The sequence below is a fragment of the Cibotium barometz genome, chromosome 16 (assembly GCF_041138505.1).
Source record: "Cibotium barometz isolate CiBa-2024 chromosome 16, ASM4113850v1, whole genome shotgun sequence".
Taxonomy (NCBI): Eukaryota; Viridiplantae; Streptophyta; class Polypodiopsida; order Cyatheales; family Cibotiaceae; genus Cibotium; species Cibotium barometz.
In genome coordinates, this window is record NC_141061.1 from 28,168,144 (window position 1) to 28,240,232 (window position 72,089).

The 72,089-nt window shown below is 40.2% G+C and overlaps 1 protein-coding gene across 1 annotated transcript; it reads left to right on the forward strand.

Annotated features, from left to right (window-relative positions):
- The first annotated feature begins 38,648 nt into the window (after positions 1 to 38,648).
- Positions 38,649 to 40,829, forward strand: LOC147630520 (uncharacterized). The gene has a single exon (XM_086810414.1). The coding sequence runs from the start codon at positions 38,720 to 38,722 to the stop codon at positions 40,550 to 40,552; it is 1,833 nt and encodes a 610-aa protein (XP_086666540.1). The 5' UTR covers positions 38,649 to 38,719; the 3' UTR covers positions 40,553 to 40,829.
- The last annotated feature ends 31,260 nt before the right edge of the window (positions 40,830 to 72,089 follow it).

A 72,089-nucleotide genomic window follows, 5' to 3' on the forward strand; every position in this document is an offset into this window, starting at 1 on the left:
TACTCTTGTTGGTCTCCATCGTTTAGGCCGGATATCCACTGGTTTGTCATTGTTGAAGCGCGCATTGCCACTAATTAGATGTTCAATCGCTCCACCAAAAATATTCCATTTTTTGTATGATCATTGCAAATTCATCGGCGTCCAGCCACTTGGTATTTGCAGCGGGTGACGAGTACATGGACAAAGTGTCTTCTCCTCTAAATCAACAAAATTTGAGGGTGTGGCATCATCCATGGTTTCCATATTGATTTGCAATGGAAACGAATGCTTATTTTTGGAGGAGAATCCTTCCTTAAGTATTTGTGGATGGTGGTAGTCGGTGATAGGTAATTTGAAATGTCGAGGTCGTGCAAGATCTGGAAAGATTTTGAATTTGAACGAAATAAGCATCCAAAAGGTCGTCAAAAGAACGTCAAAATATCCATTGAAAAGAGTGTGGAAAATTTATTTTTTCGATGCTTATTTCCATGCTATTTTCCACTGACTTTTCAACACTTTTTTCCACACTGCATTCAATGCTTTTTTCCACGGTTATTTCCACACATATATCGACGGCGTAGGTTTTTACAGTAAAATAGAACCTCTCTTTTTTTTGCATTTTTGTTCATGCACGTGTGTTTTTCTTCCTCATCAGATATGCCTCCTTTGCCCTCACTCCCCTCTCCTCTTGGTTACATGTACATGTGTTGTAAAATGTTTGTGTGCTGTAAAATGTTTGTGTGTGTAATTAGGGATAATTTTCTTGTTTTTTTACTTTCTTCTTTGTTTTGCAGGTTCTCTCTCTCTCCCAAGCTATTCTCCACCTCCTTACCTTCCAAGCAGGTTTGCCTCCTTATTTGCCCTCCCTCCCCTCTCCTCTTGGTTGTGAATGTGTGTGTGTTGAAGGATAATGAATATTTTTAGTTTTTTCTTTATTTGTTTTGCAGGTTCTCTCTCTCCTCTTCTCCACCTCCTTACCTTCCAAGTAGGTTCGTCTCCTTCTTTGCCCTCCCTCCCCTCTCCTCTTGGTTGTGAGATGTGCGTGTGTGTGTTGAGGGGATAATGAATGTTTTTTTTTTGTTCTTTGTTTTGCAGGTTCTCTCTCTCTCCCAAGCTCTTCTCCACCTCCTTACCACTCAAGTAGGTTCACCTCCTTCTTTGCCCTTCCTCCCCTCTCCTCTTGGTTGCATGTGTGTGTGTTGTGTGTTGTGAGATGTGTGCTCTTATTCATGTGTATGCTCTTATTAAAGTGCCCATGTGGGCTTTGTTATGTATGTGTAGAAACATGGGTCGCACTCTAGATGAGACACCGGCTTACTCTCCATCCCTCTCTCCATATGCCATGTCGCCTAACTAGTTTATGGGTTTTTTAGCACAAGCCATGCCCAAGCAAAGAGCGATGGCACAACAATATTTTGGGAGAGGGGCGGGCACTTTGGCCGCACCATCAGGCACCACCACTGCTAACCCTAGTTCACCTGTAGAAATCCCACAAAGAGCCGCCCCAGAACCCCTCCCTCAGGTTGCTCGTCCACTCTCGGCACAGCAGAGGACAACGCTCGAGTAGTGGAGGTGGAGATGGTTGTTGTCCAAGTGGGGTTACGAATGATGGGTCTACGCCCCCACGTGAGCGTCCTTCCCCATCTAGCACTAGAAGCACTCCACGCTCATGATCATCGTGACTTTTCAACACACAGCCTACACCTACCAATGGGGAAAAATATTACACAATTATCAATGGCAATGTGGTTTGGATAATGTCGGGCAAGAGATGAAGAGCCGCATCCGTGAGCTTTGCCCCACATTGTCTTTACAAATGACTTTATGACTTTATGGCCAAAGTTAGATAAAGATAAGAAAGATAGAGTCATTAATCAAATCAAGGGTGTGTACAAGTCGGCCGTTCAGCAGTGATGTCATCCCCATAAGGTGGATAAAGGACCACATGGTGGACGTCATGAAACATTGGCAGGGAGATATGACTAGGAGAGTGAAGGCAAGGGGTGATAAGCCTTGGTACATGATCACCGAGGATTGGAATGAGGAGAAGCAAAAGCATGCAAGAAATCCCCAACGCTACAAGCAACAAGAGGATGCGGCAAAAGCCCAAATGGAGAGCGTAGGAAGCTCTCACCTTGGAAGCGATGGTCGGGACACATTCCATGTCTACTTTGTAAGTATCAACACTTATCTTGTATATTGTTTCATTTGATGTTATGTCTACTTTGTAAGTATCAATGCTTATCTTGTTGTTTTTGTACTTTTAGAATCAAGTGGTTGGTCGATCGACAATGGGAGAAGAGGAGAGACATTGCTCTGCCATAACATATACTTTCTTTTGGAGAAGCTTAAGCGAGAAGGCATCAACCTCAATTGGGGGCGCATTGCAGATAATGGACCAATGCCTAGCCCTAAGTGAGGGCTCCACATAGAGTGGCCTTGCCCATGTCTTTCCTCTTGTACATACATATTTTGGTCAGATCACATCTTATAGCTTGTATGCAACTACTTTATGCAATTTTGGTCATTGAGTATAGCTTGTATAGCTTGTATGTGATTTTATGCAACTACTTTATGCAATTTTGTCTTATCTTGTCAGAGCTTGATATGTAAATTTCACATCTTGAAATATAATTTGGCCATTGTTTGCACTTGTGTACAATGTACCTACTTTGTAATGTCAAAAATGTTATGGCACTCCAACTTTTCCAACAAATTGCTTCGTTCTTCACATCAGAGTACAGTTGCCTTTGGTACTCTATAAGTTTGGCATAATGGTGCATCCAACTACAAGACTGCAGTTGGATGCACCATTATGTCAAAAAAAATTTAATACCTGCATGCGTCAAAAGTTTCCTGCATCCGTCAAAATAACCGTTGAAAGTTTCCTGCATCCATCGAAAAAATCGTTGAAAGTTTCCTGCATCCGTCGAAATAGCAGTCGAAATGTCAATCAAAATCAGCATCGAAAAGTCCTTTGAAACAAGAGTGGAAAACATGATTATTTTGACGGTTTTTTTTAAAGCTTGTATCAGTGCTTATTTTCGACGTGTATTTTGATGTTTTGGGGATTTTAAGCTTATTCTAAAGCATCAAAAAAAGTGTGGATAATGGCCCCGCCTCTTGTATAGTGTGGTAATTGGTTTCTTGAATTTGTTGCATATAAACTCCATCCCTTCCATGTCTGGTCTAACCTAGTATACACTACAAGGATACTTATTAGAATGCAAACTAGTTCCTTTAATGTGTTGCACATGAACTCTATCCCTTCCATGTATGGTCCAACCTAGTATATACACTACAAGGATACTTATTAGAATGCAAACTAGTTCCTTTAATGTGTTGCACATGAACTCTATCCCTTCCATGTATGGTCCAACCTGGTATATACACCAAGGATACTTATCAAAAGTACCTTGCAGATGTACTTCATGTTCCAAACATAACAAAGAATTTGGTTTCAGTTGGCCAGATGATTGAGCAGGGTTTGCAGGTTTGGTTTAATCCTGATGGGGTTATTATGTTGAAGACTTTAAAGACAAGTGCAGGTTGGTTGCAAAAGGCAACAGAGTGGGCATAATATTTACATTGAATGTAAACATGCCTGAAGTGAGTGCTGCGATGTTTGCAAATGGTTCAGGAATTGTTACAGACATAGACATTTGGCATAAAAGAATTGGATATATGAATGTGCAGAGAATGAAGTCTATGCAGACTAAAGGAATTGTGACAGGGCTGCCAAAGTTAAAGTTGAAGGTATGTAGAAAATATGTGAAGCATGCCAATTTGGAAAGCAAACAAAGCATGTATTTCCACGTGATAGAAATGTGAGCAAAAATGCACTAGATGTTGTGCATTCAGATGTATGGGGTCCTACAAAGACCATGTCTATGGGAGGCTGCAGGTATTATGTGACATTTATTGATGATGACCACACAAGGAAAGTGTGGGTATACTTCATGAAGGAGAAGGGTGAAGTGTTCACTCATTTTCAGAATTTCAGAGTTATGGTGGTTGAAATGCAAACAGGGAAATATGTAAAGTGCCTAAGGTCAGATGGAGGGGGAGAGTACTTCTCCAATGAGTTCTCTGAATTTTTTAAGAAGAATGGTATTCGGAGACAGTTTACATGCAGATACACTCCGCAGTAAAATGGAGTTGCTGAGCGGAAAAACAGGCACATTGCTGAGATTGCACGAGCATTGATGGGAGAGAAGAATATGCCGCATAGCAATTAGGTTGAGGCTATTTCTACAACAGTTTACATCATGAACAGGACTCCAACTGCAGCCATACATGATGTAACTCCAGAGGAGAGGTTTACTCTGGTAAAAAACCTGATTTGTCTCATCTGAAAGTCTTTGGATACATTGCATGCGTGCATGTGTGCATGTGCTAGATGAACTGAGAACGAAGCTGGATCCAAAAGCTGAAAAATGTGTGTTTATTGGGTATTCCCTTGAGCAAAAGGGATACGGTTGTTATAACCCTGCTACATGTGAGTTGAGGGTTAGCAGGGATGTTGTTTTTGATGAGATGATCAGCTGGTATGTTGCTAAAAAAGAAGCTGTTGGGGTTGATGTGAGTGGAAATGTGGTTGCACAGAATGCAAGTCAGCAATCATAGTCTTTGAGTGGACTAGGAGAGTCCTCATCTAGTGGTTCAGTTGATAGACCATGGAGTGGTAGGTTGCGGCATAATACCAGTCCTGCAAATGTGATTAGTACATCACATAAAGGCAAAGAGAAAGTGATTGAGCCCCTTAGTATGCCTGACATTTCTGCAGGGCATTCTCATGTTGATGGAGAGTCTAGTGGCTCAGAGATGAACCTTGATGAGGATCTTGGGATACCAGCTATGAGAACACCTGGTGTAAAGAAGTCTATAAGAGCCATGAATGCAATAGCTCAATATACTCTTGGTTGTCATTTGATAAAGTAGTTTGTAATAGCCTAATGTTGAGAGTATTATGCAACAATCTATCGACGAGCTAGCATGAGTTGCATTTAGTGATGGTATTACAACCAAGTATGCACACATGGTAATATGCCTAGAAGATGTGGATGAGGAGTATAGATGCATACAAAGATGGATCACTACCCCATCATGCTGAGAGCATAGTAATGATGTCAATAAGGGTGGGAGATAACCTACTACTAACATGTTCAGGTGTTTACAAGGTTTAGATTAGGAGAATATTAAGATCATTTAAGAACAAATATTGGATTATAAGGTTGTTATAGTTAGGGGACATCATGATATGGACAAGATGGATATGTTAGAAAGAGCACATAAAATGAAGGAGGATAAGGTGTTTCAGGAAGAGCTTATGATGGAGTTCAAGAAAAATTCAAGTGACAAGGTTGACAAGTCATAGGAGCAGTGTGTGACTTACTACTACATCCAACTAGAATACTATGAAAAGATAGTTAGATTGAGTCAAACATGGCTATAAAAGAAGCTTTCTCATAGGGATAAAAAATATGCATTGCCTTGATTGGCATAATCATACATTCAATGGATTGTAAACTAAAAGGAGGGAACTAGTTTCCCCTAAAGCACTGCCCTAGGCATCCTCTATCTCCTCTACCTCCACTCTCAGTGCTAGTGCAGCATTATGACCGCCACTATCTCCACGACTACCCTCCCTACGACGATGACGGCCACCACTCTCATGAGAGCCATGATGACTGTGAGGTGTCACCTCTCCTGAAGGTGTAGGTGTAGGAGATGTTGTAACACTAACTGGGGGGCTGACGGTATAAGGGGGTGAATGTAAAGGCAGGTGAAGTGCCTAGCAAGAGTAAAGTACCTAGCAAGGAACTCTGTTGGGCTGTGGGCAGACCTAATGCTAAAGGGGTGCCTACAACATAGGCTGCCAACTGCTCGAGAGTGGGAGTATAGCCAAATATGCCCTCTACCTCTCTAGCAAACTGTCGGTTGAGACTCGATGAGAGCCTTAACCTGTGGGTATGTGGGATAAGAGGATGAGGACCCAAGCCACATCTATAGAAACAAAGAAAATATTAAAAAAATATTATGAAATGAAGACTTCCCAGCTCTTTAAGTCAATTGACCCCGCGAGAATCACTATGCATAAGGCTTATGCATAAAGTACTATGCATAAGGCCTTATGCATAAAGCATGCATGAGGCCTTATGCATATAAAGCCTATGTATGAGGCTTATGCATAAGGCACTATGCAAGCCACGCTAGCCTAGACTAAACCGTATGCCAGTACTATACATTGAGCATACATGCATAGAGCTTAATGAATGCATAGATTAAGCTCTATGCATGCATAGAGGTCTATGCATAGAGCTTAATCTATGCATAGATCTCTATGCATTATGAATGCATGCATAGAGCCTAATCTATGCATTAAGCTCTACGAATAGAGCTTAAATCATAGATTAAGCTCTATGATTAAGTTATGCTAAAGCTTATACATAAAGCATGCATGAGGCCTTATATGCATAAAGCTTTAAGCATAATGCTTTATATGCATAAAGCATGCATGAGGCCTTATATGCTTAAAGCTTTAAGCATAATGTTTTATGCATGAGACCTTATGCATAATAAATATAATGCTCTATGCATGAGGCCTTATGCATAAGGCTTATGCATAAAGCATTATGCATAAGGCTTATGCATAAAGCACTATGCATAAGGCCTTAAGCATGAGGCCTTAAGCATAAAACTATGCATGAGGCCTTATGCATAAAGTATGCATGAGGCCTTATGCTTAAAGCATGCATAAAGAATTATGTATGAAGCTTATAGGTAAACCTACAAAACAAATCCCCAGCACCCACAAGGGTGCAATAATAATAGAGGAAAGAAAGGAAAGATAGAAAAGCACTTACCTCTTTTTCGTGATGTTGATGAAAGAGAGGATTAGAGGACCTACAAAACCAACAAAAGGGTGAGGAAAGGATTAGTAATGCATACATACAAAAGCTTATGCAAACTATGCCGCTATGCAAGCCTTATGCAAACTATGCTGCTATGCAAGCTATGCTAAAGCTTATGCACATAAAGCATGTATGAGGCCTTATGCATGAGGCCTAGAATCACCATCTCATTATGATGATTAAATCTATGTTCCTCCAAATCCTTCCCTCTCTTCTCTCCCATTATTAACATCTCTTATCATCCCCATTAACACACATCACACGTAACCTTGCTTATGATTGCAAAAAACAAAGTGAGCAAAAAATCCCCCCAAAAAAAAAAGAATGCTCACACATATAAAAATGCAATCATTCACAAAAAAAATACCCACCCCCACCCCGTTAGGAATTCCCAATAAACCACTAATCTTTTCATTCACTAACTACCTTTTCTTATTCCTTTCGGAAGGGCCAAAGACCATTGAGCGCGTCAATCAACATTTAATAGAACACTTGGTATCTCTAGTGCCTGAAGCATGGTCTCCCAATACTCAATCATAGGACATATATACAAGGTGAAAGCTACATCAGATCGTTGAACATTGAGACCATTTTATTCAATATCGTATGTAAGCCTTAATTACTTTTACCACCTCTAAGTTATCTTTAATGTACTCAAACATTAGAACAACACATGAAATCCCTGTCATATTATTGTGTTACCATCATTGACCTTCTTCCATAATTCAATACCACCACTATTCAGAAACTAATAAATGGATTTAAGAGAACTTATATTACATGACTAGAACCTTTTCCTATATGAGATAATCTAAATTGTAATAGCCTTGAGTAACTCCCACTAGCACAACTTGTACATTAGACCAGTACCCACCATCGAATGAATCCATTGAATTCTAGGACATTCGTCAAGAATGGGATTAGAGAAAATACTTTGCTATCCTTGAATATTTTCATTAAATGTGGGAAAGTGAACATCTAGCTAGCCCTCAGTTTCTTATAAAGGATACTTGATGCTGAGGTTTATAGAGATTATTGGAACACATTATGGATGTGTAACAAGAAGAATTCTATGCATTGGGAACTATTAGACACGATAGTTTTTACATAGATCACTAAGGGGAAAAAGTGCCACAAAAGAATAGGATTCTAGGAAATGTGTGTGCTAAGGCAAAGGAGAGTTTGGCAACATCTCAGGATTATGATGAAGGCTACTGAGTTTAGATTTTTAGAGTACTAGTTAGGACCTATGTTGGTCACTTTTTGTTTATGAATTAGTGCATGTTAATCCCCTACTATTTAGAATTTGATTATTTTTTATACTTTTCTTTCAAATTTTATGGATCTTTTCTTGGCTACATTGTAGCTTAAATGGTGTTTGTAAACACCCCATATGTGTTATTATCAACCTTGAGTAACAACACTTTCTCTTTCAAATTTAATGATTAAGTGGGCTAATCATTCATGCTTTTACTGTTATCAAATGAACTTGCAGAGGTTATGTCAGACCTGTAGCCAACCACTGAACCATTCAAAAAATTGACTGCACAGGCGTGTTTGCAGCTTGTGAAAACCACTGAACCATTCAAAAAATTGACTGCACAGGCGTGTTTGCAGCTTGTGAAAACCCCCAAAGCCGAGAGGAATTAGTAAATCTTGCACAGATGGCGTCGGTAGACTGATTTCCCCCAAAATTAGTAGCGCCGTTTTCTTCTGCAATGCCGACGTCTGCTGCGAGCGTTCTCCGCCTAATTCCGCCGAGCTGCCGCATCGTCATTGTGTTGAGAATCTGCAGATTGAAGCTCGTAAAGTCATCGAAATTAACAAAATTAATTAAAGATCTCGGTTTCATTTTTTCCAAAATGAATCAATTTTTCTAAATTTCTTAATATGGACTTAGGTCCCATACAGTGCTATGATTGTGCCTCGGACCTCACCGAGTGGCCGAGTGTCCCAATAGGAAGGAGATGGCAAGTACCTCTACAGGTGCTCCTGCCATGACCCCATTGTGTGTTGGGTGCGGTATTGATCATATATATAAGGATTGTTTTGCTAAGACTAGGAATGACTAGAAAGGCTCACCAAGCTGATCCTAGCACCAGCCTTAACCTGCTCAGTGTTAAAGATGGCTTCATCTGAGCAATCCCGCTCAACGTTGTCACAAGACTGTAAAACCGACAAAGGGCCATGGCACATGGTGATGCAAAGGCATCGACTTCACAAGCCCAAGACCAAGGAAGAGCCCCCAAACAAGCACGAGTGACTCGACGTTCATGAAAGAAAGCTACAAAGATTGGCAAGGGTGAAAGCCGAGTAGTTATCAAAAGTGGTTCGAAAGATGGAACAACAACTCACGCTTCGACCTCTTTATTTGAAGAAGAAGATTTTGCTACATGCTACACCACCCCAAGCCAGAGAACCCATTGACATGCCAATTCCCAAGGAAGCTCACTGAGTATCCTAACCCCATTGAGGAAAAGGAGAGACTTCTGGTAGCCCAAGAGTTGGTCAAAGAGTGCTAAACGCAATTGGAAGCTGGCCCTCTTGTCGCATACCTTCATCCATGCCCCTCAATCTCAGACCTAAGACCTGCTGAGGAAGCTTAGGTGTATCCAAGAGAGATTCAAGACCAACCACCCTCACAAAGGCAAATAGAAGCATCAGCTCCTACTCCAACAGCTACCCCCCAGTAGGGAGATAGTGTGGCCGAATATCTTAGGAACTTGGGAGATTACCATTTTAAGGGATCAAGTGCAGAAATCCTTGTTCCTATCCCTTACACACAAAAGAGCTTAAGACAAAGCCAAACTAACCTTCCTCACAAAATAGCCCATGTTCCTAGAGACACTGTAGGTCTCTATTCTTTCCTCTCTTCTCAGGTCCAAATCCCCATCGGCACTTTTCTTAAAAGTAGTCCAAGCCTATGGAATGACCTGAAGAGTCTCAGGGTAGGCATGTACAAAACCATGGAGCCTAACAGCTCTAATGAATCTAGGGAAGAAGAATTTCACATACCCCTTAAGGTAATTGGAACCCCTATGGTTCGAATGAACAAGCTTGGACAGTACTTCGAAGGTGATGAACTTAATGCAGCCTTGCCCAATAACCTTCGTCGATGGCCACCAGGTTATAGCAATCCTGGATGGTGGAGCAGGTGTAAGCATTGTTTACAAAGTAATGCTAGGAACAATGGGGAGCACCCACCTTGGATGACACTACTCTATTGGTTAAACTCGTTGATAGAGCCATAGCTAGACCCATTGGTCTATTAAGGGATCTTAAGATTAAGATCTTGGGGAACCACTTACCGCCACACCTTCGTGGTGATGAATTTTGGATGTCAGCCAGTCTCATACGATTGCATCCTTGGCATACCATTTATGAGATAATAAAAAATGATTCATGATTGGGATACTAACCACATATACAATTCAGAGAAAATATCTTACATTAAATATCAATCTACGCACATGGAAGGTACACCCCATGAGTGGTAGACCATTCACAGAGGACTTAGTCACAACTGCACAATCCACAGCAGTCCATCTATGTCAAACGTGCCACAAGACACTTGAGGATGAAAAGGAGAGTGAGGGATGTGCACCTCTTCCAAAGCTTGAGGACTCTAAGAACTGGATGCATATCCTTGCTACCCTAGACATTCTACTTCAAAGAATTGTTATAAGGTTTGCCACAATAGATGGCCAGGAGATCACATCTCTATACATGCTCAATTCAACATACCTGCCAAATGTAACCACCCAAGAGCTTAAACAGGCTATTAGAAAAAAACCATCAGGAGTTACATGCTCCATTCAACATACTGAGTGGGATATAGAAAGTCTGCAGGATGATGAACCTGAGTTGGAGCTGGTGGATGATCAGATGTGCATTAATGTTAAGAAAGCCACAAGCAGAATTGAAGCTATGAAGGAAGAGCAACACAAGAAGTCTATGAATGATGTTGATGCCATGGATGAGACTATGGATGCTATAATAGATGAATTTCTTATTGGCCTCGATAAAGATGAGCATACAGGAACTGAGGTGGATGCTTTGGCAATGGTGCCTTTTGAAGGGGAGTGTGTTTTGCCTGTAGTGGTTGGCTTTGATGGTGATGCTTCTTATGTTGATGGACAAGAAAGTGTTATGACACAGCAGGTTTTTCTTGATGAAGATTTCATTGGTTATTACCCTCAGCAAGAGTTGGTTCATTGGTTCTCCAATATTGGTGCTGACCATATTAGGGATTTTGGAATTGAGATGAGGCAGGATGGTGTGTATGTCAGAAGCTTTGTTTCCAGAAGTTCTTATGTTGTGTTGTGGAATGTGGGATGGCAAGACATGCCTTTGGAAGATGAAAGTGTTTCTTTGATCACATGGAATAGAGATGTTTTGATTACATTGTATGATGCTAAAAGGATTGACGGAGGGAAACGTGGTCATATGCTTTGCTGCTGATCATAATGATTCAGTAGGCTAGGGGTTGGGCAAAGTATGTCAGGTGAAAATCTGAAAGGTGTTTTGAGTCTGTGTACATATGGTGTGCATGGTTTACGAAGAATAAACTTTGCCCTAAATGCCCTAGTAGATGTACAGAGCGGGTGGTTTTGCAGTGAGCTGGTACACATGTCGTTTTTTGAGAGCAGATGCTGGAGATTTCGAAGTTTTTATTGCAACGGTGTGGTGTGCGGGTGGTTGCTAAATGTAGGGCACCTATGGAATTGGTCGTATTTTGGTGAGTCAAGATACTGATGATTCTGAGCTTGTGGGCAGCTCTGGTTTTGGAAGGTCGTGGACGCCGCACGTGAATTTGAAGCAAAAGGAGCCCTCTTAGCTGTGGCCATTATTGAGGCTTGAGAAAAATAAAAGAAATATAATATCAACATGGCTAATAAAAAATAGCCACATGGAACTTTATTGGGCTGCCAACTCGACGTCTAGAAGCTGGCGAGCGTGGAGCAGTCGAAGGTGGCCGCCTAGAGAAAAGTCACCGGGGGTGTTTTTGCAGAAGACGGCGGGAAAAGAGAGAGGGCCGCCGGGTAGAGAGTGAGGGTTGTTGCACAGCAGACAGGCGAGAAAAGAGAGAGGGCCGTCGGGTGCTCGTAGGGCTCTAGAGTGCAATTGCAGACACTGTCGGCAGCAGGTTGTGTGGGCTAGGGAGGTGCTGGGGTGGCTATCTGGTGTTGCTGCAGAGAGGCGAGGAGAGGAGAGAAGGAAGTGGGCCCCGCGTGGGTGAAGCCTTAGTGCGAAGGGCTGGTGGTCAAGAGAGAAAGGCTGGCTATAGAGAAGTCGCAGCTACCACCGCCAAGTAAGAGAGAAAGCAGCGCTGGTGGTCTGCAGGCATTGACCAGGGGGGCTCTGGAATAATCGAGGAGAGCAGGAGTGAAGCTGGCGGTTGGGAGACGCCAATTCAGTGAGTACACGGGCTGGTGATTGGAGCAGCAAAGAGAGGGCTACTGTTTTAGCAAGGGACTGAAGTTGATGTGGCTTGGGCTGGATGCAAGAGAAGGAGGGTGATGCGTTGAGCAGTTGGCGTTGGTGTTGAAGAGATTGTGCAGAGGCTCTGTGGTTGGCGAAGCTGCTGGTCATCACGACACACAGAGAGTGAGAGCTGCTGAGTTGAGGGTTAGCTGGTGGGGCGCCCGCTAAAGAGAGAGTGACTGGTTTTGTGTGGGCGACGACTGCAGGCAGAGAGGATGCTGACCAGAGAGAAAGCCTTGGTTTTTTGTGTGTGTTGGCTGCTATAGAGGTGCTGATGTGTGGGCTGGAGACAGTGGGGCTCGCCTACGACACTTGGAAGTAGCAGTTGGACAGAGAGTAGCAGCCGGGCTACAGAGAGAGTGAGGTTTGTTTGTGGGGCGCCCTCTGAAGAGTGCAGAGACCGGGAGACAGAGGCTTGGTTGTCAGACGCAAGGGTGAATTCCCTTGGCAGTAAATCCTGGCCAGAGTCCTGGTTTTTGGTGTATTTGCTAAGTTGGTTGAAATGTGGATGGTGCTGTGTGTTTGCTGAATGATCAGTTGTCTGTGTTGGTTTTGAGCTGTCTTTATGGCGTGGGTGGGTGGTGAATCGTGAGAAGTGTTCTAGCCGGTGGCTAGTGGTGCCCGCGTTCGTGTTGTTATTCCAAGTTTGGGAGGTGAAGGGCTATAGAGGCAGTGGTTCTTTTTCTTTTTTTCACCTCACAGCGGGGTCTACTGAAATGCCATCTTTGGAGACGATGAATCCAAGATACTCAATTTGATGAGTAAAGAAGGTATATTTTATTTTCTTGGCATAGAGTTTGTGTCTGCGCAGCAATTGCAGAACTCTAAGCACATGCTCCTCATGCTCTTCAATTGATTTGGAGTAGATTAAGATGTCATCAAAGAAAACAAGCACAAATTCATCCAAATAAGGATGGAATTTATCTTGCATTAGGTGGTTGAAGGTTGCAAGAGCATTGGTTAACCCGAATGACATCACAGTAAACTCATAGTGGCCATAACAGGTATTGAAGGCTATCTTGGGTATATCTGCTTCCTTGACTTTGATCTGATAGTAACCAAACCTTAAATCTATTTTTGAGAAGACTTTGGCTCCCATGAAGCCTGTGAAAAAGTTCGTCGATGTGAGGGATACTTATTCTTAACAGTGACTTGATTTAGCCCTCGATAATCTATGCAGAAGCGGAGAGTTCCGTCCTTTTTTTGAAAAAGAACAGGTGCTCCCCAAGGAGAGCTACTGGGGCGTACGAATCCTTGCTCAATGAGTTGGGAAAGTTGCTCCTTAAGTTCAATGGCTTCAAGAAGGGACATTTTATAGGGAGTTTTTGAGATGGGTTGAGCCCCAGGGATCACCTCGATTTCATGAGTGATCGACTTCTCGGTGAGGTGGTAGCCCTGTAAGCTCGTCATAAGGAAAGATGTCAGAGAATTCTTGGAGCCAAGAGGGTTCTGTCTCCATACTAGGTTCAATGACTTTGTTGAGCTTGACTAAGAAAACTTGTTGACCCTTACGTGTTCCCTTGAGAAGATGTTTTGCCTTGACTACCCTAGATTTAGGTTTTCCTGTGATCCCCTGAATAGATATGACTTGGCCATGCTCATTTTCAAAAGTGATACTCCCCTGGTTACAATGAATTCTAGCTTTGTTTTGCAATTAACCAATCCATCCCAAGGATTCCATCATAAATTCCTAATGGGGGCAAGACTCTAAAGTGGCCATGAGTTTGCTCATTACCCAGCTCAAAATCAAGGTTTCCTATAGAGTGGCGAGATACTACTTCTTTCCCACTGGCTAACTCTACAATCATTCTTCTAGCTGTTTTTTGACCCAAGTTTAATTTTTGCAAACACCTAGGAGAAAGGAATAAATGGATACTGCCACAATTAATCAAAAGCTGAAATGGATTACCGTCATGAGTGGCGGGGGTTTGGATTACACCAAATTGTTTATTCGGACCTTGATGTTCTACTGCTGCATGGACGGTGGCACGCTCTTCTTCAGCTGTTTCCAAGGTCGGTTCTTCACTTATAACACAGGCAGTCCTAGCAACAAACTACTCTTTCGCGGCCCCTGCCATGGCCACCGCCTCTTGCACCTTGGTGGATAGGGGTTCCACGGCCTTGATTTCCTCTGCTACCTTGGGGAAATGATGTTGCCATCTAGGGACAGTTGGCTCTAAAGTGTCCCAGTTCATTGCACTCAAAACACAAAGGGCCTTCTCTGGAAGAAGCAGCATATGAGCGGGGGACAAAAGAGTTGCCTTGTCGCCCTCTGTTGTAGTAGGGGAAATTCTGTTGGGGTTTCTTGTAGGGTTGATCTTTAAGATTTGCCTCAGGGTAAGATCTCTTTTTATGCTTAGGTTTGTCAGTCTTTATTTCTTTCACAAGGGGCTTTGCTCGTATGAGAGCATCCTGTAATGTGCTTGGCCTCATTGCTTCAAGGCGGGAATGTAAGGGTTCATTTAGCCCTTTGCAGAAACGAGCCACTTGCTGGGAAGTAGTCATAGCTGGGGCATACTTCCAAAGAGTGATAAATTTGGAATAGTAGTCCTCAAGAGTTAAGCTGCACTGCCTAAGACTAAAAAACTCATTCATCTTTATGGATTCATGGGATGGGGGAAGATATCTTTCTTTCAATGCCTGCTTGATGTCTTCCCACGTTTGAGAATGCTCGGTGACTTCCTTCACGGAACCACTGTTTCCACCAGAGTTTAGCATCTCTGATGAGGTGAAACCGTGCAAGCATAGCCTGATTTGCTACTCCAGTACCGACGGTAGAGAAATAATCGTCCATTACCTCAATCCAGACTTCAGCATCCTTCTCAATATTTGAACCTTCTCCTTTAAAGGAGGGAGGTTGCATTTGCTTGAGCAGGAGCTTCTTCTCCTGGGTATCAGTGTAAAGTGCATTGGGAAGTGGAGGGTGGTCATCCTGGCCATCATTGTAAAAACAATTTTTAAGATTACAAGATTCATATTTGTACAACGCTTATTTTTGGAGAGTAAAACATTGAAATCACTTTATTTCCAAATATTTACAAGAACGGGTTTTATTACAAAGATCTGAGACTAATATAATTAGTCTTATTTGCCATCAAGGAAAATTCCTAAGCTTGACTATGACATAAGGGTAGAGCGGTCCACATAGGTGAAATATAGGGGTTCCGCTGTAGTTTCTAAGACTCTAAAAACTGATGGTGTGGTAAGGGTAGACTCTAGATTGGGGTAGATCCTAACACAGCTACTCTATCAGCAGGTAAGATCTACATCACTTGGTCATACACCGAGCAATCCTGAGGTATGCGAACCCCATCGATAGTCACAGAGGTGTCGGCCCTGGGGGTACCGGACGAACCAAAATAGACAGATCATCTTCAACTTTTCAATCCAACGAATCCGCTTTAGGTCGGTGGTAAGGTTCCCAATTTGATCTACTCGGATGAAGAAATATCTTGGCCCACGACTCCAGAAATCTCTACCCCATCCTCTTTCAATACGAGAGAAATGAGGGAGGGACATCTTCTCTAGTATCTGCACCATGGTGTCTCGGAAGTCGAAATTTGAGGAGTGACTAGCAGTCTCGAAGATGCATTGGAAAACTAGAAACTTCAAGTAGGCATCTTCCTCTTCCTACAATCATTCAAACATCAATTCAACTTGTTTGTTTTAGTAGGATATTTTTATTAATTAGCATTATAATAGGTAAAACATTCATTTGCAAAACAATCCTTAAAATGGCAATTCTTAGGAGCTAAGATCGGCTCTGATACCAATTGTAAGGTTCCTCCCTTCTAAAATGGGGGAAACACTTGACATAGTCCACTAAGTCTTAACTTGGAGAAAATTTCCTATTCATCGACACCTTGACCATGTAGAGATTCAAGGATACAATTCATAGGTAAGACCTAGTTTTATCCCGTAGGGGGAGCGTGATCTTCTAAACATCAAATCACCCATAGGGCAATTGATCATAAATTGGGCAACTACTAGACTTGATTTCTAGAGGCAACGCGTTTTTCCTCATCTTATGCAAGGCACAGTCGCTAGCCTAGTCTTCTAGAATAAAGTTACCGAAGAACCTATTTATCTAGCGTAGGGCTTTCACTTAATCTGTTGGAAAGCTACCCGACTAATCAGGTCCACCCGTCCATAGGATAGTGCTGTCGGGGCATTCCATCCTCCCACTTTCCACCCTACTCATGCATCAATTTGTTTTCTAATTAATCCTACCACACTGTTTGACATAAATAAACATGTTCCTTAATTAAGGCCCTTTTTCTAATTAATCCTACCACACTGTTTGACATAAATAAACATGTTCCTTAATTGTAAGATTCCTCCCCCAACCCCCCTTTTGATGTCTAGTATCTTTCCCTGTAATCAATCCCTCTTCAGAAATATAAAGACCTTGTTTCTAACTGTTTTAACCTAGAGAGAGAAAATATTCTAGAGAGAGAATATTCAGATTTTTAATATTTTTGGATAGAAAATTATCTCATCTTATTAAAATAAGTTCCCCTGAAACAGAAATTCAAAAAGAACTTTCCAATGTGCAATTAGAATTTATTGGAAATGGGTATAAAGGACCTTAGTCTAAGGGTCTAGATTTTCAAAAATTTTGGATTATGGTCCAATTAAGGTTCCTATGGGCCAATAGCATCAATCCATGTGTAGGGAGAAGATAAATCCAATTTGTAAAAGAAGATACCCAAAAATGAGTAAATGCTCACATAAGATGAAGAGTTGAAAATGTACAAGATTTATTAGTAAAAAAAACTATGAGCAATATTAAAAATATGAGATATTTTGGGTATCCAAAAATGAGTAAATGCTCACATAAGATGAAGAGTTGAAAATGTACAAGGTTTATTAGTAAAAAACTATGAGCAATATTAAAATGATTCCATTATGACACATATGTAAGGAAGGTGAGTTCTTTAAAGGAGGTGCATATTTCACATAAGATGAAGAGTTGAAAATGTACAAGGTTTATTAGTAAAAAACTATGAGCAATATTAAAATGATTTCATTATGACACATATGTAAGGAAGGGGAGTTCTTTAAAGGAGGTGCATATTTCACATAAGATGAAGAGTTGAAAATGTACAAGGTTTATTAGTAAAAAACTATGAGCAATATTAAAATGATTTCATTATGACACATATGTAAGGAAGGGGAGTTCTTTAAAGGAGGTGCATATTTCACATAAGATGAAGAGTTGAAAATGTACAAGGTTTATTAGTAAAAAACTATGAGCAATATTAAAATGATTTCATTATGACACATATGTAAGGAAGGGGAGTTCTTTAAAGGAGGTGCATATTTCACATAAGATGAAGAGTTGAAAATGTACAAGGTTTATTAGTAAAAAACTATGAGCAATATTAAAATGATTTCATTATGACACATATATAAGGAAGGGGAGTTCTTTAAAGGAGGTGCATATTTCACATGCTTGAATGAGTTTTAAACTCATAAAAATTGAGATATTTCATCTCTCCTCTCTCCTCATTCAAGTCTAGTTCCAAAAAGTTAGCTTAACTGACCTAAAAATGGTCAAATATTGACCAAACTGATTTAGAAAATTCTAGAATCAGTTTGTTTGGTTAGGAGCTCAATTTTTCCTATAAATAGAAGCCTCCCCCTTATTGAAAAATATATAGTGTTTATGCATCGTTACTCTACTCCACCTAAGCCAAGAACTGTGAATTCATTTAATAATTCACTAGTTTTTGGAGCTTCCCTCTTTCTTCAATCCCCATTAGTGGCTCCATCAACATACTTAACCAATTGATTGGTTGGGGGCCTCTACCATGAACAAAGAATCAAGCAATTGTAAGGTAATTAGTGAATATTGATCTTTTCTATAATTTCTCAATGTTTCTCTCTTCTCAACCCCTCTCAAGCTTGAGAAGCTTAATTGGTATGGTTTTTTAAATGCTATTGAAGTTAATTGGTGAATAGTAGTGAAGAGTTACATAATTTAATAAATGCTATTGAAGTTAATTTCCATTTATGTTTAAATTCTAATGGTTTTTATGTAATTTCTCTCTCTCACTCAAGAAATGGTCATACTCATGACCCATTCTCAATCCAAATGAAGCTTTTCATAAAGCTTTTCCTTAATCCAAGATTAAGCTATGCTTGAGGCCAAATTAATGGATTTTTTCTATGCTTTTAGTTTATGCATATTGATGATTCAATCCATTATGGATTGATGATCCAATTAGAGACCATTCTAATTATTTCCTCAATGATAAGCTTTATCCCTTAGAAAAATTGAGATTTATCAGTCATAGCAGCGGAGCTATGGCAAAATTTTTATAAACATTACGCATAAAATAATTTCATTCAAAGCATAAAAAGAGGACTTCCTACCATATTCTAGGAATTATCATCCTAGATTAATTGAAAGAATTTCATTATAATCATGGAGAAATTGAATTTTTATATTATGCATAAAGAATAAGTTTTTATATCAAAAGTGTTACTTTTATCATTTTTTACATGCATAGAAGTATGCATAATGGATAAATTTTTATATCAAAAGTGTTACTTTTATCATTTTTATTTACATGCATAGAAGTATGCATAATGGATAAATTTTTATATGAAAAGTGTTACTTTTATCATTTTTATTTACATGCATAGAAGTATGCATAATGGATAAATTTTTATATCAAAAGTGTTACTTTTATCATTTTTATTTACATGCATAGAAGTATGCATAATGGATAAATTTTTATATCAAAAGTGTTACTTTTATCATTTTTATTTACATGCATAGAAGTATGCATAATGGATAAATTTTTATATCAAAAGTGTTACTTTTATCATTTTTATTTACATGCATAGAAGTATGCATAATGGATAAATTTCTATATCAAAAGTGTTACTTTTATCATTTTTATTTTCATGCATAGAAGTATGCATAATGGATAAATTTTTATATCAAAAGTGTTACTTTTATCATTTTTATTTTCATGCATAGAAGTATGCATAATGGATAAATTTTTATATCAAAAGTGTTACTTTTAGCATATTGAATTTCATGCATAGGGATTTTAAAAAATGATTATTTTATTATAAAAATGTTTTTTTAAATGATTATTTTATTGTAAAAGTGTTACTTTTATCACATTTGAAATTCTTGCATAGAGGTATGCATAAAAGATGATTATTATATTGTAAAAATGTTACTTTTATCATAATTGGAATTCATGCATAGAGTTATGCATAAAAGATATTTTTATACTAAAAGTGTGATTTTCATCATAAATAGATTTTATGCATAAATTAGATGCATAAGAGAAATTTTTTTATTCTAAAAGTGTAATTCCTACTAAATTGAATTTATGCATAAGAAGATGCATAAAAGATTGATTTTAATTCAAAAGTGTCATTCTCATCTAAATTGAATTTATGCATAAGAAGATGCATAAAAGATTGATTTTAATTCAAAAGTGTCATTCTCATCTAAAATGAATTTATGCATAAGAAGATGCATAAAAGATTGATTTTAATTCAAAAGTGTCATTCTCATCTAAAATGAATTTATACATAGGAAGATGCATAAAAGATTGAATTTTAATTCAAAGTGTCATTCTCATTTAAAATGAATTTATGCATAGGAAGATGCATAAAAGGTTGATTTTTATTTCGAAAGTGTTAGTATCCTTAAATGGAATTTATACATAATTAGATGCGTAAAGAAATTTTATATCAAATATAAGAATTCCCTTATATTCTATAAATAGATATGGGAAGGGATAGGATGCGATAAGAGATGTATGTATGTGGATGTGTGGATGTGGAGATGGGAGTGTGGATGTATGAATGTGAAAATGGATGTATGCATGAAGATGAGTGTGGATGTATGAATGTGAAAATGGATGTATGCATGAAGATGTATATGCATAGAGGTAAATGTGGATGTAGATGTGGCTGTATAGATGTGAATGTGGAATGTGGATGTGGATGTATGTATGTATGTATGTATGTGGATGTAGATGTGGATGTATAGATGTGAATGGGAATGTGGAGGTGGATGTATGTGAATGTGGATATAGATGTGGATGTATGTGAATGTGGATATAGATGTGGATGTATGTATGTGGATGTGGATGTGGATGTGGATGTATAGATGTGAATGGGAATGTGGATATAGATGTATGTATGTATGTGGATGTAGATGTGGATGTATAGATATGAATGGGAATGTGGATGTGGATGTATGTGAATGTGGATATAGATGTGGATGTATGTGAATGTGGATGTAGATGTGGATGTATAGATGTGAATGGGAATGTGGATATAGATGTATGTATGTATGTGGATGTAGATGTGGATGTATAGATGTGAATGGGAATGTGGATGTGGATGTATGTGAATGTGGATGTAGATGTGGATGTATATATGTATGTGGATGTGGATGTGGATGTATGAGTGAGGACGTGATAGTGGATGTATGCATGTGGATGTATGGATGTGGATGTGGATGTATGGATGTAGATATGGATGTGTATGTATGAATGTGGATATGGGATGTGGATGTATAAATGAGGATGTGAAAATGGAGGTAAGCATGTAGATGTGGATGTATGGATGTGAATGTGGATGTGGATGTGGATGTGGATGTATGGATGTGAATATATGATATGTGATGTGAAGGAATCTGAAGTGAAGAGATGGAAAATGATGTGATTGGATGAGTACACATATAAATGGAATGTGGAATAAGTAATGTGGATTATATGAGGGATAATGTGGAAAAATGAGAGTTAATATAGAAATTGTATTTGTAAACTGTTTGTAAATGCTGTTTGTAAATGGCTGTTTTATGTCAAGAATGCTAGGAAAGCATTTTGACCGTCTTGTGATTAAGGTCGTGGAGACCTAACTGATAAAGTTGCAACTGCTGTCAATGGAGGACGTCTCGCGTAGCAAGGTCGGCCGAGGTCTTGACCAGCCTCGGTTCGATTAAAATGGTGAGCTTCCGGTACGGTGGATGAGGGACCAAGGAAGCGGCCTATGAGTGAAGCGCTAGGTCACCTGCGAAGGATCCTAGAGGGTGCTGACCATACGGTGCTCGGGCTCTGGGTCGCCCAGGATACCCACGCGTGCGTCGAGGAAGATATTGGAACAAGGAGTAAGAGTTGTTTTGTGAAACCGGGCATGGATCTGGTTGATTGACCTTGCTGGTCTTCAATGGATGAGTCCATGGCTCTTTATATGGATCTGTTGATTGATCTTGCTGATCTTCAACGAGAGTCCATCTTGATTTTTATAAATGATTATATTTCCGAGTATTATGGGCTAGGAACTATTGAAAAGGCCCCTGTGTGGACAGGTGGTGAGCGTTCTAGTTGCCAATGATGCCATAGATACTCTGATGAAGGAATATGATGCTGGATTCATCTACGAAATCAAGCATATGGAGTGGGTATCACCTATCACCGATAGTGCCCAAAAAGAACGGTAAAGTCAGTGTGCGTCGACCTCAAGAAGGTCAATGCAACCACCATCAGGGACCACTATCCCCTACCCTTCATAGAACATATACTAGAGCGAGTAGTAGGAAAGGAAGCCTGCAACTTCCTTGACAGATTCTCTGGTTATAATCAGGCACTGATCAATCCAAAAGACTAGCACAAAATAGCCTTTGCCACACTGAGTGGGGCACCTATGCATACCGAGTCATGCCGTTCGGGTTGACCAATGCCCCCAGAACCTTCCAACTTCTTACAAGGAATATGCATACCGAGTCACGCCCTTCGGGTTGACCAATGCCCCCAGAACCTTCCAACTTCTTATGTGCATGGCTTACAAGGAATATCTTCAAAAATTCTTTGAGGTCTTCATGGGTGACCTTTGTGTCAATTCCTCCTGGAAGTAGCACCTTGCATGTTTGCACAAAGTGTTAGAAAGGTGCAGGCTATACCGCATCTCATTGAACCCACTGAAATGCCAATTTTGGGTTTGACATGGAGTGATCCTAGGACACATCATTTTCCAAGCAAGGAATCTTGACCGATGATAGCAAAGTGAGGCTCATCTTAGAGCTGCCACCACCCACAAACTTCAAGGGAGTCTAATGCTTTATGGGACACATCGGGTACTATCGGTAATTCATTTTTATGTACGCTAATATCACTTAGTCTCTTTATGGACTCCTCGTCGTCTTTGAGTGGACTGAAGAATGCCAACAACAGGCTTATACTATGCTCAAAAAAGCCTAGCAAAGTGCTCCAATTCTTAGATCTCCAAACTAGGATATCATCTTTCATGTCCACATCGATGCCTCAGCCTTTTCTATTGGATGCGTGGTGCTGGCCCACAACCAGAGAACACAAGATGGATTTCCCCATCAGTTTTGCCAACCACCAACTCAATGAAGAGATGAGAAGAACTACACCACAACTGAGAGAGAGGGACTAGCCACGGCTTACACTATCAAGAAGTTTTGCCATTATCTTTTAGTGACCAAGTTTGTATTCTTCACTTACACTATCAAGAAGTTTTGCCATTATCTTTTAGTGACCAAGTTTGTATTCTTCATAGACCATCAAGCCCTCCTGTATACTTGGTAAATAAGCCTTGTATGATAAGAAGAGTCACTCTATGGCTACTTATTTTTCTTGAGTTTGACTTCACCATTACGGCGGTGAGGAAAGGCTCTTAGCATGTTCTTGCAGACCACATGTTAAGGATTCCCAATAGTGAACAGCCGGTGGGTGTAGATGATGATCTACTAGATGCCGCCCTATTCCAACTATGCTTGATTTCGGAATGGGGCGAGGAAGTGGCTTGCTTTTTGACCAATGTCTTACCCATTGATCCCCTCCTTAACAAAGACCGTACCCTCCACTTGATCAAAAAGGCTACCCCCTACCAACTCATTATAGGTCAATTGTATAAACTGGGGAAAGATAGAATCCTTTGACGCTGTGTCTAGGAAGATATGTCTTCCTCCTTGAATAGGCTCACTCCGCTTGCGCTGGGGGAACTTTGCGGTAGTGGGTTATAGGCAGCCCACTCTAATGGCTAACACTACTGAGTACATCAAACGATGTGATGAGTGCAAGCATACGGCCATTCCATGCTTCAAAGACCACATGCCCCTGAACCCTATAGTGTCCTTACAAATTATTCGAGAAATGGGGCATAGATTTCATTGGACCTATCAGTCCGGCAATCAAATACACTCAAGCATGTTCTATAATTGCTGCTATGGATTATTTTTCAAAGTGGGCAGAGGCTCTCACAACCCGCAAGGCTGATGTTGGATCGACTGCTAAATTTCTTTATGAGTTAGTGATCACATGCTTTGGTTTCCCCCTTGAGCTCGTCAGTGAAAATGGGACACACTTCGTTAATGATGTAATCAAATTTCTCTTGCAAGAATTCCTTGTCACCCATAGAAAGTCCTCCCCATATTACCCCCAAGCTAATGGCCAAATTGTTACCACTATTGCATCACAACATGTTCATTGCATGGGTACAGTCACACTTTTATTCCACATTCAAAATAATCCCTTGGAAGGGAAGTTCTACGTAATCCGTACAAGAACAATGTGTGAAGAGATCCTCCATGTTGGAAGGGGTTGGATGGGGCATAACTGATGCAACATTGACTGGGATGCATGGGCGGCAACCCTACAATTGGCTTTGGGCCAAGTCACTATTCTCATGACGGATGAAGAGCAAGTTCCCCCACTACTTCCCCATGCCAAGCACTTCCCATCCCACCACCCACAATCATCCCATCACCATAGTCCTATCAATCCAGCCCCCCAAAAAGAGGCCACTAATTATGACAACCACATCAATTCCACTCACACACTCCCCACCACCACACATGGCAATAGCCCACTCACATTGCCGTTTCACAAGTTGCTGTGCCCCACCACGTCACACTAACCCAACTAACATTGCTAACTTCACTAACTACATAGGGTTTGCTATCTCGCCATTGGGTACCTCGAAAGCTTCTTGTAGCGCAAGGATATTAAGGGCGAATCAAAGTTGTAGATCTCGTGTGTGCGTATCTGTATTCTAAAGCAAAAGTTAAGAAAGGCATTCAATTATGGGTGGGTGAGTACTTGTCTGGTTCTACCAATTCTAGTGGTTGGGTGGTGGCTAACCCATGGGCCGGATGGGGTTAGTAGGCTGGAATGAGTAGAGTTTTAATTAATAAAATTGATCAATAGGAATACACTTAGAACTGGAGTAGTTAATTAAAAGCCTGAAGACTTCTCTGATGAATAGATCAACGCCTGTGTGCCTGATTTAATTAGGAAAAAAGCGTTGATTCCTTCAAGTTAAGTCTGTAATAGTTTCCCTTCTATCTGATTTAATTAGATGAAGGTTAGTTTAGTATCTTGACCTCATTAGAGAAATTCGTTAAGAAAATAAAAATGGTAACACATTCACCAACCTCAAGCCTATAGGGTACATGATGACAAACACAAGCCCAAGCTCTCTCCATGGCATTCTGACCCTCAATTGAACCCTCAAGTTTGTCTAAAACCAAATCCCTAGTGGATCCCAAAACCTCTTCTCCGAGCCCAATACTTCTATGAGAACAATCATCACATTTGGATCCCCAAATCTCCCCAACCTAATCCTCCACCTCGTGTCACTACAGTTCCCTACCCGCCATCAATGGATACCCAAGGCAACATCCGCTCTTAGGACTGCCCTCAAGAAAAGGGAAAGAAGAAGCTTCATAGTAGTGACACTACAATCCCCATGCTGCCCATACTCTCCGTCAGCTGTTTTGCAACTTTATCAACTGGGTCTCCATGACCTCATTCATAAGAGGATCAAAATGCTTTCCCAGCATTTTTGACATAAAATGGTCATTTAAAAACATGTCAAATATAGTTCCTATAATGAACTCTCGTCTTTCACATTGTTCCACATCCGTCCACATTACTTAATCCATATCCAATTCATATGTATACCCATTCTCACATCATTTCCAATCTCATCACATCTTTCCTCATTTATTCTCATCATGTCTCATCCACTCGCATCAACCCATATTCACATCACATCACATCTCATTCATTCACTTACATCGACATCACATCCTTTCACATACACATCCACGTCCATTCTTCCACATCCATTCTTCCACATACACATCCACATGCATTCTTCCACATACACATCCACGTCCATTCTTCCACATACACATCCACATCCATTCTTCCACATACACATAAACATCCAATTTTCATCTTATCTCATCCATTCACATGCTATTCCCATTTAATAGCTTTTTCGAGGTTGATCCCAATAATGGGACTTTTTCTAAATTTTTGCCAATTGCTTGGCCTAATTAAAGGTTCTTTTTCTCGACGACTATTTCCATATTCATTCTCAATTTCTCAAATGAATTATATTCAATATTCCTCTTTTGAATAAAAGGATTCATGGGATTTATAGAAATCAATTCTATCCATATTTTCACTTTTGATAAATAATCATAAATTGAATTATACTAAAAATTCCTCTTCTTCTCATTTAATTTCTTGGATTTCAAATACCATGGAAATTCCTCTTTTTGCATTTAATTAATTGCATTCCAATGTCATGGGTATTCCTCTTTTATCATCAAATATTTCTCATAAAGTAATTTCATCTAAAATAAAATACCCATTAATTCAATATGCTAGAAATTTCTCTTTTCCCATCTAAATGGTGGAATTCCAAATGTCATAGGAATTTCTCTTTTAACATTTAAATATTTCTCATAGATAAAATAAATTTATCTAAATTTTATCTTTGAATTTAATTAAAATACTCATTAATTCCAATATACTAGGAATTTCTCTTTTCCCATCTCAATGATGGAACTCCAAATGTCATAGGAATTCCTCTTTTAACATAAAAATATTTCTCATAGATAAAATAACTTTGTCTAAATTTCATCTTTGAATTTAATTAAAATACTTATTAATTCCAATATGTGAGGAGTTTCTCTTTTCCCATCTCAATGATGGAATTCCAAATGTCATAGGAATTCCTCTTTTAACATTTAAATGTTTCTCATAGATAAAATAAATTTATCTAAATTTTATCTTTGAATTTAATTAAAATACTCATTAATTCCAATATACTAGGAATTTCTCTTTTCTCATCTCAATGATGGAATTCTAAATGTCATAGGAATTCCTCTTTTAACATAAACATATTTCTCATAGATAAAATAACTTTATCTAAATTTCATCTTTGAATTTAATTAAAATACTCATTAATTCCAATACGCTAGGAATTTCTCTTTTTCCATGGAATTTCAAATGTCATAGGAATTCCTCTTTTAACATAAAAATATTTCTCATAGATAAAATAAATTTATCTAAATTTTATCTTTGAATTTAATTAAAATACTCATTAATTTCAATATACTAGGAATTTCTCTTTTCCCATCTCAATGAAATTCCAAATGTCATAGGAGTTCCTCTTTTAACATTTAAATGAATTATTAGATATTCCTCTTTTGCTAATTACTATTTATGCATAAACATAAAAATCAAAATTTCCATGATTATAATGAGAATCATTCAATCAATCTAGGATGATTAATCCTAGAATATGGTAGGAAGTCCTCTTTTCATATTATGAATGAAAATGATTTATGTGTTATTTTTAAAAAAAATTTATCATAGCTCCGCTGCTATTACTAATAATTCTCAAATAATTTGAAAGCATAAAGTTTAGTAATATCCCTATGATTAGAATAACCATTAATTGGATCAATATCCAATTATGGACTTGATTCTTAATTTTTCCATAAATTAAATAGCATAAAAACATTAAAAAGTCACTTATTTGGCCTCTAATTTGACAAGCATAGAAATTACTTTTAGATTAGAGAATTGCTTCATGATAAGCTTCATTTGAATATAGAATATGTCATAGGAATGACCATTCTTTGGGGGAGAGAGAGAGACATGCTTTAAAAAAAACATTTAATTTAAGCATAAATAAAAATTTATGTGTTTTATCACCACAATTCATTAAAGAAATTCAATTGTATTAAAAAGCCATTCAACTAAATGCTTCTCAAGCTTGAGAGGGGTTGAGAAGAGAGAAACATTTGGAGATTAAAGAAAAAAGACCATAAACCACAATTTACCTCCTAGACTCTTTGATCAAAGTAGAGGCCTCGAACCAATCAATTGGTTTGGTATGTTGATGAAGTCTCCAAGGAAGATTGAAGAGAGAGAGAAGCTCCAATCTCTTCAATTTCTGGAGGATTTTTAGAGGATAATTATAGAAAATATCATTATTTCAATATAATACTGGCATGGTATAATTCTCATATTTTTTTACAAAGGGCTAAGGAACTATTTATAGGTGAGGGAGGCCTCTAACCAAGTCCAACTAGTTTCTAGAATTTTTGAGGTTCAATTTGGCTGAATTTGGACAAGATTTGGACCTAGTTTGACTCCCTTTTGATTTGGTTTGATCTAGGAGAGAGGAGAGATAAAAATATCACAATATTTTTTAGTTTAAAACTCCACCACACATGTGAAATAGGCGCCTCCTTGAAGAGCCCCCTTCTCCTACCAAGGTGTCAAAATTGAGTCATTACACCCAAAATATCTCATTTTTTTAGTAATACTCATAGTTTTTTACTAATAAACCTTGTCCTTAGTCAAGTCTTCATCTTATGTGAGCATTTACTCATTTTTGGGGGTTTTTCTTTTATAAATTGGATTTATCTCCTCCCCACACTTGGATCGATCCTATTGGCCAATAGGAACCTTAATTGGAGCATAATTCAAAAAATTTTGAAAATTTGGACCCTTAGACTAAGGTCCTTTTTACCTATTTTCAATTAATCTCAATTGCACATTGAAAAGTTTTTTTTGAATTTTTGTTTTAGGAGAAACCATGTTAGACACTAGGAAGATTTTTATATCCAAAAATATCTCAATTTTGGATTATCTCTCTCTAGATATTTTCTCTCTCTAGATCAAAACAGGGTAAAACAGAATCTTTCTTTTATTTCAAAGAGGGGAATAATTACAAGATTAGAAGAGGAGGTTCTTACACCTGTACACCTCAAAAGCTGGAGGGAAGAATCTCACAGGTCCTCCAAAAGCTCACGTGTATCTGCGGAAAGCTTTGTGTTCTGCTCCAATGGCACTGAAATAGGCTTACAGCCTATCATACCATACTTGGACAACATGTCCAAGCCATAGTGCCTCTGTAATAGCAAAGTGCCATGAGGTGATCTCACCACCTCTATGCCGCCCAAGAAAATATCGCAGCTCACCCAAATCCTTCATCTCAAACTTCTACTTCAAAAGCATCTTGACATCATGTATGTCTACATCACTATCACTAGTGATAATCAAGTCATCCACATAGATGACTAATAGCATGATCCCTCTATCTGTCTTTTTCACATATAGTGAAAAATCTACATTGGATATCTAAAATCCAATGGTATCAAGATACTCCCTGATTTTGTTTGGCCATGCTTTGGGTGCCTGCTTCAAGCCATACAAGGCTTTGCGTAACCTGCACACAAAATCTGAATGTGCATCACTGTCATAACCTGGTGGCTGCATCATCTACACTTCTTCTTACAAATCACCATGCAAGAAAGCATTCTTTACATCCATTTGATGTATAGACCGACCCTTCACTGTAGCCATAGCAATGACAGCTCTCACGGTTGCCATTCTTGCAACTGGGTTGAATGTCTCCTGGTCTATGCCGTAAGTCTGTGCATAGCCCTTGGCAACCATTCTTGCCTTGTACCTACTCACTGAACCATCAGCATTGTGCTTGACTTTATACACCCACTTACATCCAATTTCCTTCTTTTCTTTAGGTAAAGGCACTAACTCCCATGTTGCATTTGCATCCAGTGTTGCCATCTATCTCCTCATCCATGGCATCTTCCCATTTCTTATTTCCAATTGCCTGCTCAAAGCAAGTGCGCTCAACCTCTTGTATTGCTTTTACCATGTAAGCATAATGATGGGCTGTATATCCATCATATCCCAACCTGTCAATAGGGTATTTAACCCTTGTAGACCTGCGTACACCTGGATCACTACCAAGTGTCCTCAAAATAGCCTTGGTTTTCCTTACACCAGGAGCAACCCAGACGGAATGCCAAGCTCCTCATCAAGGCTCTCCTCAGAGCCACTAGAGTCACCATCCACATATGAGTGACTTGCTGACAGATCAGGCACACAAAAGGTTGATCTACCTTTTCCTTCCCTTTTGGTGATACATGTGTACCTACATCATTCCTCAACTTACTTGACCATGGGCTAACATTGGATCCATTGCTCGAGGATTGAGCACCTGTGATTACTGCTCTACATGTGGTGCAACATCATCACTTCTTACATCTGCATCTTCTATTGCCTTCACCACTGGTGCATATCAGCTACTCATCTCATCGAAGACACCATCTATGCTTACTCGCATCTCATGAGTGGCAGAAAGGTTATAGCATCTATAACCTTTCTGCTCTATAGCATAACCAATGAAGATGCATTTGTCTGCCTTTGGATCCAACTTTGTTCTCACTTCATCAAGAACATGTACATATGCAATACACCCAAACACTTTCAAGTGAGACACATCCGGTCTTATGCTTGTAAACTTCTATTTAGGAGTCATGCCATGAACAGCTGCAGTGAGTGTCCTATTCATAATATACATAGCAGTTGCTACTGCTTCTGCCCAAAAGTAATGTGGCATATTCTTTGCAGCCATCAAGGCACGTGCCACTTCTGTAATGTGCCTATTTTTCCTTTCTGCAACACCTTTCTATTACGAAGTGTACCTGCACACGTAAACTGCCTCTTGATTCCCTGCTTTCTCAGGATATCGCTGAACTCATTGGAGAAATATTCTCCCCCATGATCTGATCTTAGGCATTTTATTTGCATGCCTTTTTCCTTCTCAACCAAGGCTTTAAATCTCTGAAAGTGAGCAAACACCTCACATTTCTCCTTCATGAAATAAACCCACACTTTCCTAGTGTGGTCATCAATGAATGTAACATAGTACCTGCAACCTGCAATTGTTATAGTCTTGGTCGGTCCCTGTACATCTGAATGTATGACATCCAATGGCTTTGCACTGACATGCTTTTCATGTGGAAAAGCATGTTTGGCCTTCTTACCAAGCTGGCATGCTTCACATACCTTATGCATACCGTCAACCTTAAACTTTGGCAAACCTGCAACAATATTTTGGGCCTGCATAGACTTCAGTTGTTCGCTATATATTCACATGACCAATGTGCTTGTGCCATATGTCAATATCCGCAATGGCACATGTTCCATACGCAAACACGACTGCCTTTATCTCAAGAATATTCACATCCAAAGTAAACATCCTGCCATTTATGTTACCCTATGCAACCAAGCGGCACTTATTTTTGAAGTCTTCCACAAAACATCCTTGAGGATTAAACCTCACTTACAGACCCTGATCAATCATCTGTCCAACAGAAACCAAGTTCTTTGTAATATTCGAAACATGAAGTACATCAGCCAACTACTTTATTTTGCCATCTTGCATAGACAATGGCACTTTACCAACATGCGCAATGGGATGTGCAATATCATCACCTATTTCTACATAACCTAATTTTTTCATTTTCTTCATATCTCTAAACCACTCAACATGACTAGTCATGTGGTTAGAGGTGCCAGAATCTACATACCATATATCTTGAGATCCTAACACATCCCCAGTTATGGAGCTAAGCATGTGCTGCATCACAAACAACTGCTCACTTTGTCATCTTGTCTTGGTTTACCACAGTAATAGCACTCTATGCTATTTACATTTTGATTTCTTTGCCAACACCTCCGCCTCTTTAGCTCCCCCTTCCTCTAGACTGGCCTCTTCCACCTCTGTATGATTACTGTTGTGAATCATTGGACTGTTGTTGTCCAAAATTATGATTTCTTTGTCGGCCTCCACCACCACGGCCTCTACCTCTGCCTCTACCTAAATTAGAGTAGAAGGCCTGTTCCGATGTGTTTGTGATTTGTGAAGAAGAATCCTCACACCTAAAGCCTTTTCTTCTACGATCAACATAGATATCAAGTCCCGAAAGTTGGGAATATTCTCCCTAATTGCAATGGAGGTCTTGAATGACTTATACTCTTTGCCAAGCTCATTCAGCAGACACTCACCAAATCATCATCCTCCACTGATACATTGATAGACCCAAGGGATTCAACAATGCCCTTGATCTTTAAGTCATATTCATTGACATTCCAAAATGCACTGTTGCACTATAATAACCAAATTCAGAGCAGAAATAGTTGCCTACCAAAACTTACAGAAAACTATCGAAAATACCCTGCAATGATGAAACGGGGCCCGTAACACACCCAAAACGCGAATCTGGCTGAAAAAACTCTGTCCAATAGGATCATTTACCTGCCCTCTAGCTTCACTCCCACGAAGACAGCTCCTCAATTGGAGATGTGTAGCTCCCAGAGCTACTAAGGGGGTGTTGTACCTAAACCAAGAAGGGGAAAGAGATGATGGTGCTCTTACCTGTGTAGTACCGCTTCCTTTCTTGCTTGTTCTTGCCTCTTGCTTGCCTCCTTAGCTCTCACACGAACCAGGCTCTCATATTGTAAAAAGAATGTGGGGGGAGAGGGAGAGATTCAAACCCTAGTGCAAGCAAACACACACACACAAGAGAGAGAGAGAAAGACATAAGAGAGTGATGGATAGCTGAATTTTCTTCTATCTTCTTCTTCTCTACTTAACCAACATAACATAAAGATAAGAGTACACACTATATGGGTTAGTACTCAACTACTACAACATAAAAGGGTTGGTCCATAATGTGAACTCGACTAAATAAGCTAGCGCTATAACTATGCCAGTCTCTAGTAATCCAAAATGTCTGTCACACACAGTCTATCATACCAGTGGGGCGGCATATCAACCATAATCTTACCAACCATGCCAGTGGTGTAGATGTGGAAACTATCAACCCAGGCAGGTCATCGATGTCCACCATAGCACTAGTTGAGCTCGATATCTCAACACGACCACCTGCCCGCTACTTATCCCATAACGTTCGATCTTATATGGGGGGTGAGCAGCTGGCCTAGCGGTCTTCATTCCGCGCCAAAAAGTTCATTTGGGAGACCTATTGCAACGCACCACAACACGCATTGAGGATCAACCCCCAACTACCTCCCCCTGCACTGAAGAGAATATGGTTCGGCGCTTCCACAAGTTCATCCACCACCACTACGACCAAGACCGTGACGCAATCGTGATCGCCAAAATTTGGTTCTTCAATCTTATTATCATCAGGCTACTGTAGTTGTTTCTAGATTGGGACCATTACATTTTAAAGGCGCCCAAGGTCTCACTTTTGACATCAATGAAGAGCCCACCCTCAAGCAGCTTTGGAACAAGTTATGTGGATGCCCGCTTGACGACTTCAAACTTTTGAAGACATGAGAGGGAGACCACCTTTTGCACACCAACTACCAGGTCTTCCATCAAGCGCTACTCCTACGTCATGCCAAGATTTCAATAGCACCTACTCCATCTATTACAGATAGATCTAGCTAGTTTCGAGAGAGAACGGACCTGCTCTAGGGAGGGGTGTATGTTAACCACTCCGGTTAACATGATCTTTCACGTGGCTACTAAGCCCCTTTTGTAACTTATCATTTTGTAACCGCGCAATGAGCTGATTGTGTATGAGACATGGAATGATTGAGCTTACGGCATGTGTAACGCCGGTCATGAGGAATTGATATACATAGAGCTAGTAAAACTAGGAAGACTAGTTTTGGGCCCCCACTTGTAATTGGGCAGCCGGACATTGTAAATATGTATATAAGACATTTTATGAAATATGAAAAGGGAAAATCCCATTTGTCTCACTTGAGTTTGCCTTCTCTCTCTCTTTTCTCTCATTTGAGTGGCTTATGGTTGCTTGCTTTCTTTGATTGTTGGTGTATGTGAGTAGGAATGGAAATGGTCTCCTCTCTCTCCTTCTCTACCTTGTCTTTGCTATCTACTATGTCTTATTTGCGTACTTGTAGCATGAGGTAGAGGTTGAGCACTCCATAGCTCCTTCCCTCGCTCTCTACCTAGCATTGGTTCTCTTCTTGGGTGACACAAGGAGAGTGTGGAGTGATCCCCTAGCAACTTCACATCGAGGAGTTAACCCTCATAGGGTTGGCCAAGTGCTATTCACCAAATTTGACTCTTGCAGCATATTTCTCTTCTCTTTTCTCTTATGTATGCAAGGTAGTATGTTATTCCTTAATAACATAAGACTCTGAGAGTGAGTCATATGAGTATGATGTTGATTTGGATGTAGGATCTGCGTCACTCTAGCCGGACGTCTAGCACTGAGCATGTTGCAGCAACCACTACAACAAAATGAGGGTGTAGCAGCGAAAATAATAGTGTTTTTATAACTAGAAGGGTAGGCAAATGTCGGGCTATTTTCATCGCTAAAAACACTGATATTTTTGCTGCAACACAGGTTCGCTTCTTAACAGCAAAAAATCACAGCTCAACAGACAGTGAAATTTTGTTGCTATTTGCGCTACCACCTTCCGCTTTGCTAGTCTAGGAACCAACTTCCAAGTCTGATTCCGCTCAATAGAGTGAAGCTCTGCTTTCATGGCCCATTTCCAAGTCAGTTGGGAAAGTGCCTCCCTAATATGAGTAGAGGTTCTGAGTCCTTCTAGATGTGTGATATCAATGCGTGCATAATTGATGCACAGGTTCTCTTGAGATGATGTCGTGTGGTATGCAACCACTCTAATTGACGGGGAACCCCTGCTGCTGCTGCTGCTAGACGTGAAGGCAACTATGTTACCTCAGATTCCCGCAATGTTTGGTATAAACAATTGGGAATACGAGATCCCCTCTCACAATTGGAAACCTACTCTGAGATAAAGCTTGTTGTAGAGCATGCACCAAAATCTCCCCCTCCTGATCAATGTCGGATGTTTCCTCTACCTGAGGTGCTCGAGGACGTGCCGAGTCAAGTCAAGGAAGAGGAACATGAGGATCCAACAAGGAACAAAGGAGAGGCTAAGTCGAACTAGGCATGGAAGATGAAGAAGCCCCCTCTGCAATGGAAGATGAGGTCTCATCAACGACCACACCTCTGCTAACGATGATCTTTGAGGTTGTAGGATTGTAGAGCTCATAACCTTTGGATTATGAGGTTAAACCAACCAAAATATGAAGCTTGGACTTAGCATCGATACATGAAAAAATGCATCTAATCCAAAAACCCAAATATGAGAAACCATGGGTTTTCTACCGAGGTAGGCCTGAAAGGGGGCCTTCCCTAGAGTAGTGGTAGTAGGGGACCGATTGAGAGTATAAATAGTAGTAGCAACTACCTCCACTCAAAGCTTTTGAGGAAGACTCCAATGTTCCAACATAGTCCGAGAGCCATCTCAATCATCATTTGGTTCTTCCGCTCCACCACGCCATTCTCTTACCTACGTTGGCAAACTCCCGTTGAATGCCATGTAGCTCATAATATTGTAAACTCACCACCTTTTTCAGCTCGTAATATCAAGAAAGGCTGTCCTGACTATTTTTCCACCAAGGTCCTCTATGTTTAGAATCTATCAAAATTTTCATCTTTGGATTTGAGAAAATAGGCCCAGGTATACCAGCTAAAATCATCAACCAAAAGAAAAACATAACTGGTAGAACCAAGAGACGAAGTGCACATCGGGCCACACAAATCTACATGAATCAACTCTAGAGGTGTCATAGCTCACCGTGTAGCCTTCTTTTGAAAGGCCTACTGATGTTGTTTACCTTTGAGACAAGAGTGACACAAGCCTTCATGCGTACCAACATCTGGTAATCCATCCACCAACTACTCCCAAAAAGCCTTCCACAAGGCCTCTAGATGAAGATGCCCAAATCTAGCATGCCAAAGATCATGTGTGTAGGTACCTATGTGAGAGTAAAGAGCCATGAGTTTATAGAGGCCATGGTCTTTTATGCCTTCCCAAAGGATCTTGTCAGTGAGGGTCCCAAACGATCACTAAGTTCTCTATAAATTTCACCTTAATGCCCAATTTGCAAATCTTATGTATTAGAAAGGAGATGAAATCCTAAATTTGGAATATATAGCACTCTTGAGGTGTAATTCCCTCCATTTCCATCTGGAATGAGGAGCATTGTCCCTTTGCCATGAATGGGGATCGTATAGTTATCTCTAATGACAACTCTGTCTCGCTACATTACTACAGTTTCATCAAGCCAATCCTTGCAATAAGTTATGTGTTGTGTGGCACCACCACTATCCAAAATCCGCTGAGAGTGGGAACAAGGAAGAGCCTGCTCAACCACTAGAGAGGGAGTCTCGGACTCAAGATCAATCAAGGTGATGAAAGCTGACTCCTCCACAACTTTGGCGAATGAGCTGGCCCCTTTATCCTTTGATTCCCCTTCCAAATCCCACATGCGACTCCGGAATTGTCACCATAATTGCCCCTATTTGGATCAATAATTGCAAACCTTCTGGTTTCCAAAAGAATTAGAAGTTGGCGACCCCTTCGGCTTTGAATCCTTGGATTCCTTAGAAGGAGGTGGCCCACCTTTTCCTTTGTTAGGCTACCCTCCTCTCTGTCTAATAAAAGCCCAGGTACCTTTCATTGAAGAAGAGTCCCTGAATCTGCTCTCTTGATCAAGCACCATAGGCACTAACCCATCCTAGGTAATAGTTTTCATCCGTCCTGAGGTAAGAAGTGAAGAATAGAAACTCTCATATTTCGAGGGCAATTAAGGAGGTAGCCACATGGCCATATCCTCAATGGAAATCTCCTTCCCGCACCCAAAAGTTCTAGATGCCTCTGGGCTCTCATACCATGTGTCAGAGGAGGGCAGCGGAAAGATGTAGACGAATGACAAAACTGTTGAAGCTCCAAGAGAGAGATGAGAGAAAACAACAAAACACTAACGCACTAATCTTAAGAAAAGAGTGAATACAACCATCTCGTAGGCAAGGAGTGGAATCTATAGGCAGAGGGTGCGAACGGAATAGCTAAAACAAGTCGTTGGTGAAAATCGACCTCCGATCCTCCAACTTTCTTCTCCGGAGCATCCGAAACTTCATGCAAAACGTCAAGTTTTATGGTAGAGTTGATGTTTTGCATCAACTTTGATGCAAAACATCGAGTTGTGTGGTAAAGTTAATGTTTTGCATCAACTTTGATGTAAAACATCAACTTTTAGAGGGGCTATTTTTCTTAACTTTGAAATATTTTTACATTTTTTATGAGAATTGTTTTTATTTTTATCACCAATAAATCTATAAAAGCTCATTCCAAATAGTCGATAGTAGCTAACAAAATCTTATAAATCATAGAATTAAAGAAAAAATATACGTAGGATAAGGTGATTTAGGTAGAACATAAGTTTAGGGCTAAGAACCTGAAAAACACATATGGTCGCAACCTTTAACTACAAATTTGAGAGGAGGTCATTAAAAAAAATGCTTGTCTATGTAACCGTGTAACCTTTGTATCATAAATAATATCGCTACATAGTAGATGCCAAAAATTCATGATAGCAGAAGAGCTAGATGAGATAATCCATGATGATGAGATAATCCATGATTTTAATCCAGATGTGCAAGGCTCCATTGATTTGAAAAACCACGAGTCAATTGATTTGTCAATCCTGATTTTTGTTCTACAATTCAATTTTAAAGCTGAAGAACTATAAGCAAATACATGTGGTGGGACCATCTATGTCAAGGAGGGGGGTGCATGTGAGCCTGGACTCTGCCATGCCTATGTGTAGTAGTATGCTCTCCAGCATAGGGGACCTTGAATCTACCGTCATCTCGTGAAATCTCCAAGCTCTTCTCTACCACCATTCCAGAAGCCCTAAGCTCCTCTCTTTTTTCTTTGTACACAAAGACAATGTCGTGAGTAAAGATTGCATCTCTCAGCATCCTTCGCATATCCTCCAAATAATTATAACTAGAGTTTATTCTACACTGCCCTTAGACATACCATCTCTTAACATCCTTCACATGTACTTACTCTAAATAATTATAACTAGAGCTCTTTTCTACACTGCTCTTAAATATACCATCACCTACATTCATGATAACGGCTATCTGGATCAAACATCAATATTTGCATACTATGAATTTTTACCACCACCACATATGTATAGGCTACAATTTCTTCCCGCCACCCTTATCCATATTGCATAACAAGAATTTCCTTCATGAAAACAAATGCCTATGTGGGTCAAAATTTGCATCCATAGGCTATATGATATTTACCTCTAAAATTATCCCACCGAAAAAATATTTCAATTTTCTACTCTTTTAACATGCTTAGGTTTACTCATAGCCTACATAGTTACCATCTTCTGCATATATATATGAATTGAAGTCTACCTTTGCACACCTATAAGTTGACCTCTTTAAACTCTTAGCATTGGTTGTATATCATGCCCACTATCTGCTTATAGATAATAGAGCAAATAATTATGTAAATAATTATGTCATGCACAAGGTAAGTATATACTAAAGGCTTTGCTATTTGGATGTTTGTAGAACTGTTCTGGTAAAGGTGATGGGAGGAGAGAGGAAAGTAAGATTTTGGGCGCAACAAACAAACCGACAGCTGTACAGCATCCAACCACAAACAAACCGACAGCTGCTGGTCCGTTTAATAATGGGCTTCTTAAAGAGGTGATGTATGATTGGAGCTAACGTGTAGAGGCGGCAAAGGGGTGTTGCTCTGGTAAAGGTGATGCGACAGCTGTACAGCATCCAACCAGAAACAAACCGACAGCTGCTGGTCCGTTTAATAATGGGCTTCTTAAAGAGGTGATATGTATGATTGGAGCTAACGTGTCGAGGCGGCAAAGGCGCAGCATCCAACGACAAATAAACCGACAGCTGCTGGTCCGTTTAATAATGGGCTTCTTAAAGAGGTGATATGTATGATTGGAGCTAACGTGTAGAGGCGGCAAAGGGGATGTTGCTCTGGTAAAGGTAAGAGAGGAAAGTAAGATTTTGGGCTTATCCAACCACAAACAAACCGACAGCTGCACAACACGAAAAAATGATCTTAAAAAATCGAACCAGTGGTGTTCTTCATATTCCGTTTCCAAAAAGGGCTGTAAAAAGATGCTCTTACGGACAGCTGCCATGCAACGGGGCCAGGCTGCTGATCTTCTCGTCTTTCTTACAGTGAAGTGCAATAACATTATATAGTATACAATGTACATTGTCATACAATGTGCCGGCGTTAAAGGCTTAATCCAATTAATCATACACAGCATTTGCTAACGAAATGGAGTATGTGTGGGAAGATGGTCTTTGGGATCATCTAAGACCAGTTCTGGAGTATGCACAGATGTTTCACCAGAGGGTTGTGAAGCACAGAAGTATAGAAAGCTTCAAAGAGGAGCGAGACGAATCCCTGAGAGCTGAGTTTTTTAGGAAATTGCCCAGAGGACCTCCCCAACCATTCCGAATGATTGACTGCAAATCCACAGCAGAAGAGAAGCGAGTGGTGTTGATCGACTGGCATGATGGGTTGGCCGGTAGCTACACTGCAGTCTCCCACACGTATGGGCAGCCGGTTTATGACGCCTTCAACTGCCCCTGCGCCACAACATGCTTTGCAAAGGTGCCACGGAGCTCAGAGAAAGCTTGCCCGGGGCATGGAGAGAGACACAGGGAAGTACTGTGCGATATGTTGAAGATGTGCCGAGTTTTGATGGCGGCAGGAGCAGAGTATGTGTGGCACGATGGCGTGTGTATAGCGCAGCACAATGAAGCAGAGGTCGTGGAGGCCATCAAACACATGGGATGGATTTATGCCAATGCAAAGGACACTGTGATTTTTCCACACTACATTGGAGAGTTCATGGGGCTGATCAGACACGAGGGGAAGCATTTGCTATCACGGTGGCACACAAGAGTGTGGACATTGCAAGAGGCAGCAGTGTCGAGGTGCAGGCGGTACTGCGTGCGTGTGGGCGCCGATCAGCATCGTCTCAATAGCTGCAAGAGCTTGGAAGACTTTGAGGAGGAGATAGCCAATTGGTACAAAGACGACTCTAGCATTGCAGTGATTGAAGAGGATACATTGTGGAAACAATTAGCGGAAATGCAGAGCGTATTACAGCGCTTACTGCTGCGCGCACGCAGGCCAGACAGAATGCAATCGAAGTGCTGGCGTCTCGCTCGTCTTGCTCAGAAAGCTTCCAACTGGCTCATGTGTTTAAGTAGCTGGGAGCAGACTCTGCTTGGTACATGCTTCACCTTCCCGACGGTGCAAAGAGCGCTGCAAGCGTGCTCGGATCGTGACAGCAAGCATGAAGGGGATCGCATCAACAGCATTCTGGGGCTGGCGGGAGTGACGGATTTCGTGGCTCCAAAGGACGACAATTTGGAGGCTTCAGCCATCGAGTTTTTCAAGAGGATGGGACAGCATGGTCTGGCAATAGCAGTGTTCTCCGCAAATATGTTCGTGAATGAGTTGGAGGAAGAGCTGGATCAGAGAAGAATGCATTCATGGGTGCCCGATCTGTCGAAGCCACTGACGATCACGGGATCCGTAGAAAACACTCTGGAATGGATTCGATACGAGCTGCTACAGCCCAGCGGGATGATGCGGCTCAAAGGAGAGCTCGCATGTGTAGCTGTGCAATTCCGCGTGCCCTGTTGTAGCTGCTCCTCGCAGCTAGCTTCTAGCGACGGCAGCTTGGCTCTGGACCTAAAATTGGAGCACGAATTATTTCAGCACACTTCAGGTAGTTTCGGCTTCAAAGCATTTGCCGCTTCTAATTCCACCGCAGCTACTGAGCCATTGGGCAACGCATTCCTCTCGGCATATTACAATAAACCAGTCATCCAGGGCCGCTTCATTGCTCCAGGAGAGAGCTTCTCTGCTCACTTAGTGTTTGCTGCAGGTCTTCCCACAAGGCTCAACTCGGCGTGCATGCATCCTGGTAGCTCGCTGGATCCCCCCTATTTCACCTCTCTCATTGTGCAGGGCGACCACATTCTGTCAGCACCGGTTTCCAAGATCGGCTACTTTTACATCTTCGACGAGCTTGCAGCCCACATCTTGAAATGCTCGCACACCACCTTGCTGGAGGAGCTTGTCATTATATAGCCAATATTAATCCCCAAAATTACGTCTAGTCCCAAGGCTACTAGTAGCCTAGTGATACCCTAGTCATAGAACTTAAGTCCCTTAATCTCGAGGTCGTACTTCCCAGGGCTTGTCCATTGCCTACAAAGTGACTAATATTCAAAAGGGTAGTACCTCCTTGTGGTACTCTGGTGTGTGTGTGGTATGTAGTTGGGTGTGTGTAACCACATGGAATTCCCGTGTGCGACTAGGAATGCAATAAGACCATAAGAAAAAAAAAATAACACATCTAGCTTCGTCCATCATTTGTCGCTTTGTCTTTGTCTCATGTAATGTTGCTTTATATATCACAACTAGTTCTACTAGTATATATGGATCTCCAAGCATAGCCTGTGTTTTCCACTTGTGGGGTTCGTCCCGCAGCGGCTTGTCCACACTACCTACAAAATGGGCTAATATTTAGAAGGGTAGTATCCCCTTTCGGTACTTCGATGTGTGTGTGGTATGCAGTTAGGTGCGTGTGTAGCCAGGTGAAATTTTCGTGTGCACTTAGGAATGGAATAAGATCACAAGAAAAAAAATACACGTTTAGCTTCGTAGCTTTGTTTTTGTCTCATGTAATGTGATACACAGAGTGCATGGGTCCTATAGGAGGAACCGACAGTAGAGATGTAGAGAGAGAGAGAGAGAGAGAGAGAACGCACAGGAGGAACCTACGATAGGGTTGTAGAGAGAGAGAGAAAGCATGTCTCCAAACATGATGAGCGATGGTGGGAGAGAGAGAGAGAGAGAGAGAGAGAGAGAGAGAGAGAGCCATGCCTGCCATGTATACCTACACAAAAAGAAAAATTGCAAAAATAAGTGTTTCTAATTATGTCTTTAAGAAAAACTGATAAAACCTTAGCTATCAACCCTTAATGCACCTTAGAAAAAAAAAACTTTCCTCCTATGGTTCACAGGACCAAACTAATTAATTAATGAGGAAAACAAAGTTGGGTGCTTATTGATGGATGGTTATAGGCTAAGGATCCTCACTTTTGTCCTACCTTGACCATCTTGGGACAAGTAACAACCTTAATTTTCAATGGGTGTGGCATATCTCGACTGAGATACATAACCCAATAAAAAACCACCACAATTCATCCAAGGCGAGCCTTGGATATCTCGGTCGATAAGATGGGGGTTTACCAACCTTGTCTCTTTTACTATTATATTCCAAAAGCTTTGACTCTTACAGCATCAAAGTAATCTGTCTTAGTACCTTTGGCATATAAGGAGCAAGGATGTGCTTGGTCTCTACAACTAGTGGGATTGGCATCTGAGAGGATCATAAGGAATAACAACCCGATACAAAAGTTTGGGGTGAGTGGAGATGTGGCCATGTATTATAAAGTCATACTCCCAAGATGCAATGAGGTCAAACATGCACACTTGGGGGTTTTCCCACACTTCTTTACACCTTCCATAGAGTTTCAATCTCTTAATAGGTACGTCAAGCTCCAATATAGGTTGTGGCTCTTGTAAAAATAACCTTCCTCTACATCATGAGTTGCATCCCCTTCTAGAAAATCATGCTCATCTTCTGATGGCTATGTGGAATAATCTTGGAACACATGCTCAAGTTCTCTACATCAACTAGGGCATGTCCTATAGTCAAGAGTGGTGGATGGCATGCACACCTTGTGTTCTCAAAGCATAGGTGGTGGTTCCTTTGGCTTCTTCCAAAACTCCTTGTGCATGTAGTTCTCATGGGACTTCCATGGGCTCATGTATATATTCTCTCCACTTCATTATAAAGCCTTAGGACATCTTTTAGGCCCTTTGCTAATGACCCTCATTAGACATGGACCAATGGAAAGAGAGCAGTGTACACATTTGGTCTCCTCCAAAAGTAGGGGGCAACTAGGCTTGTCTTCCTCATTAATACAAATGTGGGGTTCAAAAATTAGGGGCTGGCCTTCATAAATTTGGGGGAGGGGGTGGCTCCATAAAGTAGGCGTAGGTAACTAAAAGTAGGGGGGGCTCCATCATTTTCAGCCCCCATCAATCTCGTGGGACAAAAAACCCTTAAAATGGGTTTTTTCAAAAATTTCCAAAAAATGATTTTCCCCCCCTAAAAACCCTAACCAAACCACATTGTATCAAAAAATATACTTTTTTCACCTCCATCTTCTCTCTCTACACTCCGTTCTCCCCTCCAACATCACCCTACACTCAATTCCCCCCAAAACCAGCAACTCAAATCTCCATAGCTCTCTCTCTCTCTCTCTCTCTCTCTCTCTCTCTCTCTCTCTCTCTCTCTCTCTCTACTGTGAGTAGTCCTGCAGCTTATTCACAGCTATAATAATCTCTCTCTCTCTCTCTCTCTCTCTCCCTCTCTCCCTCTTTCTCTCTCTATAGTGCTTAGACTTGCATCTTATTCAGCCTCTCTCTCTCTCTCTCTCTCTCTCTCTCTCTCTCTCTCTCTCCAATTATTGCAACATAAGCAACCATGGAGGGTAGTGCATCTTCATCGAGGAGAAGGCCAAGAAACACAATTGAGTCTATGCTCTTGCACAATGTGAGGGATGAGCATGATGCTTGGCTTGGGATGCAATTTCAGAAGGGAGATTGGGTCTATTTGCAACCCAGTGCCATTGGACCCCATCGAGCTCGACGTCGAGATGTGTGTGTGAGCACCATCGGAAGGAGCGTCTACTAGGTTTCAAGGAATCAAGGCGTGATGGGTTAATAGCCCTTGTACAACATGTGTACTTAGCAACGGATATTTCATTGTGGCCGATGGACCCCATCGAGCTCGACGTCGAGATGTGTGTGTGAGCACCATCGGAAGGAGCGTCTACTAGGTTTCAAGGAATCAAGGCGTGATGGGTTGGTAGCCCTTGTACAACATGTGTACTTAGCAACGGATATTTCATTGTGGCCGAGCTCTTCATCAAATCTGCAGGTGACTTTGGTAAAACAGAGATTAAGCTTGTAATATTTGGTCAAATCTTGTGTTTCTTGGCTTAATCCTCTACTAGACTCATTGCTATTGATGCCTTTGAAAGCATTTGAGCTCATTTGGAGTCTAAGGCACCAGATCCGGGCTCCCCGCATACTCTGTTTTTTTTACATAAAACAATGGATTAATTTGCTAATCAGTGATTAATCAATGCTAATCACTGTATTTTGGTGCAATTGAGGGATCAAATGAACCATTAGGTATCTGATAATACAGATCCCTATAGCTTTAGATTTCAATTCGGAGTTGGTTTGATACTCCAACCATTCTGTACAAATTGATTACCCTTGATTTAATGTAATTTTTGGTAATTTTATGCTGATAAATTTGTTTGTAATCATCTATTAAACACCAGATTGAGTTGTAAAAAAGGGTAGACACTGCCCTTAAATCTTGAAATTGGATCAAGAGGTAAGACCCCCTTCACATCACCATGAGTACAGTACGAGAAATAGCCAAATTTAATAGGGAGCAGTTTTATACATATGGCAGACGAAAACCATGTATTTGCTCATGAGGAAAAATCTGTGGGGATTAGTTGAGGGAAGAGATGAATGTCCAGAGAGAGGGAAAAATGAGTGGAAGAGCAGGAATGAAAAAGCATTGGGTTTATTACACTCAGTTTAAATGATGAAATCATTCATCACATCACAGGGATACAATGGGCAAAAGATGCATGGGATGAACTCAATAAATTGTTTGGCACACAAGCAAAAAATTCAAAGATAAATCTGTTAATGCAATTCTACAAATTAGAAATGAAGGAAAGTGAACCTTTAATCACACACTTGAACAAATATAAAAGCATTAAGCAACAGCTGGCAGCTATTGACAAAAAGGTAGAAGATGATGAGGCATTAGCAGTGCTTCTGAAGAGTGTGGACAAAGGTGAATATGAAAACATTGTAGCAACACTAAAGAAGGCTCGACTCAACAAAAGGAGAAGAAAAAGCAGTCTTCACCACCCGAGGAGGATTCTCTCAAGGACGAGGACGAGGAAGAGGCAGAGTAGGAGGAAGGACCTTCACTTGCCACAAATGTGGAAAGCCAGGACATATGGCGAGAGACTGCTACAGCAAACCTAGTGGAGAAGGAACGACATCGGCAAACTTCATGGAGGCTCCAAAGGAAGTGGAGTCGGATCATCTTTTCTGAGAGAGAGAGAGAGAGAGAGAGAGAGAGAGAGACCCCACAACCCAATGTAACTTGCCCCAACAAAGTAAAACCACCTCTGAGCCACCGATGATGTAGGCCACGTGGTAGATGTATGTGTGAGCACTTTAGTCAAGGTCGCGGGCACTTATAGTAGCCTTGGACACATAGAGAGAGAGTGTGTCAAGGACTATAGAGTTTAGGGACTTGAGGCACTGGTTGTGGACTGTCAAGTAAGAGAGAAACTTGATACAGGGTCCAGGTGTGCTAAGTTAAATTGAGGGGAGGAGTAGACACTGGTCGCGGACTATCAAGTAAGGGGAGGCAAACTTGGTATAGGGTCTAGGTGTGCTAGGATTATTCACTTGAGGGGAGGTGGTTGAAAATACAAGTGAATAGGGGGTGTGTGGGAACAAGCCCTTGGTTAGAGGCTGTAAAAGAGAATGTGTAAATGTGAAAGAACCTGTGAGAAGGTGAGAAGAATCTACTGGGAGAGAATAAAGGGTAGCATGAGAAGATTTAGGAAGTGGAGATATTCTGGGAAGTGTGGAGATATTGTGGGAAAAGTGAAGAGGTGGAGAGAATCACGGAAAAGAGGTGGAGTGAATCATGGAGAAATCAGTGGGATTAGATGCTTGGATGTAAACTCTATAAATTAAGGCATTGCCCTAATGAGAATTTGCTGGTTTTTGAGTATCCATGCCTACATTAATCTATTTGTTAATTACCTACTAATTACATCTTAATTATTTGCTAATCACTTTGTTAATAATGTTGATTCTAGTGTTTGATCCACCATAGCTCATCACAATGCCCTAATTTCAACATTGACCATAGTCTAAATTCATCAATTGAGTGTACCGTAAATTCATAGACCGAGTATAGCAGACATTCATTGCATCAAACACCCAATCGCAAACTATGAAACAAGGACAAAAATTTATCTTGCATTGAAAATTGCAAAAATATTACATTTGTACTTGATAAGCCAATTACATTAAAAGTTAGACGATCTATTTCTGTAAAATGAATTAATAGAAGATATCTTTAGTGTAAACCTTAGAAATATATGGAATACCATGTAATGCATGACATTCAATTTTCTCCATGTGTTGACCACTACTTTAATTAAGCTTTGCAACTCTTCTTAAAACTGTTTGCGGTGTTCCTCATTTGTGCTACTTAGATTCATCAACTGCACAACCTTGTTGAAATCTACTCACAGCTTCTCATGCAAGATCTCATGCAAGACAACAATATTTTCATCTAAGTACTCCGAGGTAGTGCAAGCACAAAGGTCTTGTTGAAATCTACTCACAGCTTCTCATGCAAGATCTCATGCAACACAACAATATTTTCATCTAAGTACTCCGAGGTAGTGCAAGCACAAAGGTCTTTCCACAGCTCCCATCTCTTTGGATCTATGCTTACCACACCTTTCCTATGTGCATTTGCTAGAACCTTCTTGCTTGCATTTACAAGCCACCTGGAGAAACCTTCTGGCCTTCGCGCCACTCATTGAAACCTTCTATGCAACCATATGAGAACCTCCTAAGGTCTTTTGGTTCACTCGAATCTCCATGTTACCACCATGACCAATATCATTGGAGAATGTTCTCTACTTTTGTAATCGCCTCATCTTGTCGAGCTTTACCAGGCATAGTGAAAGCATAGTCTATGTGACACTTTAAGAGGTGGTCAAAGATACGCATGAAAGCATGCAAAGTACAAAAGTGAGCATCAGGGATTTCATTAACGTCTTCACAATTTCGTGATCACGTTAACAAAACCTATTGTTAACATATTAAAACTTGTGATCACATTGTATATTCACATGACCAGAGAAATGACCTGCCGGAACCCACTATTCCAGTAACACCTCCGGGCTTTTATCCTTTCCCGGCGGGCCCGCCGGGGTATGAGGTTTTCCCGGCGGGCCCGCCGGGAAAGACAAAAAGCCCGGCGGGCCCGCCGGGAAAAACAAAAACACCGGCGGGGTATTATTCTGTATATAAACACTGCCCGACACCCGTCGTACAACTTTTGGGAAGATAGTCCTTGTTTTGGGGGCGTGATATCTCTCCTCAAAGTACTTGTAGAGCTCTCGAGTTGCTAGAAGTGTCCTCTTGGGAAGAACGTCCTTATTTTAGGGGCTGTCGTCTTTCCTTGTAGGCACTCCTAAGGCTATTGGGCCACTCGTCCTTAGTTCTTTGAACTGGGGGCAGGGTGTGGTTCGTAGCTAATACTTGCGGAGATTAGGGACAAATTTGGAGTCATTCAGCTTTGCATTTAAGCCACGTACGTAATCTACCTCATTCTGCTTTATGAATGGTTTGATGGAGCCAAGAGTCCTGCTTAGGGGCTTGTATTGGTTCTTGATACTTGATATAGTTTAGAGTAGACAAGGGTCTATTGTCCTATACTAGAGTATTGGGCAAGCATAGATCTTTGATTTTTTTTGTGAATGTTAGAGAAGGTCTATTGTCCTATACTAGAGTATTGGGCAAGCATAGATCTTTGATTGTGTAAAGTATCCTTAATTGGGTACAAAAGGCATCCTTCATTGGGGGTGCAATGTGCATGATAGTTTCGAAGTAGTTTTGTAGTAAGACCTTGCAAGATAGTTTGAAATAGTTTTGTGTTATGTGATGATCTTTTGTATTTGTCAAGATAGTTTCGAAGTACTTTGTCTGCAGATGTATGTTTTTGTTATACGTGAGTGATTTGTTGTTTTTTCATTTGTGTATTCATTGTTATATGCTTGGTTGAATAGGCTATTTGTTGAGATGGAGGACAATGTTGGATCCAGTGGTACCTCCAATAGAGTCCAAATTTCAAATAGCAGAAAAAAAAAGGCACCTGGGATAGAGTGGCAATATGCAATTAACGTTGGTGATCGATTCATAGATTGGGAGTGTAAGCTATGCCATGCAGTAAAATCAGGTGGGGCGCCTCGACTAAGAGAACACTTTTTAGGCGGACCGAAGAAAAAGTCATGTACCCACCCCTCTGCACCTATAGTGGCCAAACGCATAAGAGAAGAAATTCAAAAGAAAGATTCAAGAAAACATGACACTCCTCCCGTTAATGTATCAAGGCAACAAGAACACTGTTCTTCTAATCATCAAACTCCCGCTACATCGCCTACTTGTACCCCGAACGGCAATATGCAGCCAGAAAGTAATCTACCCAGTGCATCTTCTTGCAAGCAAAACTTTGACGTAGGAAATATACCCATGCGTCAAACTTCATTGCAAGAAAGCCTACGTCAAGGTCGACTCGATGATGCACAACTCGTCCTTGCTGAAGCGATTTACTTTTCTGGGAGTGCTATGATGATGGTGGACAGTGAGCATTGGAAGAGAGCATGGAAGAAAATTGGTGAGTTTGGACCAGGGTTTTCACCGCCTACGTACCATGCTATGCGAAATGATCTATTAGAGAAATGTTATGCGCAGGTAAAAGAACGTGTACAAAGAATAATTCTTAGCAATATAGAGCTTTCTGGATGTAGTATAGTAAGTGATGGATGGTCTAATGTGCAAAGAAAACCATTAATTAATGTAATGGTTATTTCACCTAGAGGTGAGACTTTCATCCGTGCCGTGGATTCAGCTGGTTCAATCAAAACTGGGGCTTACATTGCTCAAGTTATTAGCACTGTGATAGAGGAAGTGGGTGCCAAAAATGTAGTCCAAGTCGTCATGGACAATGCAAAAAATTATAAAAATGCATCCAGAATCCTACAGCGACAATATCCACATATTTTTCCGGTAGGCTGTAATACTCATAGTTTGAATCTTGTATTAAAAGATTGGTATAAATCTGATGATACCAAATGGTTTGCCTCAATCGTCGACACTGCTCGCCAGCTTGTGAAATTCATGCTCAAGAGACAGAGAGTTTTGGATATGTTTCGACCTCGCATGTCAGTTATGTTAAAGCTTCCAGCGGAGACTAGGTTTTGTACTCACTTTTACACTTTTGAGTCTCTTCTTAGAAATAAAGATGCAGTTTGTGAAACATTTACATGCATGGCATTTCATGACTGGGAGAGCACTCAACTTGAAAAAGTGAAAGAGAAAATCAAAGTCTTGAAGGCAGCGCTTACGAGAAGAAGTTGGTGGAACAGTGTGATGGATGCATACCATGTAATGATGCCTGTTATGTATGCTGTACGAAGCCTTGATCAAAGAGCGCCTAATCTCGGAAAAGCATGGATGCAATGGTGGACTGTCCAGCGGAGTTTGGAGTGTCCTGAGAAATTAGAGCATTCAGTGGTGGAGAAGCAATGGCGTGTACCGTTCTCTAGTAGACAAAGAAAAGTTCTGTTGAAGTACTTTCATGCTAGATGGATTGGAGCGCATTCACCACTGCACAGTGCTGCTTACATGTTAGATCCTGAATATTGGAATATGGATTTGATGTCCAACGTTGAGGTGGTGCAAGATTTTTATAAAGTGGTAAACACTTTCTATAATAATGATGATGATCGTGTACAGTGCATAAAGGAGATGACCTCATTTCGGTTGAAAGAGGGTTTATTTTCCAACTCCCTTGTTCAACAAATGGCTAAAGAGCAACCTGCATGGAAGTGGTGGATGATGAATGGTGGTGAGCATTATGCTTTATTGCGCAACCTTGCGATGAAGGTTCTAAGTCAGTGCTCTTCAAACTCAGGCTCAGAAAGAAACTGGAGCATGTATAAATATATTCATAGTACTATTCGCAATCGACTTCTTGCGGATCGAGCAGATAAACTTGTTTACATGTACTGCAATGAAAAGATCTTGCGAGACATCGAAAGCGAAGAGTATGAAGAAGATATGCCCAGATGGATGTACAATTGTGAAGATGTAGACGAGAACTTTGATGTTGGACGTACGTTGTGCACCACCCTTGAGATAGAAGACAATTTAGACATTGACTTAGATGAGCTTAATTTAGCAGACGAGAGAGTAAACGGTGAAAGAATTTTGGAGCAAGATACTGACATAGAGGAAGAAGTCACTTTATTAATTTAATAAAAAGTACTTGTACAAATGATCATATTTGGAGAAATTATCAATACAAAAGTAGAATTTGTTTTTCTTAGCTCTCATCTTGAAATAAATTGCGAATTGCACTAGGAGTTGCATCTAAAGGTCCTGGTGGTTTATATTCGCTAGCCATGCCGAACATTGTATAAATACCTTGATTTATTGGGACACTGCACAATGCACATGTGGAAGTATTTTGCATTTGTCTCACTAAACATATTAAGTGGTAGTAGTGTCCACATGGTAGTATATACTGGCCGCTCCACCCATCGAATACTTTGTAACATACAGGACATTGGGGGGTGGAGGAACTTGTAGCCTCAGCAGAAACTCCCACAAGATCAGGATGTATCAAAAAATGAGAGATGTGGTTTCCTTGGCGCACAGGAGCAATACGTGAAGAGATGCTCTGCACGTCTTGGCTGATCTTTGTTAGCTGCTCTTGAATTCCTCTATTGGCCGGGGGAGGAGTTGACGCTTGAGTTAATCGGTCAGCTTCTTTCTCCTTCTCTGCTAGCTGTGCCCCTAAGCTTTCTTTGACCTGGTTTAACTCCAGTCCGGCGCCCTCCACCATAAGAGCAAGTTCTTCTCTTGTGAATGTAACTGTCTCTTCACGTATATCGTGGGTGTTGACAGTGGCCTCTCTGGAGGCGAAGTCCACTGGAGTTTCCAGTACAAAGTGAGCATATAGCATTTTAGCAAAATACAGTGGAGCGTCGGCGTTATGGAGAGGACGGCCGTACACCTCCAAGAAAATGCGCTCGGCATTAGTTTTGATATCATTGTTAGTGCAACGAGAAATCTTCCATCTTCCCTTCTTTATCTCGCCATCTGGACATGGCCATATTGCCTTTATCATCTCTGTGGTTACCCGTTTGTTTATGTCTTTCCATTGGGCATAAGTTGGATTTGTCCACTTCGATAATCTGCACGCTGTTCTTGTAGCTTCGCGGGCTGTCAGGCCATGTGCAAGGGCCTTCATTCTCTCGTATGCCTTCTTGGCTAACTCCTGATGCTCGTTCGCTTGCGCTTGCTCCATATCTGCATGAACGTAAACGACATCAGTAAAGATCAACGCAAGATAAATTGACCATTGCTCTCAAAATCTTGAAGTCAAACACAACGAGAGGAGATATGTATTGCAAAGACTCGATGAGAAATATCCACTTGACTCCAAAAACACTTCAAACAATGCTCGCACATCAAATTTTAAAGAGAAAACATAAACTTAAACACCAGAAGAGGAGAGAGATATTGCAAAGACCCAATGAAGAGAGAAACAAAATTTTGAAACATTGAAAACAATAAATTTTGAAGAGAAACAAAATTTTGAAACCTTGGACACATCAAATTCTCAAATTCCTGAAACTTCATCTCTTGATACTGTATCATTACAAAGTCGGGGTGAATGCCACCGATAGCTCTACAAGAGGACGTTGTGCCCTCGTAGGGTCAGTATTTAGTGACCTAAAAAATTCAACCACTTGCAAAATTGACTTTCGCTCATCGCGATTAGGCAGAAACATCCAATTTTTGACTCTATGAATAATAGTATCCATGGTAACTTTGTCATGGGAACTATTATCCATCCACAACTCTTGCACTTTCTTCCAAAAGTCATATAAAGTTTGTAATAAATATCCCAAGGCAAAAACATCAGATGCAGGAGTGTATGCATCTGCCAAAAATGGATCATAAAGCTCTGGGGCTATCCACGGCCGTTTATTTCGCTCTCTGTCTGCGTGGGAGACTGCCTGTGCCACCTTCTCGGGGTTCTTGTCTGCTTCATAAACAAAATTGAGAGACACCCGTTTTTTGGGCGCTCTCAGCAGCAATCCCCAATCGATAATACCTATGCGTGGCTTTAGCTCTTTTGTATAATCCAACACTACATTAAAAGGATGTAGGTCGGTATGTACAATACCTGCCATATGCGCTGCCGCTACACCTTCCACCAGGGCATGCATAATATGTGGCATGTTTATTACTACCTCTTTTATTTTTGAAAGTTCTAGATGACCTAAAGGGATATTATCAGGCGGCGGTTGTCTCCATCCTCGATCCAAACGAAAAATGGCTCTGGTGAACTCACTGAATCTGAAGGGAACCTTCAGTAGAGTATCACCAAGAGCGCCGCCATTAAAGTACGGAAAAATTGTGATCCAAGGAGCCTCTTTTGTAAAGGCAATGCATCGGACAATCGATGGATGTAGCACTTGCATACCCTGCTCTGCCTGGAAGCTCTCGAACTTCGCGCTGCCTTCTCCTTTGTAGTGCTTTCCGCAAAAAGTGATGTGCTCGGGTAAAAAAGATATGCCTTTAATTGCATACTCTTTTACTGTTCCAAACACACCGGAGCCTATTGTTCGTCCTTCGTGAAGAGCTTCGTGCGGGATGCCAATAAGATGTGTGCACATAGAATTGTAGATGGTACGATTAATGACACCTGTACCACTTGCATCTGCCTGACTGGACGTTGCAGCGACGTCTTGGGCAATTCGAACTCTTTTGGGGAGGGACTCTGCATCCAACGCCTTCATGCGCTTGCTCTTGGCCCTCTGCTCGCTCCATACAACGTCCCATAACTGTAGACGTTGCATGTTGGCTTCAGGCGGGGCAGCATCTCGAAGATCACTGCACGCTACTCGCATGCTCCCCAAAATGGTTCGTGTTATGTGCTGATGGTTGAAATCTGCTATCTTCTGTCTATCCAGCAGCTCAGCGTTGCCTCCGCTTCGAAGCCGCCGCTGTGCATTTTCCCATATTTGGTCTATGAGATCTCGCATGATTATCTCAGACTCGTTGGTCTTCTTGACGACATCATCAGTACATTGTGATACTGTGATGACCGCTTCAACGCGAATTGCTCGCAGAACAATTTTGCGCTCTTCGGGAGTAAGCATGTTGATCGTCTTCGTAAATCCAGCAAATAACACTAAACATAAAAAAACAAAATATCAAACATTACTGAAATAAACATCAAGCAGACGTGAGAGAACAGCAACAAGTATATCAATATCGTCAATGTTCATACAAAAACAGAATATCAAATAATTTTAATGAACTCAATATCATCCAATACATCATCAAACGTGAGAAAACAGCAATAAGTGTATCATTACTTATCAATGAACAAACAAAAACAGAATATATCAAACATTATTGAACTCAACATCATGCAATACATTAACGAACGTGAGACAACCGCAACAGGCGCATTATTACTTACGAAGTGTATACATTATCGAATGAGAGAGAGAGAGAGAGTGGGAGGAAGAGAGAGAGGTGTGACAGATAGAGAGAGGAAACATTAAATGATATTTTTTATAGTTTTGTGAGTTCCTAAAGAGAGAAAAATAATGTTTTGTAATCCTAAAGCACTCCTCATCTACATACCTAAAGTATTTAGTGAAGTGTATCATAAGAGAGAGAGAGAAAGAGTTGTGAAGTGTATCATTGCGAGAGAGAGAGAGAGAATTGTGAAGTGTATCATGAGAGAGAGAGAGAGAGAGGAGAGGAAGAGAGAGTTGTGACAGATAGAGAGAAGAAACATTAAATCACATTTTTAATATTTTTGGGAGTTCCTAAAGAGAAAGATAATGTATTGTTTTAATTTTTAAGTAAATAGAGGGAGAAAAAAAAAATTATTAAGAAGTATGTATATTTTAAGAGAGAAAAAAAATCATTATCTACACATCTATCGTGTTGTGAAGTGAATCATGAGAGAGATAGAGAAAGAGTTGTGAAGTGTATCATGAGAGAGAGGGGGGTAAGAAGAGAGAGATTCATATTTTTCGAGTTACGAATCACGATATTATAAAATAAAACGGTTAGACAATATGATGTAAACTTTGATCCATGAAATACTAATGCCGCGTTAGCAACCAAGTATCGCATGGATCAAACACAATAAAAACAATACAAGTCAAATCAAACAAATTTACGACATTTATTCGACCGCGTTAACGATCATATGCCGAAATACACAAGCAAATTTACGACACTTTTTCGACCGCGTTAACGATCAAATGCCGCAATATGCAAAAAACATTTTATGCACTAGCAGACGACACCAACTCGCCGTGTTAACGACAAAATGCCGCCCGATTCTATGGGAATACCAATAGGATACGAACATACACTGGCCGCGTTACCGACCATATGTCCGCATTTGACAAAGGGAAGGGAAGGGAAGGTGACATCGCCATAACGATACTATGCTTGCCGCGTTACCGACTAGTACCGCTACGGCGTGCCATACTTACCATAGGACACAGACTAGCCGCGTTACCGACTAAGTGCCCCAGGGTAAGCACCATTCCGAAGAATGGCCTTACACACACACACCAGTCGTGTGGCGGGCCACCCAAATCCTGCCGCGCATTGCGACAATGGGCGGCTGCCCGCACGAACTCACCCACACACACATCCCTCGTGTGGCGGACCACCCACATCTTGCCGCGCATTGCGACAGTGGGCGGCTGCCCGCACGAACACACCCACATACACAAACACACACACACACACACAAGTTTTTATTACCTGTGTGCTGTCAGCAATGAAATCCCAAAGGGCCCCCCGGGCCCATATATATAGAAAAATGTACCCCGCCGGGATATGTGACGACCCCGGCGGGCCCCGCCGGGTAAAGCATAAGCCCGGCGGGCCCGCCGGGGTATATCAAAAGCCCGGCGGGATTTTTCCCGGTTACCAGGTCGCTTGCCACCGGCTTTTTTGTGAACATGTTAACATGTGAACATGTTAATAACATGTTCACACATGTTATTAACAAGAAAAATTTTGTGATCACGTGAATATAAAATCCCTGGTGAGCATTCTTAAGAGGAAAAGGAAGAATGTGGTTCCAGCTATTATCTCGCAAATCCCTTGTTGGAGGCACTAGTATAGGTGATGAAAGTACACCACCATCCCATTCACCCTTGCAACTGCCCATTTTGTCACATTTCTCTTCACCACTATCCCTCCCCTTTCATTTCTTCTTGCCTTTTTCCTTGAGTGAAAATATCGCTACTAAGCATACACTTAATTGTCTTCAGGTCCCCACCCAGATGCCAATCAATGGAAAAACTTCCTTAGACCCTCAACATCCAAGTCCTCCCCATCTATTTGTGCCTTAATCACATTACTAACCCAAGGCGATCTCTCAAAGACCCATGATGCTAGCACCTCATGCGTCTCCTTGGGAACCTCAAAGGCTCCCAACCACCATATTTCTTTCTCTAATTGAACACTGAATGAAACGTTAGTGTTTGTTCTACTCGCATCACCATCTTCATCAGTATCATCACTAGCTCCATCAATCTCCCCATCACCCTCTAGCTCCTCTCACGACCATCACAAGCCTTAAAGGCTTCTGCCATAACGCAGTTCATAAGTGTAATACTCACTCTCTCTAGCCTCCTTCCCTTCACTATCTGACACTCATCCAACTTTAAAACGAATGAGACTGTTTGACCTATGAAATCCATAAACAAACACAATGTTATGCTCTTAGGGAAAACGTGCACGCAAACAAAAACATTATAATATTAAAAACCACACTTACATCCTACAAGAAATCCATAAAATAATATCATAGACTTTTGTAGCACCTGCAAGTCCAAAAATATGTTATTGAATTCTTTGTAAGAGAATGAAACCATATCATGTGCAGTCTTCTTTTTCCCCCATGCTACAATGGAGAGGGTGTCGTAGATGTGATAGTACTCACCAATCCTGCATTTGACGTCTTCATTGCTCACTCCCTTAGCTAATGATACCCTCTTAGGGGATGTGAAAAGGTTGTGTGTGATACCTTTCCGAAGGGTGTCTCGCAGCAACTAATGAAGTTCCTTATAGCCCTTGGTGCTAATGCCTACCTCATCGCACGTATTAACAAGTTCAGCACTGCTAATAGTTTGGGCTACCTTGCACATGATATAATTGGCCATCGCCAAATGTATCCTCTTGCCATGGGGATCCTTGATCATTTTAATCACATGCTTCCTTGTTGTGATCAAGTGTAAGATCTCATTACAGTCCCCAGACTTATCAACACCTGTAACATCTTAGAGGAGAACCCTACAAACCAAAAAGATAGCATTAATATTTTAAACTTGGAAGTGCATTTACAGTGCATCGACATTATGAGTGGAATGGTTAAGAGCCATGCCATGCTGTGTGAACTCCTCACTTATGACCACCCCCTCCCATAGCAAGTGTTTCAATGTGGTTAAGTGGCCTCTTATGCTCCCTATCTCCAACAAGGGTGCTCTTCATGTGGTCGATGGTATGCCTTAGCTTTTCAATGCATGCGACACTCTCTTGAGTTGCATCCTTGAGCTCCTTAACCTTGGCATGAGATTGAAGTAGGGCTTGGTGCAAACCACGTAACGTGCCTTGAAGAGCAAACAATTTTGAGGACATGTAGAATACTCTACCAGCATCACTTGTTGATAATCTCTTGTAATACATGAGCATCCCATTGTTACCATCTCCCACATACTAAATAAATAAGGGCAAGTCTCTAAAATTTGGTGGGTATCGTTTGGCTTTTCTACATGCGAGTGGTGGGCGACCAAGTGGTGATATGCATCAATGGATTTTGTTAACCCCATGTCCAAATATCTTTGTAAAGGAGTGTGGGGTGAGATACTGATGATATGTATCAATGGTTTTTGTTAACCCCATGTCCAACTATCTCTCTAAAGGAGCATCGAGCATGCAATTAGAACTTCCCCCTGTAGCTCCATTAGTACATCCAGCATTCTCACCTCCTCATCCTTGAGGTAAGAAATCTATGAGCTATAGTAGCATTACCCATGCTCGAAAGTTGAGAACAATGGGGTGCACTGACATGGCAGTCACTAAATGTAAGGGCTTATCAAGTCGATACTCATCATCTAGGAGAGAAATGTGATGATAATTGGTTGGGTATAATAAGAGACCACTTAAGACATATAATAATAAGACACCCATATATAAAGTAATAATAGAGGGTATTGGTTCTCAGACATCAATCTATTGTTGGCTTAATCAAGGCAAGCTTTAATCTAGCCATCATGCTGCTCCAAGTGGTTTATGTGGTTCTGTTAGAGGAAAAATACTCTTGAAGCCTTGATGCTATTTCATTCACCACCTCCAATGCAATCTCTGTGAGCCTTGCCTATAAGTTCTTTTTAGTTTCCTCCTATGTGGAATCTCCTACTATTGTGCTCTTCCCATCTGCTTTGGTTTTGGTCAGGAGCTACCTTAGCGTGTGAGTCTCTTCATGTGAATCCAAGAAGGGACCTATTTTTTCATTTGTGATTTCCACCTTTTCCTTCTCTAGTTGGGCCATTTTGAAGGTCATAATGCCATAGTGCTTGCACAAATCCTTATTGTTGTCACTTAATGTTTACATGCTCCTGTCTTCTCTTCCTTAACTACCTCCATATCTTCTTCAACCATGTGCCTTGATTTTTGTGCCTCTGCGGCGAGGGATCTCTTCAACTCCTCATTCTTTGCCACCATGAGTTTATTGATCTTTGCATCTTCTTTATCTTTTTGTCTTTGGTGTTCCTCGAGCAAGTTTTTCACTTGTGTAAACCTTTTTCCATGTAGACCCCATATCATTTTTTAATGTCCCTTACGTATGCCATGTACTTCTTTGCATGGTCCTCCTATTGTATTTGCATCCTCTCCTTTGCTTAGTCAATTCCTTCTATAACTACTTGTATCCTCCTCCCACTTGTTGGCTACCGACGATGACCTAGCTCTCTTAAGACTTCATTCTCCTTTTGTAGAAATTATATCCCTTGTTTCTCTGACTCTAGTTGTATCTCAATGTATCCACTAAGTCTACTAGTTGATTTTGATAACTTTGTAGATTAGTAGTAGCCAAAGATGATGGACACTTCTCCTACTATTGCTAAAAATTATAATATTCTTGAGCTACTAACAAAGTTTTAGGTACCCACCTTTGAGGTGGCTTGAAAATATGTTTGTTTCTTACCTTGAGTATGGGTCTTTGGTTGTCATTGAGAGTTTCTTGAATGAAGAGTAGGAAAAGGTTATGTAGTTTGGCGTTTTGGTCTCCAAGCTTGGACCATTCTTACCTGGTTTGGTGGAGAGCTTTTAGATCTACCATGGTGTATGGATTTCTTTAAGCATCCACCTTGGTGAGGCAAATGCTTGATCAAGGTTATCAATGGTCTTTGGCAACATTTTGGGGGTGTGTTTGCTTTTCATTAGATTCAATGAGTGAAAAATCATCAATCGACACTAGAGTGAAAGGTGTTGGTGCTATCAAATGATGAATCTTCATCTAGAATGTTAAAATGCTTATGTTTTGTGAAGCAACACAATGAATTAGGACCCATGCTACCCTAATGTAGTTGCACATTGCCCCAAGCTGTGTGAGAATCCCAATGAATGTGGCAGTTGTTGGTAGCTCATCCAACTTCTTCCCTAGAGGATTTCTTCGATCATAGTTTCTTGAGGGAGAACAAAGAATGTGGATTTATTTGATCATAGAGGGAGAACAAAGAACATGGACTTGAATAGGTAATCTTTTATACTGAATCTCAATTTAGGTAATCTTTTATACTGAATCTCAATTTACATGTACCCACATAAGATGTTGTCTTGTCAAAACCATACACTTGTGCAGTGCTGGGAGTGACTATGGGTCTACCCATTAAGGCCTAAGTTTCATAGGACATTAGATTGTGATGTGCACCTCTATCAATCAATCCTAATTTTTTCTCAAAGTCCTTTCCTAACTAATATTGAAGCCAAAGTATAGCTAGTTCAACCTCTGATTTTGTCCTCACCCTCTTTTCCTTTCTTGATAGCCAGCAAACATGTTCCTTTTTGACTTTGTGCTTTGCTTGTGTGTTGTGTAATCTCTGAAGTTACTCTTCCATTAGAGGCCCATAATATTTACATAGTTTGCTCCTATTTATAAATGCAGAGAACTGCAAACCATCCAAGGTCTTTATATATACTACTACACTCTTGGAGAAATCCATAATGTGATAGGATCCAAGTCCTCAAAGTTTTAGCTTCTTCTTAGTATTTTTTACATGGTACATTAAGACTAGGTCATGTATCTAAAACTTCTTGGTTTTGAAGATTTGCATTGAACCATTGCTTATGCCGTCACTTTTTGGCCCACATTCTAACTACAGCATAAAGGTGATCCTTATCTAGTTTCTTTAATTCCTCCAAACATTCAGAAAGATCATGACCATAAATTCCATGTTCTTTTGTAGATCAAAGTGTTGGAATGAGTAAATCCAATGATTTGATGATGCCAAGCGAGCACCAAGCCCATGTGTGAGATCCCTGTTCCCACCGCACAACGGATTCGGGGTACTAGCAACGGAAGTAGCACTTCTAGCGTGAGGCAGGGTCCCACACTCGGGGCCTCGTCCACCACAGATATCCGGACAAAAGACTAATCCGTCGGTTTTTCCAAAACCGAATCCGGAAAAACTTCCCTTATCCAGAAAGCACGGGCGATTCCTCCAGGATAACTTTTTACTCTAACGCAGTCAAGACCATTAGTGATCAAACTGATCCGACTGCACCTATAAAGATACTCGGTCAGATCAGGGAAGAAACTTGCACTTGGATCATTGGGATCAATGCTTTTTTCCCCATCAAGAGGCACAGCCGTTGATTCCTATCCATAGAACAATTACTATCCGGGACTTACTTCATCTATCGTAATAACAGAAATTGAGTCTCGATTTACGGATCCATCAGTCCAGCCTAACCCCATCCAGTCCCATGGGTTAGCCAACCGCCCACAACCACTGTAGTGATGGGATCCAATTAGGAATTTGGTTAGGTTTTGTCCCGGGTACCAGGGAAAAGAGTTCCTAGGCCCCCTAGCCGGAAGTTCATACAAACATAAAACTAGTCACACCACTTATTACACACCCAATATGAAATTGCCTTTTTCTTAGCATCAGCTAACTTTAAAACAATCCTTTAATGAAACCATTATGTCACTGATGACAATCCTCAAAGTCTCTAGTTGAATCCTTATTTCCAGTCATTCATTCATCGGTATACTTATGGCATCATTGGCAACCAGAACGCTCACCACCTGTTCACTCAGGGGCCTTTTCCATATTTCCTAGCTCATAGTAACCGGCAATATATTCATATAATAGAATGGAATCTCCGTGGAAGATCAGCAAGATCAACCCACAGATCCATATAAAAGAGCCATGGACTCATTCGTTGAGGACCAGCAAGGTCAATCAACCAGATCCATGCCCGGTTTCAGAAAAACAACTCTTACTCCTTGTTCCAATATCTTCCACGACCAGAGCCCGAGCACCGTATGGTCAGCACCCTCTAGGATCCTTCGCAGGTGACCTAGCGCTTCACTCATAGGCCGCTTCCTTGGTCCCTCATCCATCGTACCGGAAGCTCACCATTTAAATCGAACCGAGGCTGGTCAAGACCTCGGTTGACCTTGCTACGCGAGACGTCCTCCATTGACTCTCCGTCAGCAGTTGCAACTTTAACAGTTAGGTCTTCATGACCTTAATCCACAAGACAGTCAAAATGCTTCCCCAGCATTCTTGACATAAAACAGTCATTTACAAACAGTCACAAAATACAGTTTCTAAATCGAATTCTCGTCTTTCCACATTATCCCTCCTTAGTCAACATTACTTATTTCACATTCCATTCAATGTGTACTCATTCTCATCCATTTCCTCATATAAAACAGTCATTAATTCACATACACATTCACATTCACATCCATACATCCACATCTACATGCATACATCCATTTTCACATTCTCATTTATACATCCACATCCCATATCCACATTCATACATACACATCCACATCCACATCCACATCCACATCCACATACACATCCATATCCACATCCATACATCCACATCCACATCCACATTCACATTCATACATCCACATCCACTTTCCCATTCACATCTATACATCCACATCTACATCCACATACATACATACACATCTACATGTATACATCCACATCCACATTCATACATCCACACTTCCATTTCCACATCCACACATCCACATTCATATTCATACATCCACATTCACATACATAGATACACATCCGTATCTACATCCATACATCCACATTCACATTCATACATACACATCTACATGCATACATACATTTTCACATCCTCATTTATACATCCACATCCCATATCCACATTCATACATACACATCCATATCCACATCCATACATCCACATCCACATTCATACATCCACACTTCCATTTCCACATCCACACATCCACATTCATATTCATACATCCACATTCACATACATAGATACACATCCGTATCTACATCCATACATCCACATTCATATTCATATATACACATCTACATGTATACATCCACATCACATTCATACAACCATATTACATCCATTCTCGTCCTAACACATCCCATATACATCTTAACACATCCTAACTCATCTTAACACATTCTATCACATCTCATACACCTCTTATCATATCTTATCACATCTCATACACATCTTTTCACATCTCATACATCTTAACACATCCTAACTCATCTTAACACATTCTATCACATCTCATACACCTCTTATCATATCTTATCACATCTCATACACATCTTATCACATCTTTTCACATCTCATACACCTCTTATCACATCCTATCAATTTCCATACGCATCTTATCACATCTTTTCACATCTCATACACCTCTTATCACATCCTATCACTTTCCATACGCATCTTATCACATCTTATCACATCTCATACACCTCTTATCACATCTTATCACATCTTATACACCTCTTATCACATCTTATCACATCTTATCACATCTTATACACCTCATACACCTCTTATCACATCTTATCACATCTCATACACCTCTTATCACGTCTTATCACATCTTATACACCTCTTATCACATCTCATACACCTCTTATCACATCTTATACATCTCATACACCTCTTATCACATCTTATCACATTTTATATCTTTTTATAGAATACAAGAGAATTCTTATATTTGATATAAGATTTCTCCACACATTTATTTATGCATAAATTCCATTTAAGGAGACTAACACCTTCGAAATAAAAATCAATCTTTTATGCATCTTCTTATGCATAAATTCAATTTGGTAGGAATTACACTTTTAGAATAAAAGAATTTCTCTTATGCATCTAAGTTATGCATAAAATCCATTTATGATGAAAATCACACTTTTAGTATAAAAGAATATCTTTTATGCATACCTCTATGCATGAAATCCAAATATAATAAAAGTCACACTTTTAAAATAAAATAATCAACTTTTATGCATACCTTTATGCATGAAATTCAAATATAATAAAAGTCACACTTTTATAATAAAATAATCAACTTTTATGCATACCTTTATGCATGAAATCCAAATATGTTAAAAGTCACACTTTTATAATAAAATAATTAACTTTTATGCATACCTCTATGCATGAAATCCAATTATGATAAAAGTAACACTTTTACAATAAAATAATCATCTTTTATGCATACATCTATGCATGAAATCCAAATATGATAAAAGTAACACTTTTATAATAAAATAATCAACGTTTATGCATACCTTTATGCATGAAATTCAAATATGATAAAAGTCACACTTTTATAATAAAATAATCAACTTTTATGCATACCTCTATACATGAAATCCAAATATGATAAAAGTAACACTTTTATAATAAAATAATCAACTTTTATGCATACCTCTATGCATGAAATCCAAATATGATAAAAGTAACACTTTTATAATAAAATAATCAACTTTTATGCATACCTCTATGCATGAAATCCAATTATGATAAAAGTAACACCTTTATAATAAAATAATCAACTTTTATGCATACCTTTATGCATGAAATTCAATTGTGCTAAAAGTAACACTTTTACATTAAAATAATAATCTTTTATGCATATCTAATTATGAGAAAAGTAACACTTTTATGTTAAAATAATAATCTATTATGCATACCTCTATGCATGAAAATCAATTATGCATAATATAAAAATCAATTTCTCTATGAGTATCTTCAATTAATCTTGGATGATAATTCCTAGAATATGGTAGGAAGTCCTCTTTTCATGCTTTGAATGAAATTATTTTATGCGTAATTTTTATAAAAATTTTGCCATAGCTCCGCTCTGCTATGACTGATAAATCTCAATTTTTTCTAAGGGATAAAGCTTATCATTAAGAAATAATTAGAATGATCCCTAATTGGATCAATAACCCATAATGGATTGAATCATCAATATTCATGAAATACATCAACTAAAAGCATAGAAAAAAGCTATTAATTTGACCTCAAGTATAGATTAATCTTGAATTAAGGAAAAGCTTTATGAAAAGCTTCATTTGGATTGAGAATGGATCATGAGTATGACCATTTCTTGAGTGAGAGAGAGAAATTTCATAAAAACCATTTGAATTAAGCATAAATAGAAATTTATGTAATTCTTAACTATCATGATCACTTCATTGATAAAGTGTATGCCTCTATCACTCAAAATCTTAACTACGTAGCCAAATCGACAAATGATAAACTTGTATAGAAATTTGGTTGTTGAGCGAGCATCAACCTTTATGCAATAAATCATAGCTAATGATGTATCGTGCACTTGTAGCTAGTAGGCTAATAGGACCAACAAAATCCATACCCTACTTCATGAAAGGTAGAAGTGAAATAACTAGAGTTAAAGGGATTCGGTTTCAGTTTTGGGTGACTGCAAATCTTTGGAAGTGTCACCTCAATTGACAAACTTAGCAGCATTGCCAAATAAGGTGGGCCACCACATTTCTACCTATAATAGTTTGCAAACAATGATATCTAGAACAAAATGGCCCCTTGCTACTCTTGCATGTGCTTCTTTTAAAGTGTCGAGGTAGTAGTCTTCATGTATGCACAGTCGTAAGATTTCTTCTTGTCCCAACTAATATAATTTTCATGAAATGAGCTAGTAAGGAGATGCTTCTCTAACTTTTGAGCTCTATCAATAGTAATTTCTTCATCTATAGGCAAGCTAGAGACAAGAAATGAGAAATTTCCTAGCTCTAGTTAAGAACTACACTCAATTAGTTAAGAACTACACTCAATTAGAATAAACATGCATCTACAAATCATTATCCACACCTATAGTAGGTGCTTCTCCATTTGGAATTCTTGACAGGATAGTTTAAACATAATGAAATCCTTTGTAAATAGTGTTAGTAAAATCAAACTCCATAAGGATCAACAACCATCGCATGAACATTGTCAATAAAATCAAACATGATGAGATCCTTTATGAACAATGTTAGTAAATTCAAACTCCTTAAGGATAAACAACCATCACATGATCCAACCCATTTCACAAGGCTTGGAAACTAGATACAACAAAGCCTAATATTGATCAACAAAGAAAACAAACTTGTTGTGGCTAAGAGATAATATCTATATTGCTTTACAACATAAACCATGGCTAATCCTTCTCGTTTCATGGTTGTATATCTCTTCTCAGCATCATTTAGCCCTAAGCTAGCATAACAAATTGGAAAGTTAATGTTGTGTTCCCCAGGTTGGGTCAAGATGCATCCAATGTGGTGAGGCATCTATGTGCACATCCAATAATGCCTATGGATAGGCATAGAAGCTAAATCTTGTCAAAATTTTGAAATGACTACTCACATTCCTCAATCCACACAAGATAATCAAAAGACCTTATAAGGGCTAGGCTAGATCAGGATACATGAATATAAAGATTAGTAGTAGCCACAATGCCCCATGAATCTCTGGACCCCTTTTGAAGTTTATAGGTCAAGGTAGTCCAAGGATAAACTTGATCTTGATCTCCTTTGTGGATATTCCTAGAATTACTCCATGGCAAACCATGAAGATGAACTTTTTAGGTCTTAGAGATATTCAATATAATCTGCATATCTCAAAGACTTATCGTAGGAGACCTATGTGCTCTCTTTTCGTGAGGAATTTACACCTAAACTTCAAGGAACTTGTGTAGTAGCAAATCCTTGAAAGATATACTCATCATAACCATCTGGAAGGTGGTTGGTGCCAAATTGCATGACCTTGTAAAGGAAAGGTACCCCCCATTGTGTAGGCAGTCTTGTGTTGGGATCTATTAAAATCTTATTATAGCCATAGAGCTATAGGATTCTTTTCCTATAACCCTTCCAATGACATGTTCTATGAATGGTAAAGGGTAATGGTCCTTTACAACTTCACATTAACCTTTTTGAGATCGCCACACACTCATAATTTTCCATTATTTTTAGGAGGACCACTAATATGGGTGAAACCCTTTAGTGTGTTAGATTTCATAAATGAATCTAGCCTTCAATAGCTTGTTTATCTCTTTCCACACAAGTTCGGTGTACTTGGGATTAATCCTTAGTCGATCTCTTACCACAATGGGGATGGTGTGCATCATTACAGAAGGAGGTACACCTTCATGTCTTTGTAGGTCCAAGCAAACATATCTTTAGTCCTTTAAAAGTGCTATCAATCCACGCTCTTCGTCCCTGGAGAGGTCTATAGTAGCAATGTTCAATGGTTTAAAGTCCTATCTCCAAGTTTAGTGAGATCTATCTCCTTAGTTTTCACACGTCCATCAAAGCTTTTACTTGGGTCACTCCTAGGTGATCGCTTTGCCTTTTCAAGATTAATGACCCATTTTCCTATATCAAGAAGTTTATGAATTATCATGAGGGTCATCTTTGTCATCTTCCTTGGGGGCAAGATCCTTGAATCTAGCTTTTGTTTCATGTTTCCTTTTAGCCAACTCCTTGTTATGTTGTCTTCGTGCACAAAGCGACTTACTCAATTTCTCAAATTTGGGTTATCTTTAGAAGAAGTGGTCACCTCAAGCCAGTAAATGTGGTTACCTCAACCTTAGCTAGTAAATGTGGGTTAGGCTCATCTCCCCCCCTCCCTAAAGGATTCCAAATCATGAGTCTTCCCAAGATTAGCATACCCCTAGGTAATATAACCAATCTTAGTTGTCCTCTACCATAGGAGTTTCTTTCACATGGACCCATAAGGGTTTAAGAAGCAAGAGTTGTGGCCTCGCTCGCTTGTACCCCAAGTTATCTGTTTGCTTTCCCAAGAGATTCATTTAGCTCTAAATTAAGTCAAGATAGAGCCTTTATCTCCATCTTCAAGTGCTCAATCTAAGCCTCCAAGATGCAAATCGGTGAAATCGATTTGTTATCTTTGCCATAGAAGCAAGTTCCACTTGTTTTGGATGGCATCAATAGTGTGGTAAGGAAATATAACCAATTTTCATCAACGCCTTCTGCCCCAGCACAAGTAGATTCTTATCATCAAATATCAATTTGATGGAAGAGGTCTCTGATTTCATGCCTTCAACCAAGCATACATTACGGGGAGGATCAGGCTTAGTGCTACACTCCATAGTGTCAAACTCTTCGTCATCATAATAGGATGATTTTACACGAGGTGATAACTCTCAGTTTTCAAATTGACTCACATAATCATGTCCCTCTTCCAAAGGTACACTTGGTCATTTCCCAATCCACGGATCATTTAAATAATCGGTCTCATGAATGGTCAACCTAAGATGACATCATACATCGTTAACTTCTTGAAGTCAACAATCATGTCATTTCTCAGTCATGGACCATTTGAAGCTATCTCATGAATGGTCAAAACCTGAGGTCATGTCATATGTTATTGACTTCTTGAAGTCAACAATCACAAAGACACAAACTCAAATTTAGGAATTTTGTGAAATATGCCCACACACACTCAACCGTAGCTGTAAAAGCTACCCTAGAAGTGGCCACAGTAGGTTGCTTCTTGCTCAACCAAGATATGCATGAGCTACCGAGCATGAAACAAAAACCACTTGTGGACACTCTTGTGTCATAGCAACCAGCGCAATCTGAGTCTGAAAAAGCATGTTAATCTGGTGGTAACGATCCCCCCTTGGAATAAAACAACCCAAGATGTATGGTGCCACGAAAGATACGTTTAACTGCCTTCCAATGCTGAGACCTTGGGCTATGCATAAACCTGCTCACCTGTGAGACTGCAAACTGAATGTCCGGCCTCGTAATGCATACATAAATGAGGCAACCAACAGCTGTCTGATAGAGTGTGACATCAAAGTGATCTCCAGCATCATGAAGACTCAACTTCAAACTTGTCTCCATTGGAGTAGCAATAGGCTTGCAGTCTTCAAGGCCAAATCTCTGCAAACAATGTCTCAATATACTTTGTCTGACACAAAGCAGCACTGACACAAAGCAATACCTCCATCACACTGCTTAAATTGTATCCCCAAATAATGATGCAAATGCCCCAAATCTGACATCTCAAAAGAGGCATTCAAATCAGTCTTAAAATCAGCACTATGACTCTCATTTGGTCCTGTGAGCAGCATGTCATCGACATAGAGAGCAATGATTAGATATACATCATCCACATGTTTAACATACAAAGTGCTTTTTGTTGGACTATTCTAAAAACCATGTGCAGTCAAATATGCATGTATCTTTTCATACCAAGCTCGTGGAGCTTGCTTTAAACCATATAAAGCCTTTTTCAACCTGCACACTTTGTTTTCCTGCCCTCTTTGAACAAAACCATGAGGCTGCGATACATACACCTCCTCATGCAAATCTCCATTCAAGAACATAGTCTTTATGTCCAATTGATGTACATTCCAACCATTATGAGCTGTCAATGCACAAATGCTACGAATGGTATTCATATGACAAGTGGGAGCAAAGGTCTCATCAAAATCAATGCCCTTTTCTTAAGCATAACCCTTTGCAACAAGTCTAGCCTTATAGCGATCAACACTGTCATCTGGCTTTCGTTTCAACTTAAAAACCCACTTACATCCAATGACCTTTTTACCAATAGGCAAATCACACAAAGACCATGTACCATTTTTCATTATAGCATCATATTCACTTTGCATTGCAGCTAACCAATTTTCTGATTTTTGTGCCTCATCAAATGAAAGAGGTTCTTCCTCTTCACACATACTAGACACAGCCAAAGCATAACAATCTGATGCATAAGAGGCATGCTGAAAACCTGAAAGAGTATGACTAGAAATAGGTGCATCAATTTTACTATCACGCAAGGTTTGCACCAACCATTTAGGCATACCTCTAGCCTACTCATTTTCAGCCCTATCCTCATAAATTACATCCTCAAAAATAGGCTGATCTATGATGTCATTTGAAATCTACATAGGCTGAATATTTGCCTCATTAAGACTTACATTTGAATTCCCACCTATAAACAGAGGCAACAATGTATCAAATACATCTCGTGAGCTCACACCTGTCTCTTTGGTACATGATAACAAAGGTTGCATAACATCTTCCACAAAAATAGCATCTCAACTAATCAAGATACGATTTGACTACGGATGATACAATCTATAACCCTTGCTCTCAACACTGTAACCAACAAAAATGCATTTGACAGCCTTATCATCCAATCTATGTTGTTGCACAGGCACTAAAGCATAGGCCAAGCAACCAAAGACACGCAGGTGACCAATAGAAGGCTTCCTGCCATGCCAAGCTTCGTATGGAGTAACAGAGGCTGCAAGGCCTTAGTGGGACACCTGTTGAGTACATATGCAGCACACATGATAGCCTCAAGCCAAAACGCATGTGGCAAAGCTTGGCTCTTGACCATACATCATGCCATCTCCATAAGTGACCTATTTTTCCTCTCAGCAACACCATTTTGCTAAGGGGTATACGGCACTATACATTGGTGTTTTATCCCACAACTAGACAGAAATGCATCAAACTCTTTAGACATGTATTCCCCCCCTCGATCAGAATGGAGGGTGCCCATAGTACAGTTGGATACATTTTCAACCGTAAGCAAAAACTGTTTGAAGTACAAAAACACTTCACACTTTGCCTTCAGTGGATATACCCATGCATGCCTTGAGTAATCATCAATGAAAGTCACGAAGTACAAGTGTTTACCAAATGACGGCGTTTGCATAGGCCCACATACATCACTATGTTCAAGTTGCAATTTGCGAGTGGCCCGCACAGAACCATCCTTTGGAAATGCAGAACGCTGCATTTTGCCCAAAATACAGCCTTCACAAACATGTTTCAATGGTGCCTCAAGAGTGGGCAATGAAGCAACCATATCAAATTTCTGCAAACGCAGCAAACTAGCAAAGTTCAGATGACCAAAACGAGCATGCCATAGTTTTGCATCTGAAACTGCCTTTTCATCCGAAATTGCATTTGCTGAATCTTCCACACACTCATCATAAGAATTGAGCCTATACAACCCACAAAACAAGGTGCCAGATGCAATAATCATATCACTTGAAGAACAGTATATCTGTCATCCACAAATTTGACAACAAGTCCAAGACTAGCAAGCGCAAAGACAAATAATAGATTCTTCTTTATCCCTGGCACATATAAAGCATCTGAAAGTGTGAAAGCGCTGCCATTTACAACAGTAAGCATAATTTTAGAAATGCCCTTCACTGGGTAAGAAGCATTATTGGCACATGTGGACTGTATTCCCATTAGAGACAGCCTCAAGACAAGTGAACATATCACGATGCGAGGTAATGTGCTTTGTAGCACCACTATCAAAATACCATACATCAGAGTCAACAGAAACTGCCAAACATGCATCATGTGTACAGATGGGTCATACTGGCAATACATGCTAAATGCCCATTCTATATCCTGCACAACATTTGCAGAATCTGCATTTGTAGATGCATCCGCTATTGTGGCTGCATTTGACTCTTTCTTCTTTGCCTCTTTAGCCTTTAGCTTAGGGCAATTCTTAATGACATGATCAGTTGCCTTACAATAGTTGCACCTGATTTTTTTCTTGCCTTTATCAAGAGCCTTCTCATACCTATTGTTGCTACCTGTGGAAGGAGAAGAAGTTGCAGATTTACTTTAATAGGAGAAGAAATAGTGAAAGGGGCTACCTTACCACTTCTTCTTTGCTGGGCAACAAATGCCTGATCAACTGCATGCTACCTAGCCCTGTTTTGCCTGGATTGTGCTTCTTGCAAGAGCTTTTTGACTAAAGTATCATACTTGACAACATCAAGTTTGTCTTCAGTAACAAGTCTCCACGTGGAAGCAACAGTCTGATATGACTCAGGTAGTAAAGCATCAAGAACAGTCTGCACAAGAGAATGATCTTAGGAATAATCTCACCTGTAGAAATCAACTGTTCCTTGAGATCTTTAATCTCAGCAAGAAAAACATTCATGTCATCATCTTCTTGCATAATCTTTGATTCTAGCTCTTTATGCAGGTAAGAGATTTTTGCCTCATTACGACCTGCATACAAACCTGCATACAAACCAGCTAGAATATCCTAAGCCTATTTTGCTGTTTTAGCTGAACGAATATGTGGAATGATGTTACGTTTGACAGGAAGTGCAATCAAGGCATGAGCCTGCACATCTTTACCATCCCAACGAACTTGTTCAACAGTGGGTAAAACAGCAGCAACAGTAGAGCTGCTAGAACCTGCAACATCCTCAACAGATCCTACATCCACAGAACCTGGATATACATCCATACCCTACACAATGTTCTACTCCTTTTGCAACCAAAGCATGTTACATCATGTATGCCCAAAGTGGGTAGTTGCTGTCTCCATCCAGTTTGTCATCAGCAGAGCAGACAACATGGGAAATACATCATTGCTGTTATCAACCATGGCCATTGACTGAAACTGATGCAAAAGCTACTTGTAATGGAGCAAAGACTGAACAGAAAATAACTCGTGCTATGTAGCACGGTCCACAATAGAATATGTATGCCAGCTTTGCAAAAAATTGCACTGTCAAAATTTTTGCACAAAATGACGAAAACACCTGCACAGAACTTGTAACGCAAAAACGGAGCCCGAAACGACCTCAGATGCAATTTTTGAGAATGCAAAGCCCTACGGGTCTATTTACAAAGTATAGGGACCTACAAGTGCTCGTGAAAACTCACCTCAATCGGAGAACGTGAGTCCGAGGGTGCTAGCGGCGTAGCCCTAGGAGCCAATGCCTGCTCTGATACAAATTGTTGGAATTAGGGTTGCAAAAAAGCACACAAAGCTTAGAGAAGAAGAAGCAAGAATGCACACAACACTCAGTGTGTTAGATTGTGTCAATGTACAAAGATAAGTTAGACCTAGAATTATGGGCGTATATACAAGCCGAGGGAAAAAACTTCCTAAAAGAGGGAAAAAGTGCCCCGACAGTCCTAAGTGTGTTCACAAACATCACTGCCTATATATATGACAACACACACTCATTAAAGATCTTCATCAAATGTGGAAATGTGAAAATGGTTTGTTTCCTCAACTTCTCAGAGAAGCGACTAAACAATGCATCAATATCTTCATGAAGTATGACCAACCATAAGAAAACCAAGCTGCACCATGTCAAACACTCCTCGTGCAACCAATAGGGATAGATAGGCAAATACATAACGATTCTTATTTTCAGAACCACAATTGTCAAGTTGCAACAACAACGTCCTTGGAAATCTCTTGAAAAATGTCCTTGAATTTAATGGCATTAAACTTGAGGCATTGCCATTGCCCCTATCCTGCACATGTGTTAGTATGAAAGACTGACTGCATATGTGAAGAACACCTCTGTATCCACATTTGTTTCTATATGTGTCTCTGCATCTGCATCCTTAATGCTCTACTTGCAATATGTGTTTCTCTCCTTCAAAACTTCCATATGTTGATATAGGGCCATAGTAGACAAAACACAATCAAAAAGATCTGTTCGTGGTTCTGCATGTGAGTTTTGTAAGCTCAAGTCACCATACATGTGTTGCTCTCCTCTTTCTAAGTTTCTTAAACATTTTGAGAGGGATGAAATTGTGAAGTTGGGATCACTTGGCCATAACCCCAAGGCAAAGTGACCATAAGCTATTTGTCCATGTCCATGAGTGAGCATTCCTGTTAAGGATACTGGAAGCCTCTCAACCCCATTGAGAGATTTAGGAACTAGTTTAATTTGTGGTATGGCAGTCTTGCTCTGGTCCATCTTATCATGTATAATACACAAATACCTGTTTGGGTTCATTTCGAAAGAGCTCCTCCAAGCATAGTATAGATTTCTACAACTCATTTGCTGCAACATGTGTGCCCTTCTTTGTGCCATGTATCTGGCGACTCCTCTTGATTTTTTGTTGATTCCAACTTGACCTTGATTGCCGTACAAATGTCGCATTTTGAGAAGGTGCTAGTTTTTGATAAACTAACGGTCTTGAACTCTGTGTTCCACAATCTTGAG

Coding starts and splice junctions, on each gene's coding strand:
- LOC147630520 (XM_086810414.1), top strand. CDS start 38,720: ATGGAGTATGTGTGGGAAGATGGTCTTTGGGATCATCTAAGACCAGTT.